General features: G+C 43.4%; 3 protein-coding genes across 8 annotated transcripts; 1 reads left to right on the plus strand and 2 right to left on the minus strand.

Moving 5' to 3' along the window:
- Positions 1 to 16,064: 16,064 nt before the first annotated feature.
- Positions 16,065 to 26,349, minus strand: tfap2c (transcription factor AP-2 gamma (activating enhancer binding protein 2 gamma)). 5 transcript variants are annotated; one of them, XM_076024837.1, is made up of 9 exons: positions 26,195 to 26,212; positions 23,659 to 23,707; positions 22,578 to 23,039; positions 22,268 to 22,316; positions 21,033 to 21,104; positions 20,181 to 20,403; positions 18,858 to 18,976; positions 17,586 to 17,727; positions 16,065 to 17,407 (listed from the first exon to the last, which is right to left on the minus strand). In XM_076024837.1, exons 2-9 carry the CDS (start codon positions 23,704 to 23,706, stop codon positions 17,113 to 17,115), a joined length of 1,410 nt encoding a protein of 469 aa, XP_075880952.1. In that variant the 5' UTR covers position 23,707; positions 26,195 to 26,212; the 3' UTR covers positions 16,065 to 17,112. The 5 variants fall into 5 exon arrangements, with proteins under 5 accessions (XP_075880952.1, XP_075880950.1, XP_075880951.1 ...); XM_076024835.1 differs by lacking the exon at positions 23,659 to 23,707 and having other exon boundaries at positions 26,195 to 26,349; XM_076024836.1 differs by lacking the exon at positions 26,195 to 26,212 and having other exon boundaries at positions 23,659 to 24,338.
- Positions 26,350 to 31,517: 5,168 nt separating this feature from the next.
- gcnt7 (glucosaminyl (N-acetyl) transferase family member 7) lies at positions 31,518 to 44,590 on the plus strand. Its single transcript, XM_076024843.1, has 5 exons — positions 31,518 to 31,661; positions 41,633 to 41,919; positions 42,059 to 42,800; positions 43,160 to 43,252; positions 43,795 to 44,590. Exons 2-5 carry the CDS (start codon positions 41,716 to 41,718, stop codon positions 44,034 to 44,036), a joined length of 1,281 nt encoding a protein of 426 aa, XP_075880958.1. The 5' UTR covers positions 31,518 to 31,661; positions 41,633 to 41,715; the 3' UTR covers positions 44,037 to 44,590.
- On the minus strand, positions 33,743 to 45,718 carry rtf2 (replication termination factor 2). 2 transcript variants are annotated; one of them, XM_076024845.1, is made up of 9 exons: positions 45,561 to 45,718; positions 45,110 to 45,204; positions 44,740 to 44,833; positions 44,528 to 44,664; positions 44,320 to 44,398; positions 36,401 to 36,511; positions 35,879 to 35,954; positions 34,790 to 34,855; positions 33,743 to 34,579 (listed from the first exon to the last, which is right to left on the minus strand). In XM_076024845.1, exons 1-9 carry the CDS (start codon positions 45,627 to 45,629, stop codon positions 34,383 to 34,385), a joined length of 924 nt encoding a protein of 307 aa, XP_075880960.1. In that variant the 5' UTR covers positions 45,630 to 45,718; the 3' UTR covers positions 33,743 to 34,382. The 2 variants fall into 2 exon arrangements, with proteins under 2 accessions (XP_075880960.1, XP_075880961.1); XM_076024846.1 differs by having other exon boundaries at positions 34,790 to 34,852; positions 45,561 to 45,717.
- Between the last annotated feature and the right edge of the window lie 25,320 nt (positions 45,719 to 71,038).

A 71,038-nucleotide genomic window follows, 5' to 3' on the forward strand; every position in this document is an offset into this window, starting at 1 on the left:
TCCCTGTCTTTGGTAATTACACTGTAATGAATGTGATTAATGGGTGGAAAACATTCTGGCAGACAATCACTTTTTGGCGTGACAAATCCTGCCTTTACTGGGGATATTTTAACATGCATTTATTGTACAGTTCAACGGCCTTCTGGGAATCTTTTTTTTTTCTAAATGATAAGATAATCTTATCTTAAATGATGAGATAATGATAGCATCACAAAAAAAATTCAACAGTCTTTTGAACATAGTCACAAGAAACCTCCCATCTGTCAAAATGTGTAAAATGACTTCAGCAAGTCGCTGCATGAAACCAAGAAGCAGGATGAATTAAAACTGCTCATGTAACCAGCAGCAAAAAAAAAAGTCTATGTTGTATTTATTAGAATGTTAATGTGTGTAATATTACGTCCAAGGAAATCACCATGTATGGTTTCTCACCCTTGCAAAGGGTAAATACCTTCGCAACAGCAGCTTTTGTGGTAATAAATTATAATTACACGATAATAACATGTTGGATCCCCTTTGCGATGACATGAATAATATTCAGCGTGATTAATGCCGCACTTCTTTTACCCTTCCACTGGCGCAAACTAAAAGGAATGGGTTCCAGAACTTCCAAACATTTTCTCAACCGTGACCGTTTTGTTGTTTGGTTACAAGAAATTATAATTTCTTGCAAAGCCTGTGGCACCAAGCGGCAACTCGGCAGGATGAGCTGTCTCTCGCTGACATTTTGGGGGTAGAAATGAAAAGTGCTCTGTCCTGTCACAACTGGTCATTCCACTGTGATCCCGCCCGCCTTTAAGGCTTGATTGACAGCTGCTGTCGAACAGCAGACAGTTTGGCCAGAGGCCTTTTTTCATCCAAAGAACTTAGAGGGGATTGTATGTTTTTCTTATCTGTCCTTCTTCAGAGGGAACTGTAAAGGGGAGTTTCTCTGAACTGAGAAGAACCTGGTGCATTAAAGTCGTTTTCCACACTTAAAACCTTGTTTTTGGAATTTAAATCAACTGTAGTATACAAAAAAAAAAGAAGAAAAAAAATTCAGCTAATCTTGCATATTTGTGAATGTGAGTGTTGTGTGCCTCGGTTGTTTAAACTTTATTGCCGTGTTTTGGATGCCAGCGTTTATGAAGTTGTGCTCACAAGACAGCTTGCCTTGTAACCAACAGCCCACTAATAAAGTAGGAATTCCAGGGTTTTTTTGTTTTTATTATTTTAGTTTTTTTTTTTCCCACGAGTTGAAACTGCATGAGAGCACTTGTGATGCATGATCTGCTGGAGAGAAAAAATCAACACGCAAATAGGGTCCTTGTCTTGCATGTTGAATGAAAGTAATAAAGTCACACACACAGTGATTAAGGACCTTTGTTGACAGCCTTCGCTTTGTTCTCAAGAAACTCCATAAATAATGTGAAATGCAGTGTTACAACGTGCATGTGCTAATGTATGTCTGTTGCTTGTGAGTCAGCACTCTGGATTTTCATGCAACAGGATCACATTGTTCGTCGTCGTGACTGAATTTCCTTTGTTTCTGTTCGCTACACAGGCAAGAATTGTTTGTTTGTTGTACGTTTGAAATGGTGTGTGCGGACTTCCTCTTTAATGTGCATGTGATAAAAAGGACTGTCGGAAATTTAAATTGCACCCATTCTCCCATTCCAGGGTGGACGCAGCTGTGGCTCTGCTGGCACAGTCGAATCCACAGAACAGTTCTGGACACTTACGGATTGGACATTTCCAACTCAATGGACACAATCCTCAGTGAATATTCATTCTCTTCCATATGTAAATATTCAAATAGAATTTGGCATACACTCACCCCCCCCCTACCCCCTCCCCACACCCCCCTTAACTTTCACCAGTATCTATTACTTTTTCCTTTTAATAAAAAAAATAAACAATCGGCACTGTTCTCTCTTTTCAACCCTGAAACTCCAGAGCTGTTACATTGATTTGGATTTTTACAAAGTGCAGAGTAGCATTGCGGTGCAATAAAAAAAAAAGCCCCAGATCTACTAGATCAAGTCTAGATTACTTGATCTACCAAGATTAAAAAGCTTTGTCGCTGAATTCTTACACCTGTCCTTACAGTTTCTCCCTCGTGTTGTGGTATCAGGAAAGAAAACCCCTGCAAGCATCACAACCTAACCAAAGCTGCCCTAAGCCTCGCCCCGGGGCAACCCGGAGCTGTTTTTACACAGAAGAAAAAGTGGCTCCATTTTTGAGCCTGAAAGCTCATGACTATTGATACTAGGAAGACATGGATGGATCCGATGACATGTCTCAGGAAAACATACCATTAGAGAGGAAAACGTCCTCTCTAATAGGCGTAGGACTGCAGCTCTGTGGTCCACTCAGGCCTCAAACACCGACAAAACCAATGGGGATGAGAGATCATGACAGACAATGTTGTAACAATGTGAATCCACATCATATAGGAGCACAGAAACGACTGTTAAGGGACACAGATGAAGTCCTTTAATGGGACATTTTGAGGAAATAGGAACCAGATGGAGCCTGAACACTTGGAGGAAATGTCTCCCTTAGAGATAAAGTCAGAAGGGTCGACTGCACCGAGATTGGTGTGTGTGTGTGTGTGTGTGTCGGGGGGGGGTTAGAATCTGAATTAGCTCGTGGCACTGGTGGCACCTGAATAGGAAGAATTGAGGTCACGTTTATTGAAAGTTTATTTTCTTTCATTTAAGATATTCCTGTCTCATCTGCACTGTGTGCCCAGTTGAAACTGGTTTATATCAATTATTGTCCATAGACTTGTATTATATCTAAATTTATCCCTTGTCTAAATAGTAATTACATTTTGATTAAGCACATTTATTTACTATCTATTTCCAAACTGATTGAAGCTAACTTTTAGCCCCACCCCCTTAGGATAAACAACAAACAAGAACCGGCTCTCCTTTAACATTTAAAGTGGTTAAGTTGGGGGAGAGGCAAAGGGCTTTAAATGATTTCTGGATGTTCTGTCCTGTTTCTCTGGTCAGCCGGTGAAGTTTGCTACTGGCAGGGTGTCCCGCCGTGAGCCGTGCTCCAAGCGAGAGCAGAAAAAGACGGGGCATGTTGAAACAAGAGTGATATTTTCGAGCTGCACATTTTTTTTTCTTCCTCCCCTGCTTAAGACTTCTCTCTGTTTGCACAAAGCACTAAACGCTCACACACAAAAGTGTACACACACGCTCACACGCATGCATACACTCACCCTCTTGTGTAATTATGGAGGCTTTCTCTCTCTCTCTCTCTCTCTCTCTCTCTCTCTCTCTCTCTCCCTCCCTCTCTCTCTCTCTCTCTCTCCCTCTCTCCGTCTCTCTCTGCCTCTCTCTCTCCCTCTCTCTCTCTCTCTCTCCCGTGCTCACTCATGAATGCACAATTGAAGAGAAACGCAGTCGGTCTCATTTTTGTATCCACATCTGCGTTAGATTACATTTGTGCTCATTGTCATTCGGCATGCTGTTGTGTTTTAGCGGAGGAGATAAAGCAATGTGTTCTGGGTATCGTGAGTCTTCTGCTAGGAAATAATCACATCTACATATTAAACCAGATTATTTAAAGAAAAGACCAAAAAAAAAAAAAAAGATTTTTATCTGGAACCAGATTTTTCTGACATTTTGCATTAAAAATATCTGACAAGACGGCATGTGTCGTGTCCAACACTGACACACACGTACACCCACGCACACGAAGATATGCACACACCCAAAACAGGTGCTCACTCACAAGGATGTGCAGATGGCAGCGTTGCATAAAACTCCTGAGATTTCCCAACACAGCGACAGGTCATCAGGTGAGTATGAGACACGCTGTAAACACCTATTTCTTCCTCCAGTTGAGCCACTTCCTGTTAGCAAAAGAGACCCTTCCTTGTCTGAGAGACTAATGCAAAACATTAAGACTCTCGCCCAGGTTTATTTTATGATATTGGTACCTTAAATAAGTAGAACATGAAAATTAGATAGGATACAGATTGATTACCCAAGATGCACTGCAGAGAGGGTTATTAATGTTACACTTTTTTTGATTTTCAAATTAATTTATGTAATAGCATGTATTATTGTTCCATTTCCTTGCCTTCCCGGTGCATGTTCAGCATTAAAATCTGTTCCTAAATTTGATATTAATAAAATTCACACAAGCTGATCAAAGCAGTTGAAAAATAATATTTTGCATCATAAGTAATCACTGCTGGAGGAGCCACTGCCCTGGCGTACCAGAAAGGGGACGTGTGTGAGAATGCCTGTGCTTTCCTTGATTACAGACATCAGTGTGTCGCCATGGTCTCAGCAGCTCCATGTGCGTGTGGATTAAAGATTTCTTATCCAACCGTTGACAGGCAGTCAGACTCAGCTCACACTTCTTCATCAGTCTGTCTCTCAACATCGGGGCACCCCAGGGCTGCGTCCTCAGCCCCTTCCTCTACTTCCTTTACACATTGGACTGACACCAAAACTATATTTTTTTTTTCTTCAAAGACAGCAGGGGGCTGTTTGCCTAGGTGTGGCTGCTCTCTGACACCATTTCCTAACAAACATTGACCCCATTCCGCTGGTATAGATTTGACACCAATACCAATATTGATCATACATACGGCAAAGAACTTTGTTCTCCGCCCCAAGATACTATCACTGACACCTGGGACATCTCTTCTCCTTCCTCTTGCTCCTCCTTGCTCTTGGTGTCCTCCAACATGCCCTGTTGTCCTGAAGCAAGAGCCACGCCAATGTTACCTTATTTTTCTCTTTTCCCTGTCTGTTTTTTCCGCGCTAGCTAGACTGTTGAGCGCTCAGACACATGCTCCAAGTGTGCGCAGCCACAAGATGCGGAGCTAAGTAGAGCAGATCTAGCGAATGTTCGATTCTTTTGAAACGGTCGTGTTTGGAGTGATTTGCGATGCTGTTCAAACATCAAAAACATGCCCAGCTCAGCTAGTTCAAACATCCGAGATTTTATTCAAATGTGTTTGCCTGATTTAACGTACTACCTCTCTCTCTCTCTCTCTCTCTCTCTCTCTCTCTCTCTCTCTCTCTCTCTCTCACACACACACACACACACACACACACACACACACACACTACTCTTTAGACAAATACAGCCTGAAGACATTGGTTTGATTCATGTTGGTTCCACATCCTGGCATTTGCATAACCTTCTTTGTCTCAGTCCAACGCGCATGATTTGCAAAAGTTTCCACTGCAGTTTTTTTTTTTTTCTTCTTCCTTAAGTTCGCTTAATGCCTCTTTCCTGCGGATAGATCGTATGAATGTGTACGTTGTCATTTGTGCGCTAATGTCAGACGTCTGTTCCACCGGAATGCAGCGCTGCCATCTGGCTTCATCTGCGCTTGACTCGGGGCCAGTCACATTATATCCTGCGTCACTCCAGTGGGTTAACAATACTCTACTTTGAGAAATGCATTAAACACTGTCTCGTTATGGTGAATAATTCTTGCAAAAAAGGTGTTTGATTATTTTTTATTTTTGCACGTTAACGTCAGGGCGATCCTCAGTTCCCCTTTCCTCGTCTCTCCTGTCCCCTCTGGTTTGTCAGCTGGTCTGAAAGTGGACGCTGACACCTCTTATCGCCACCTTCCCTCCCCTCCGCAGCAAACAGTGCCGGGTGATGTGGGTACACGTTGGAAATATCGTTTCCCCTCCTTCCCCCTCCCTCCAACGTAATCAGCGTCCAGCGTGATTAAGCCATGTGTCCGTGTCTGTGGCCACCATATGCCAAACATAATCTGAAAGTTGGAGGGGGGGAGAGAGGGAAAAAAATAAATCTGCTGTTGGGACAGAACAGGAAGAAGCAAGAGGGAGGGGAAAGAGAAAACATCCTGCGTCGTCGTCGCTGGATCAATCCGCCACAGTCACAAATATAGGTTAAGTTTCTGTCGGCTGTTCCTAGTTCGTCGCTGGATGACGGGGGGGACGAGCTGCGGTTAAAGCTGCGTGCGCACTGCCGCCCAATCACATCTCGCGCCGCGGCCTTTAGGCTGTCAAGAGCACGACGGTGTAAGTGTTAATTTAGTCGTCTGCATGGCCCCCGTCGCCGTCTGAGACGAGCGCACCTCATTCTCCGTATCGGCACACTGCAAACAAGTCCGGACAGCTTTGTATCTCATCCCTCTTTGGATAAACACAGGCAGGAAATGAATGTGGTTTTACAATGATTCACTCCATACTGGAAGCATTTGCTTTCAAAGAAAACCATTCAGAGCAGCTTTGGCTTCACATGTTTACTATTTTCTCTTGCTTTGGCAGATAAGTATCTTTTCATTTGACTGTTTCCTAAAACCCACCTTACCATGTTTGAGTTTGCCCCCCTCATTTGGAAAGCTGTGTCTTAAGATTCACGTTTTTTTTTTCTTTTCTATTTTTCACTCCTATGACTGATGTTTTCAATAACTTTTATTAAAAACATTTTTGCAAATTCAGGGTTTTTTTTTTTTTTCAACAAACCGTCGCCCACGTTTTCTTTTTTTTTTCTCTTCTTCTGGTCATTTTTCCTCCATGTTTCTCCTCTCCGCTGCTATCTTTATTGGTGGAGAGCCTGGGGCCAGATCTTAAACCATGCGGTACAGCTGGTTAGTGACTGCTGGCTGGAGTAATGAGCTTTACCTTTAGCTGAACCATAAAGGCTGGTGCTTGCCTCTGGGCATTCCAGCTCTGAAGTGAGTGAGGACAACACACATGCAAATGCTTGACGCTCCGGCCCCCTTGCTTGTAACAAATCCTGTTCTTAAGAGTGGAAGCCCGCACCATCGCTTACAGCAGAGAAGTCGGTGACAAATAGGAGCTTGTCAAGTTGAGGGGTTTTTTTCCTCTCTTGCACGTTGTGAAAGAATAGCCGGTGGTGGGGAATAAAAGTGTCCTGCAGCAGGAGACGATGCACCGAGGGCTGTTTGTCAAACGGAACGCACATGGTAGATGAACATGTCGTTGCTCCAGGAGAGCGGAGCGGAGCGTGACGGAGGGGAAACATCGTGCATGTGGATTTTTATGTCCTCAGAGTGAAGTCCTGTGACTGTTAACGGCCTCCCAGGAAGCCCCACAAGTAGTCGACGATAATACGTTACATTGTTGTTGCCTCAAAACAGAGGTAACATTTCTTTTCTACTTGTTGCAAGGACTCGGGCGTTGTTTTTGAGAAGGGGCAGGCAGTCTCTGCCGGAGAAAACCTCGGCTAACGTCGCTGGAGCAAAGTCAATAAAATCTTCACGAAAGAAAAAAAAAAACAACATAAGCTTCAGGAAATAGAAAGCAGAGACTCTGTTCCAGCGGAGGCCGTCTTTCGGAGTCCGCTCGGTATGAAATCATTCCTTGAGGTCATCCGATGACAGCAGGTGATTTCTGGGGGGGCGGTAGGGGGGGCTGGGGGGGGGGGACCCTCAGTCACCACGGTGGCATGAAGTCTGATGTTTCCCTGGAATTTACTGAGCTTGAGAAAGAAGCATATGTGAGTCGTTTGGATGGGGGACTCGTTAACAGCAGAGCGAGACGGATCAATAATCCCTGCTAATCCACATCCCAAGCCAAGAGCGACAATGCCGGGCAACAAATGTTACTTTTTCGGGAGGTTTATCCCACTTGTATTGATCCGGCGTCACGGACTCAAACGGCCGTTGTCGCCGCTGAGGCGAGCGCTTCAAACACGTCAACGGGGCGGCGAGTTATTTACGCGTCGGAACCGGTTGTTGTGCCTCTGTCTCCGGCTCCGGCACGCCAGCGAAAAGAGCTTTGAGCTCCGCGGAGCACAATGCATTTTGTGTTTACAAGCATTGTTTTGTTGACCAAACAGCCTGTTCCCATTACTGAGTTTTCGGGCCTAGGTGAAAAAGACTCGCCTGTATGTTGGTTAGCAGTGGGAGACGGCACATGCTTTTCATTAGATAGATCAGCGGCGGCATCCATCCTGTGTAATTTATCTGTTTTTGTGTCGGGGTAAATAAGAAAGAGGAAAGAAAGAAGGGGTGGTGGAGGGGAGGGGGAGGAGGGGAGCGGTTTCTCTTCCCGGGACCGTGTTTTGCGCGCGGACGAGCGTGTCCGTGTGCGCCGCGGAGGAGCGCGTTCAACAGTTAATCCCCTTCCAGTCAGCTGCGAGTTTCTGGGATGTGGCAGGTTGGGAGAGGAAAAAAAAAAAAAAAAAAGAAAGAAAGAACGAAAGATTTTTTTTGGGGGGGGGGATCCCGGTCAGCAAGCGAGAAAGGGAAGGCATTTTCCCTGAGAAACTGAGACATCTGCTGTCTGCTGTGCGGAGGGAAGGAGAGGAGGGGATTGAGCCGTCCCGGAGCCGTCCACGCTGGTCACTGGGGGCTCCGCCGCCGCCCGCCGCTGACTAATTGGGAAGAGAGGCCTCGTGCGTGAGTCCGTCCAGGAGGGGGTGTCTGGGTGGCGAGCCAGAGAGGAGGGATGACAGGCCGACTCATTCCCACAGGGTGAGGTGGGGGGGTTGGGTGGGGGGTGGACCCAGTGTACAGTAAAGAGGGGGAAGAAAAGTCATGGTCACCCCCCACACCCCCTACACCCCCGCCTTACCTCTGCAGCCTTTCCAGACCCAGACTCCAGACTAGCCTCATCCTTGTAATTTAGATTAATTTCTTCCACATTTTCCCCGGGGATTAACTCCCCCACCCCCCCCCCCGTCCACTACACATACACACACACACACACACACACACTCATGCTCAGCTTCACCCCCCACCTTAGTTACTTAATGCTCTCATTATTGAAATGCTCCCCCTGACTCCCCCCCCCCCCCCCCCCCCCGCCTCCACACACACACACACACACACCATGTCTTTTCCGTGCCTGGACAACTTGGAAGCTTTTGGGACAACAGTGATTTTTTTTGTTTGTTTGTTTGTTTGTTTTTTCATTTCTGCCACAATGACAGAACTTGCATTACTTTGACAAACGATCAATCAATCAAATTTTATTTGTATAGCACCTCACAACAGCCAAACGGAGCACAAGGCACTTTCCAGAGTAAAACATAGTAAAAGCAATACTAGTAAAACACAGTGTAAACACAGAATTACCGCAAATGCGCCATTACAAAACAGGAATAAAATGCAAAGTTAGTGAAACATAATAAAGACGTTTTGCAGCCTCGCCGTTGTTGCTTCAGGAACAGCAAAGTTCCCTCGTCCCATGTGGCCTGCTTTGGAGCAAACAGGAAGCCATTCAATCCTCCGTTTTAAGGTTCACCCCCCCACCTCCACCCCCCACCCCGCTCTCTTCTTTGAAAATTAGTTTTTCTGACAAACAAAGGGATGGTGAAAAACTTTAAGGGGCGCCGCCGTATCAACCGGTTCTGCAGTTTCTGGTGCGCTGGTCTGCCCACTCCCCCTCCTCCTCCTCCTCCCCCTATCCTCCCCCCCCCCCCCTCGACGTCAAACCCATGATCACTGGCTACGACTCCAGCGACCTCTGATCTCACGGTGCGCGGCAGCGGGACGAGCTGCAAGTCTCATCGTGATTCAAACGTTCCTCAAAACAACGGGTAAACACCAAAGCCTTTATAAATCCAGGAAATGAAAGAAGAGACTCGAAGGAAATTATCCACGATCGAGTTTTTGATTTATTTACTTATTTGTGTATCTTTTGCGTTTTTTCCCTCTTCCCCTCGCTTGCTTGCCAAACTACACTGTTGTGCTGAAGTCAGTTGTGTAGTTTTGGGAACACCGACTGTGGCCCTCATGCTGTGGCCAAACTCGTCAGTTTGTTAAAGTTTATATATTGGGTTTGGCTTGGGTTTTCACCCCACAAATCTTTGTAACATGAGATATATATAAATATGTATGAATTTTCTGTGTTTTTCCCAGACTTTATCAAGGATCCCTTAACAGATGCAATTTAGGCCGGGGATAAGACATTGAACGAATGTTCATAAGACTTTTAGTAGTTTTTCTAAATATGTTTAAAACGTGAAAATACTCCTCAGTAACATTGACAACAGAGACTTAATTTACAGCCATGGCAAGTTCGTCTACATGACGACTAAACCACATTATTTAAAAAAAAGAAAAAAAAGAAAAAAAAGAAGATACAAAACCCCTACTTTTCTTTTCTTTCTTTTGACAATTTTGTCACACCAACCTTTTATTATATTTGTATCCCAGCTGGGCTAGAGCGCAGTTGACAGTCGTGGACCCCACTGACCCATTCTATATTATTATGTAAGAGGTCCAGAAATAAACAGCTTTTGCTCAGTCTGTGGTATATGTTTGTTTCCACCGTTCTATTGAGAGCTAGTGCTAGTGCTAGCAAACACTCACTCCCTGCACTGAGCATGCAAACCCAGAAATAGAGACAGTTAAATAAGGTACTTTAAGTAAATAAGTAGAGAAAAATCTGACCATAAAACAAATAAGGATGGAAAGGATGGCCTACTCAAAGTAAAAAACTCACCAACTGGGAGAGAACTTGGGGGGAACTCGGTGGCGTCACCTGTTTGATGAGCTAACCGGGTTCACTGGGTGCAACTGGACAGACACAGAGAAAAAGAGAGAGCTGCAACGACAACAACAACAACAACAACAACTGGTCACACGTTGCATCATTAGGTAAGCGCTCAGTGCACTCTGTGACTTCATGTGTAGAAGTCTGTGCTTGAATACACAGCTGGGAGTGGCGCTAACAAATTAAGCTGCCACTGACCTAGAAACATTGTTGAATTAGCATGTGTGTGTGTCTTTTAAAGGCAAATGTACCTCTTTGTTGACGACACAACAGAGTTTCTCGCTTTCATTTGAGGGGCGATCCCACCACTTCTTGCACAACACCTGACATGAAATAAATGCGTCAAACCGACATGTCATTTCTTGATAGAGATGCAGCGAGTGGTTTGCGCTAACGAAGCTGTCAAGACATCATCAGCGGCATCTGTTGTTGGATTCAATCCACTCTCTAGTCACTTGATCACTTCTTGTCCTCAGATGCCAGACAGATACTTTCATGTTACAATCTACTTCCTGTACTTGTTAGGGCTGGGAATGACTCGACCCCCCCCCCCTCGATCATGGTGACGATTTACATATGAGAATTTACTGTCGCTGGTGTGACTTGTCGCCTGTGACATGGGATGTTCGACTATGGTTAAACTCATAAAGTGGTTTTGGTGGTAGGGAACTTCAACGAAGCGATTAGTCTGACTGCAAATGAGCCCTAATGTGCAACAGATTGCAAAGGCAGTCGTGGAGGGGAAGTGGTCGCAGCGAACGGAGAGCGAAGTATCTGGGAACACATTGGCAAAGTGCTGGGACTGGAGCCCGTTAAAGTCAGTGTAGTTTGTAATTGTAAAGCTGAAATTTAACATTGTTCACCTGCCTTAAACGCTCAGAATCACATCCGTTTTCAGACCTTTATTTTCCGTCCAGGACACCCGTGGAGCGGCCTTTCAGAATAAATTGCTTAAATAAAGAAGAGCTTTTTAGATCTCCAGAAAATAGAATATTTTTCCTTCTGTTTACGTCTGTCATTGTCTGCCAGCTGGCTCGCCTCATCTCCGTCACCTGCTTCATTCTACACACCTGCAGCTGATCCTGATGATTACCACCACTCACACCCTGCAGTACTTAAGCCCAGTCTGATGGTTCAGTCTGCTGGTTTGTCATTTAAGCATTTGTGGCAGCAATTGACGCAAATCCTGACTTTTTGTGTGTTTTTTTGGCTGGAACTTTTTTGTTCTCCTCCTCCTCCTCAATTCTCTCAGTATGTGCCCCACTCAAACCACACTCTGACACAGCCAGCTTTGTTTTCAGAGTTTTTGGGCTTGTTTTGCTCGTCTCCTGATCCTCCCCCCAACATCCTGGACTTCTGATCCTCTTTATTTATTTTTTTTGTTTCTTTAATAAATACAAATTCATACCAGCCTGTATTCTGGATCCAGTTTTTTTTTTATTAAAAGTAATATGCTCAAAATTTGCTCTACCTTCCACATTTTGGAATTGGATGACAACAACAAGGGGGACTACAGTCTTAGAAGGTGGGGGGAAAAAAACCTAGGCAGGGTTTGTTCACTGAGAGGGTTCAATGACAGGTCAAGGAGAGACTTTATTGGTGGAAAGTTAATTTACGGCATTATGGGCCTTTTTGATCATTTTCACTTAATCTGCACTGTCATGTTGATTTTTGTTCACTCATTAAAGTGAAACACAACCTGTTATTTTTTTTTTTCTTGTGGTGGGTGCATGTTCAATAAAGGAAAGAAATGAAGCAAATTTAAAAAATGAGCGAAACCCGAGTCACATTTCAAGCGTTGCCACGTGACTTTTCCTGGCCTATTTAGAAAGGTCATTTAGTCGCAGCTGGCACAAAATATGACAACAGTTCAGTGAGTCGGGAGTTGACAAGTAGCCCTGGGCATCCTAATGAGATCAAAAGATTACATTAGCATGTCAGATATGATCTCTGAGGACATGAGAAGTATGAGTTAAGCTCGTTTTTTTTTCTTTCCTTCGTTTTTTTTTTTTTTTTTTTTTTTTTTTTCATTAACGATGGTAACAGGTAAGCTGAACAAGTCTGCGCTCGCCTCCCTTTCCCAACTTTATTAGGTGTGTCAAATTACTCACGCTGTCTCAGGCTTGAAATGTTTGACCAGTTACCAAGCTGCGGGCGAAACATGATGAGGATTCACAAATGACAAGTTTGATCAAAACTTAACAAAAAAATAAATGAAATGCTTGCGACATTTATTTACTCTATTGGGAACCCTGTCACCAGGCCAACGGATTCACGGGTGAAGAACTGCCACCAGTTTCATCACCGGGCTGACGGAGGATTACGCTATCTCGTGAAATCCTGCTCACTTGTATTCACCCGTATTAGGAAACTTTTTAAGGCAGAGACCCTGATCGGATTGGTCAAAACATGAACGTGATCACAAGCATCCTTAACATTTCGGATGACAGCTGTTGTAAAACATGGCCACAATCTCATTTTTTCCCCAAACAAAACATTTAGTGGCACTTTTTTATTGTGACAAAGAGGAAAGTGACTGATCAATCATGGGAGCGCCGGAGCCTTTGTGATCCACACTAATTATCAGAAGTGAGAACAATTTGCGTTGGAAAAAAATGCACTTTGAGGGTAGAGTTAATTACGACAGCGGCGATGCCTTACAGCGCTCGCCCTGCAGAGACAGATTGTCGGTTCCTTTGTGCTCGGCGCTCCTCTGTTCCTTTCATCCTTTTCTCTCCGCTGATTTTCGGGTACACAAATACTCCTGCTGTTTCCATCTGCGTGGGTGCACAACAAGCAGAGGCAGCAATAATACAGATTGTCCTTCAGGTTCTACTGCAAGAGGTTTTTATTTGAGGGGTGCAAGTTTCTGGGATCCTCATTTGGTTTCAAATTGTGGAGTGAATTGTATGGTTTGTTTTTTTTTGCATTTGTTTTTGACACCGATTCGACTGGTTTGTGTTTGTGATTTTTTTTTTTTTTTTACGAGGACCAAATTGAATGGCCCAAGTAAACCATACAATAAATTGTGTGATTGTTGTGCTTGTCGTCAAACAGTGACAACACATCTTGTTAAACTTTGCTCTAAAAGTGACGATGGCTTCATGTGCATGTGTTCACATGCGCTTCCTTAATTTGCAGTCGTGCTCGCTGCACCGTGATTCTGGTGAAAGTGAACCGTGTGTTTGGTTGTGTGTGTTTGTGTTAGTTTGTGTGTCTTTCTCTCCCGTGGGAACAACAAACGCCCTGCGATGGGGCCACACCATGAAAGAGAGTGGACAGGCAAACCAGACAGTGATTAACTTTCAATCGTTCCTCAGACACAGTTAGGTGTAGCCTTGAATGCGCCCAACCAGTCATCAAAGACGGTCCAAATAGAGGAAGAAAAAAAAAAAAAAACCCTTCTTCTTCTGCCTCTGCCAACGCTCACCTGTGTCTCCTTCCTCTGTTTATCCTCCTCCTCCCACCATCAGCTCGTCCGGGGCTAATAGGAGTAACTGAAAGCAGTTAAAAGTCAACCGCTTCAGTGAGCCACAGGGTTGACAGGTCTGGTTGAACAGGTTCTGAGGGGAGAGGCTGATACTTGTTTGACTGCTAGGCATGGCACACTGCTACTGCCTCTGCTCTGCTGCTCCCACTAACATGGAACTGAAGCACAATGTGCGGCTGCAGCGGACACATGACACACATGACTTTCTAATATACACGAGCACGTTTTAAATGAACAGCCTTGCCGTTGTTGTGTGTTTGCTTTGATCGGAGGTCACTTGAAATGTGACCTTTCTGACTAAATGACAGGAGGTTCGGCACTTCAACATAGGGTCACTACAAAGTTACACATCAGATAGCTGGCTCTACTTTTTTTTTTTTTTTTTTAGCTTGGCTCAAGCACAAGTAGACAGTTCTGAGTCATTCGATTTACATCAGCAACTTTGGATTGGATCCCACTTTTACGCAGACATTCTTCCCAAATTGCTTCAGAAATTGAATTTCCCAAGAGAATAGCTCAAATGAATGATTGATTTATTTTGAGTAAATGTGTGGATTAACTGTAGGTGTTTTGCAAAATTGTTTTGGGAGGGGGAAAAAATTATTTTCAGCTTCTTTGAGACCCGAAACTTATAATTTGCGAACCAAAAGCATGTAATTCATAGTTGTTGTGGCTGTTGTTTGTTGTTTCAGGGACTCTCAGATCAGTTGGCGGCCTTTCCATTCGGCCTAAGAAGGGTTTGATTTTTTTTTTTTTTTCTTCAATACCAAAAGAATCCTGTTGAATGTGGCTTAAAAACCACCAGAATGAGCGATTGCATCTCAAATGTCTTTATGCGTCTTGGGTGGCCAAAACGAAACATATAACCAGATTTCATTTCAGTCTAATTTATACAGTTTTGTGGTGTTAGTTTCACTCAGCCTCATAACCTTTTCTTATATCTTCTGCTAGCTGCCCGCTAAATGTCTCTGTGGCAAATCCCTCCCACGCACGACACAAGACATCCGTGGCCATTGAAGAAAAGAAGTCAGTTTGGTTCCGCTATTACTCTTGATTTAAACGCAAACAACTAAAGTTTAAATACTATTAAAGCTCACACATATCTGAGATGGCCACAGCTGTGCTGCTTTCTTTCTTCTTTTTTTGGGGGGTTGTCTTTTTTTTTTTTTTGCTGTTGAGTCTTGCATTTGAGGGCCACATGTACCTAATTCCTGGCTTGAAAAGTTCTGCTCAAACACGCAGTAAACAGCATTGGCATACACAAAATACCTATTTCTGAATTAAAGCAGATTTAGAAATGGGGAAGAAATAAGGCAGAAATTGGAACGGCAGGAGAGTCAAAGAACATTGGAAATTATGCCTTCTTGTACAAACGGTATCAGCCAAAGAGATTATTACACATATTTTAGTACAATTTAAATATGTCATGCTTATGGTCACCGCGTGAGCTATAGGGGGCTCAGTAAAGGACCCTTGAAAAAAGCTACTACCCTGTGTGTCAAAAGATTTTGAAGTTGAAATATAAACAAGCCATTTGCTCTCGGCTGTGCATCTTTCATCGTTCATCACATGATGAGCCTTTGAGGTCTGCGACTTCAACGAGCCACACAGCTCGTTTGTGAAGCAAAGTGAGAGCAGATAATGACGGCTACTGTTCCTCAGAGTTTGAGGGCTTTCCTTTGCTGCTTATTAATAGGAAAACCTTCCGACACATGACTTAACCGTCAGCTGTGAAACAAGCTAAGAACAGCAAGAAATTCTGAATGAATAAAAGTGTCTGTCAGTGCATGACTGTGTGTTACGTGTGTGTGTGTGTGTGTGTGTGTGTGTGTGTGTGTGTGTGACCTGGGCAACATCATTTGCTTATTAAATCAGGTTTAAGTCTTTTATTTTGATTTTTGCCTTAAAATGTTTAACTTCTTTTTAAACATGTTTCCAAAAACGGATCGGATACCTTCCTAGCTTCTACCTGATTTTTAAAAAATAGCCCACTTAGAAAAGTTTAAACACATCATCATTATAAAAATTAACCCACACACCATTTGTTGAAAGCCCATTAAATTACCACATAAATTAGAAAATATTTACATCCAGGACAAGACACTGGATAATCTTCTTTTGCTTGGAATTTAATGTCCAATTAAAAACATTTTAAAGAAAGCAATATAAACATTTACACACATTCTTACAACATACGTACATACACTCTGGTGGGACTGAACTGGTTGCTACGGTGATAGTAACTGATTGTCTTAAATACTAAGAAATATTAATATGGACCGCGGTCAGAAAGGAACAGTGTTTCCTAACTGAATAGTAGCAGAAGAAGCCGTTGATCCACAGCAACGCTGGAGAGGCATGATTGTCTCGAGTTTCTGACCAAACACATGGCAACAAACCAAACAAAAGATTTTTTTTTTTTTTTTCTCATTCACGCTGACTTAATATTCAGATCATCTCTCAGGAAACAAAGCACAATAACACTGCAGCCATTTCAAAGTGGTTGTACAAACAGGGCACAGAAAAAAATGGATTGGTTTTCTTCTTCTCCCCTCTTTTTCATATACATATAAAATTGTCCTTTGCAAGTCCATTGAGACACAGGAAATCAGCGGATTTGCCTCCAGACAGAGTTGGGGAGGAGGGGGACTCGGAGGTGGTGGGGTTGGGGTCTGGGAGAAATTCACAGCCTCGGCAGCTCACGTTGAAATGATGTCCTCTAGGAATGATCAAACTAAAATGGAAAAAACGTAGCGCTCGCTTTAATCTTTTCCTCCAGTCGTCAGCGGCAGAGCGCGGCTCCTGGTTTACGGCGCCCGCATTATGGCATGGAGCTGCATAGAACAAGGTGTGCCGGCGCACAGATGTTGGCCACAGTTGGCACAAAAGACCGATTTGCGGTCTGCAGTGACGAGTCGTCGGACATCATTAACTTCTACAAAAATAGAAATTCAACAGTGTGAGCACTCGCACCAACACTCCCACACACACACACAGACTCGGCTCTCAAAATGACAATACTTATCAACATTGGGTTTAAAAAAAAAGAAAAAAAGAAAAACAGTCCAAAGTAGGAAGACTGGGGCAGCAAGTTTAAGGTACTGCGGGATTAGGGGAGGGGTGCTCAAGTTCATGCTGAATCTCCTTATGAGCTTCTCATTTCCTGTGCTTGTCCATTTTGTCGGTAGATTTGCTCCCACTGTCTGAGGATCCCTGAGTGTCGCTACCGGAGCTCAGGTACATCTTGTCCACTTGTTTGAGCGCCTCGGTCAGGTAGTTCTGGAGTGAGGTCATGGCTGCGCAGATGGCCGGTGAGCCAAAGCCGTGGGTTATGAGGCTGAAGTGGGTCAGGGAGCCCTGGATTCCGGGCTCCATGATGGGGGCCGGTCGAGAGTTTCCGAGGGGCGACCGGTCCTGAGTGAGCAGGTCGGTGAACTCCTTGCAGATTTGCCTAGAAAGCAGCAAAGAAGGATTAGCCAGGAGGAAGGAAAATATTTGCTGGCATCAGAGGACAAATCACACACGGAGAAATTGAATCTGTGGTAACACTGCAAAGACACCTGACTATTCCCACCTATGCGAGAGGAGTATTCGTCTTTAAGTTGCAACCGTCACGACGAGACACTTACTTGGCAGCGAGGAGCATGTTCTTGCGGGAGTTAACCTCGTTGCGTTCCACGTGGGGCCTGCCCAGATACTCAGCGATCGCCTTGGCGGGGAACTCTGTCTCGCAGACGTAGCCAAAGTCTCTCGCTAAGTGAACAGCTTCACCTGTGAAAAGAAGAAGGGGTGAGAAATTACCAACTACGGCCATCAACAGCGAGCGGATATTTCCAAAGTGAAAAACCTTCTTGTTTCCTATTTCACAGATATCGCCGCCGCCTCTTCTCTTGGATTTGCGTGGCCAAGATCAGACGTTGCGTTGGCAGATCTCGAGAAATTATCAATTTGACGCACTATAATTACCGCCTCATTCTGGATCCGCACAAGCTTCAAGACCCTTGAAGTAAAGCAGCTGAGCTAGAGAATAATCGGCTGCGCTTGTTTCTCGTAGCTTACGGGAATGAGCGCTTGCGCGATGAACATACTTCCATCTTCGGGGTGGTTCTCGACTTGCACGGCCATAATGGGCTTATGTGGATAAATGCTTGCAACTGCCAGCAGCAGCACCATTTATTGATAGATGTGCACATCAGTAGAGGACACACATTCAGAAGTGCAGGCTTTAAGGTCAGAAGGACCTCCTGGCTAGTCAAACACAAGATAACAAGGCTTAATTCAGCTTTGAAGGTCTCGAAATAACACATGCCCCGAGTCATCCTCGTGCACAGATGAATACGCCTGTTTATAAAAAAATAAAAAAAATCGAGGCGTTGGAAAAAAGGGAAGATAAATATAGTGGACCTTGCCCCGTGGCAGGTCGCCCTGATGAGGGTGATAGCACGGTTGTGGTTGAGCGTTTTGCGGATAATACTGCGTTTTATGTCCGAGATGTTCACGCTTCAAAGCGAAGACCTGATCTGCTTGCATGCCGACTTTTTTTTTTTTTTTTTTTTTTTTAAGGCAAGAATTTTCTCACAAATGGCACATTTATCGCCGCAGCGGGGACAGTGTTGTGAAACACTTCAACAGTCGTGAAGCTGAATATGTCTTGACAAAAGGATGCAACCGTGCAACATAGAGAAAAAAAAAAAAAAAGAATGCAGGAAGAAGAAAATATTCCACTCATGTCTCTTTCACCATGGTTAACATTTGAAAAATAAACCCCGGTGCTTCAAAGGCTGAGTGGCCTCTGTTCGGGAGTGACACTGATTCTCACATTGCGAGGGTGATATGTCATCTTTGGCAAACTATAATTATCCTTGTGACAGTGCTTTTCACTGCTGAGTGACATGTCATACCTTCTACTAAGGAGGTGAGCAGAGTGACATTGGCAGCCTTCCGCCTTCCTGCAGGCAGGTTGAGTCCGATCTTGTCCAGCTTCTCTCTCAGCGAGCGACCTCCGTTTTTCGACTTGGCCCTGCGGAAGGAGTAAAGCCAACGGTGAGTAAAAGACTGTCGTCTGTTTCACACTCGCGCCGTTTGTCTTATGGCACTGTGTGGCAGATGAAAGCGTTACGACACAGCATTCAAATTCAATTCAAATTTACGCAAATTTCCCAATTTCTTATTTTTAGCTCTGTCTGCGTTTGCCTGTGAAAGTCGGGGCCAAAAACGGAGGCAGGGCGGGGAGAGTGAATTTGTACGAGCACTTCCAGAGAGAAAGCTCGCCGGAGAAAACCTCGGCTTCCTACATACAGCCAGACTTGTTTTCTTGAGGAATTTAACAAATCATAAAAACCCTTCATTGTATCTGACCGCACCAAGGAGATAACAATGGCACATTGATGCATCTTCGCGAGAAGTGTCGCCGAGAAAATTACTCCTCCACACAACGGCAGAATCAGTCTCCACTTGCCGTGGCCAATTCAGTTTTCCGCAGAAGCTGGCAGGGCGGCCTCTCCCTCCCTCACCGCGGCGGGTGCATCTTGACGGAGGCGTGCGCGTTCCAGCGGCCCCCGCCCCTTATTTCCCCACTACCCCTTGTCCCCTCGGCTGAGGATCCCCACTCCCCCACCCCACTGCTCTATGACCTACTTAAAAATCTCCATGATTGTGTGTGTGTGTGTGTGTGTGTGTGTGTGTGTGTGTGTGTGTGTGTGTGTGTGCGCGCGCATGTCAGCATTAAAAGCGGGCACACGGGAAGTGGCAAACGTGCACTCCAAGCACAAAACGATGCCCGCGCCGCGGTCGTCAAGTGCCCGATGTGAGCGCAGAGTCCCAAAGCAGACTGTCGCACAAACATATCTGCCAAAAGGTCAAGTGCTTTCGCCCCAGATGAAGTTACCTATTACTGCGCTTACAACGCGCACATACACACGCGCAAACACAGAGTGCTAAGATCGGTGCTATCTTTGTTGATGCAACCCATCCCTAGTGGAAGGCACAGAGCCAAAACTGCAAACCACACAAAAGAAATGTCGCCAACCTGACGCAAAAAAAAAAAAAAAATCACTGATGAGGCAGAACAAAAGAATCAAGCTGTGCTTTTAGAAAATCCGTTCCCATGGGCTGCTGAGCTTTAGGCTACAGATCACTGAAGACGGAACTCCCGTGTTTGATGATTAAAAAAATGCACCAAAAAAAGTCAGGCAGCTTTAACAGCGCGCCGGAGGAACTCTAACCTGCGCAGGACGCCTCCGAGCAGCGAGGCGTTGAGGCACTCGGGAGGTGACAGGCGTCTCTGGACTTCGGCCACGGTGACTTTGTACTTGGATGTGGAGCTCAGCAGGGAGAGACGGCCCGGTACGGAGCAGAACACCTCTGTGGGATTGGACACCATGCCCAGCAGAGACTCTTTCTGGAAAGGAAGACCCAGTGCGTTGCCTTTGGGAAGGGAGACAGGGCCTGGGAAGAGAAAGAATGCGGGTTAGCCAAAGAATGGGGAAGTTCGAAAGAAAAAAGGCTTTGTAGAAATCATCTGTGTAAAGACATTTTCTGTGTCTGCACATCGTACTCTCTGATCATCGTAATCCCGTCTGTGCATCAGGTTAATCTGTGACTTCTTGTGGGTAATCACGGGTAAGAGTTGAGTGTGTGCAGCTCCGCAAGACTAATTATTATTATTTTTTTTTTAAAGCAAAGCCTGTGCGGGCAGGGACTTTATGCAATATTCTGTGTGTTTTCCTAAACATTTTGTGCCTTACAGAGATAAACAGCAAAAACGCCATCATGCCAAAACGACATCAACAAACAGGTACACACACACATACAGACTGCCGCTCATCTAAACCACAGATACACCACGGTAGTGTCAACTATCGCTCTTATTTCTCTCTCTCTCTCTCTCTCTCTCTCTCTCTCTCTCTCTCTCTCTCTCCACGGTTTGTGAGTGCTCGAGAAAGTAACCGTGTGTGTTTTGCTGGCTCGGAGAATCAAAGCAAAACTCTTCACTTCACCCCAACAAAAGCACTGACAAGCATCGGACAAACAAAACAGTACAGCACACTACAAAACATAGCTATCTTCATCCTCACCCGCAAGAATGCCCCCCTGATAATAAGTCCTCTGTAAGCGATCAAGGTTCCTGCCACCGCGTAGTCCTAATACTGAGACAGAAATCACAGAGTCACATGGGTTTGTTTTAGGCTCCTCTAGGGCACATGGCTGGGAACGACATGCCATTGTTTACAAGTGGGAAACCTAGATTGCCCATGGCGTGCCTTCGAGCATGGGAACAATATAATGAGCCATCACTGATTTCCGTGGCAAGCGCAGGCGGCTTGATTTATTACGTATTGCAAGTGACATTCTTGCCGGCAAACGAGCAATAGAGTATTTCAAAAGTCTGAGTAAATTAAAAAAAAAAAAACGTGAAATGTTGATGTGATGAAGTAAAAAGTAAACAGTGGCTCGGATTAGGTTTGGTATCATTTCGGAATATCTCTTCAATCTTTCCAGTGTGAAGAAATAAAAATGCTTTGGCAAAGGCATATGTGGCTAAAGCAGACTATGACTCAATGACTGTTTCTAAGACGCCTGGTGACAAACAGAAGGTGCAAGTTCCTCCTCGAAGACGCTTCATGTCCTGACAGATGGCTAAACTGTCCTTTGCATGAAAGCCGAGAATGCCACGCAAGCGACACTGGTGACGTGTCTCCGCAGAACAAGCAAACACAAATTTGAGCTTGGCACTTAATTTACTATTGTGGAACGGAAAGGAGCCGTGATTGAAAGTTTAACTGACTGAAAGGTCATCGGGAGGAATTTCCATTAAACGCAGAGGCTGCGAGATTCCTCAGTTTTGATGTCATGGCACTAGTCTCGCTTTTTTTTTTTAGTATTCCTATTATTTCTTAGATTTGGAGAGGGACTCGTTCTATTCAAGCACTTTATGAACAGAAGTCTTTGGATCAAATTGAGCTTAGATGAGTGCATCCCATGCCCAGGAGGATTACCAGTGTATGCAGTGCGAGTACAAATACATGACTCCTCCTTTGCTGTACTTTTCACTCTGAATGCCCTGACTTGTCACTATAGAGGTAATTGTTATGACAGTTCCCGGTATGAGTGAATGAAAAAAAAACAACGGCCCTAACAGGAAATTTCCAGTTGATGCCTGTATGCCTGCATCTTTTTTCCAGCTGCACAAAAGCACATGTTCGTTCTCCAGCAGAAAGCCTTTTACAAAACTTTATTTAGCCCCCTTTCCACTTAAACAGATCCGCCTTCTTTATATAAAAGGAGAAAATATGATTTTGTTAACACTCACCTTTTTTGATGACCGTCTGATCTGCCATAATAATGTGGTCGTCTACATGCTGAAAGAAAAAAGATTAGGCTATTATGTCGTGCTAAGGGAAGACATATTAATAATTAGTTTATTACAGCTTTATAATATAATATAAATACATATAATGTGTAATAATATGCATATCATGTTTTTTGCCTTTTTAATTGGCTTGTAAAAATTAATTAAATAAAAAGGTTGTGCATGTTTAAGCCTGTACGTCCTCGGTGCGTTTTCGTAATAAAAAATAAATAAATAAATAAATAAATAAATAAATAAAAAATCCACCCACCTGAACATCCTCCAGTCCGTGTCCCATGTCGTGCATCCCCATGCTGTCGCCGATCACCGACTGGTCGATGCTGTGCGCGTTCGGAGGCAGCAGCTCCGGCCGGCGGAAGCCTTCTCTCCTCACCCCGGACGAGCCTCCCTCCAGGCCCAGGATCTGACTCGCCAGGCCGCTCCTGCCGTGCGAGCCGAGCCCGTCCTGGCCCTGTCTGCCGGGCCACGGCTGCTGCTGGTTGGACGACGGCGACTGGTGTATAGAGTTAATGTTGAAAGGGTCGCCGAGGTGCGAGTACGGGTCGCTGGACTGCGGGTAGGAGATGGGCTGGTAGGGCGGGGGGAAGTACGGTGGCTGGAAGTCCGAACTGGCCGAGTGCGAGAGGGACGGCGACGGACTGTAGAGGTGCTGGCTGACCGCCGGCAGGTGAGGCAGCCGGGGGTTCCCATTGCTGCTTCCGTCGTGCCTTTCCTGGGGGGGACGGAAGAGAGGGACGGAGCGGTGGTGAGGGGGGGGAGCTGTGAGAGGTGAAGGCAAGATGGCAGAATACGCGGTGACACTCGGTGACCCTCTCGGGGACGCGGTGTCCACTGACATGATGTCCACGGTAGACGATGATGAGGAAGTCGAGTCGTAAATATTGATATTTAGCATAAATATTTATCAACTTCTATCCATTCCCATCCACCAGGAGCTTTGAGAGTTATATTTTTTTTCTTGCCTTGTCTTGTTGTTGTTGCGGTTGTTGTTTTTCATGCGTATTTAATTTTTTTTTTTTTTTTTAAATAGTAATGGCTCCTTTCTGTTAGATTTTCATTATAGTGTTTAAACCTGTTGTTACGTTTGTGTTATTTCGCCTGTTCTAGAAAAAATAGGGCTCGCCAATTTTTTTCCTTTCTTTTTTTTTTAAAAGTTTTTTTCTTCTAGTTTTTTTCTTCCTACCGTCAAATGCGTGTAGTAGTAGTAGTAGGAGGAGTAGTAGTAGTAGTAGCAGTAGTAGTATGATATTTTTCTCTGACATAACGCACTTATCCCCTCGCAAAGGCCACAATAAACCCCCCGATACTCCTTGACCCCTCCCGATACTCACCTCGCAGTCTTCTTCATATTTCACGTTGTCGGCTAATTTCCACAACATTCTGGCAGAGAGTAATAATAATTAAAAAGAAAAACAAATCCCCGGCAGCAGTCGCAGTTAAAAGCGAGGGCAAAAAAAGTAAGGGCTTGTTGTGTTGTCGGCAGGTAAATCCAGGTAGCCAAAAAAAATATATATCAGAAGGGACTTCCCGTTGACAGCGAACTCCACCAAGCTCTCAGTACTTCAGCGCAACACACGAGTTGTGAGCTAAAGGGGCTGAAAGCAAACCACAGGCGCTCTTGTGAGTCTTTCTCAGCCACGCTGACAAGAGGGGGAAAAGAAGTGTTGGCCGACAAGTGTGTCCCCCCCCTCTCCGGTCAAAGTGTCGTGCGGCTCTGTTGGGGAAGTGGGCGAAGGCGGCGCATTTAACAGCCGAAACGCGACTCCCTCTCATGGACAACACGACGATGTTCAGTGTTCCAGGGCGCGCAGACGAGCGCCTGTAGTTATATCTGCGCAACACCGCCGGGTGGGCGTCACCTCGCCGTGGTGACGTCACTGGGAAGAGGAAAGTCAAATGGTCGCCGATTGGCCGAACGGCGGCCCAATCCCGATTTTATCCGCGCGCGCACAGTCAGACCGCCGATTCAATCTGTCAGATTCAAAACTCGATGGCTTCGCCACTTCACCGGTTTCCCCGTTTGTTTGTTTGCTTTTATTCGTTTTCAGCCTGTCAACCGTTTCTTAAGATTGGGTCAAACCGTGAGGACTCATGCTGTTGGAGGAAATCTGAAATCTTTATTTTTTTTTAATGCCTCTTTCTTTTGTCAAAACAACATTTTGTTTTCTAATGCAGCTTCCCCTCTGCGGATTGAATTCGTAGCTACCCAGAGCAGAACTAAATAATCTTGAAGTGATGTGTGGATGTTGCTCAGTGTAGAAACAGCTTCAAATGTTATGAGTCGTTCATGATCATTATGTTCCGTGCAGTTAGGCTCCTTAAAAAAAGAAAAGAAAAGAAAAAAAAAGCCGCAGTACCCAGTTTTCTTTTGTTTTGCTTCGTTAACTTGTCTTGGACCATTTAATGCAACTTTAAAAGGCAGTATGCATAGGATACGTCAACATATAATGATACACGCGAGGCCTACATATATGGGCCGTGTGACGATGTGTGCAATTGCAATATAGCAAGTGGTTACTTGTGGTTTGGCTCTAACTCCTTTGATTTAAGTTTACCCAAAGATTGCTAGGAATTTGTTTCGTTATTTGTTTTTTCAATAAACCGTGTTGTAAAAGCACAGGCTCGTCTTGTCTGCACCGATTAATTAGGGTACACAAAAATGTAATTTGGAATTCATCTAATTTACAATGTCAATTAAAATAAAAACGTATGGAAACGAGCTTTATAACACAATTGAGTGGTCTTTTTTTGCCTCAATAAATCTGAGGGTTAAACAGCAAAAATACAAAAAACAATTATAAAACGTAATATTGTAAAATGCAATGTTTGTATTATTATTATTATTATTATTATTATTATTATTATTATTATTATTACAAAAGCCAATGCTCTTTTTTCGTCAAATATAACACAAACAACACAAACTAAAATATTGTTACGCCGCTATTTTCGATTATTATCTATTTAATACCTTCAAATTTAATTAGTATCAGTTCAGTAATGTTATTAATTTTAAGAAATGTATTAAGTATTTATTAACTTTTTTTTTTCCCCCAAAAAAAGCCTTTGTGTCAGATTATAATTCGAGAGATTATCGGACAGCCCTTTGTTCAAACAGCATGTGGCGTCCGTCCACCCACGCTGGCCATGGGAACAACAGGACGTGCATGGGCGATTGAGGATTAGCCCTCATTTGTATCCCCTCTTCGTCCCGCGTGGCCCTGCTGGACTGTGGGAGTGAGATGCGCGCGGTGATTAGATGATATTTAACGTCGAAGGAGTAAATTGGTTAGTCACGCTTGACCTGACGGTAGTGTTTTCGTACCATCCATGCGTTCACGCTGTAATTTACAATGACGTGATGCGATAATCGGCCAAGATTAAACCGGCTAATGTCAGGTGCAAAGACTTAATTAAAACTATTTTACACTCAAGTGCAGTATGAGTCTGCCTTGTGAATGTGGCTTTTTGGGGTGATGCCGGTGCATAATTATACATATTGACAATGTATAGCCTATGCAATAACGTGATTATTTTTACGTTCTTCAGAACTTCTTTAGCTGCACTTATTAAACTACATTTGTACATTAATCTGCCCGGATACCGTTTTCTCCTCTGTGGATCAGTTAATAAAACTATAGGCCTACTTAGGCGAAGTACATTAAAATAATAATAATAATAATAATAAAAAGAATAAAATAACAAAAATACGTAAATTAAAATTTTTACCCTGTAAACAGAGTGTTTCTGAAGTTTTTGAGTTTCTCGTGGGTCATTTAAAAGCACGCCACTTACTGCACCAAACAAAATGCAACGGAAAACGCAAGATTAAAACCCGCTTGTGGGGGGCGGGGGGAGTGAACTCACCCTCCAGTCTATCCTGTCCAGCATAGACATCTGTAAAGCTCCAGTCACCGCAGTCCTACTGAGGCGCATCGAATGAGTGGAACCATGGAAGGCTTCACACTTGCAGGCTTCACCTGACGGTCGCCCTCTGCGCAGGCGCAGTTGCACGAAAGTGCACCTGAGTGGGACAGGCCTCAATCAAGATCCCCCCACCCACCTCTCCTCCTCCTCCAGTGAGAAGCCGCATACCTTTGAAATTGTCTTTGTTTGTTTTTACTTTACATGCAATCATCCAACCACGTTAAATGCAGACAACGGTTAAAAAAAATAAAATAAATAACTTAAATTCAGAACCAAACTGTTGAAATCTAATTTGAAATAATTAAGAAAATTGAAAGCCAGCCGTCACACACATACAACAGCATTGTTGTATATATCTCTTGTTCTGCTCTGGAGGGGGGAAAACCACGTTGCGGGCCAAAGTTTAAGAAAAGGTGAAATTTGCAGGTGACGCAGTTCCACCCCCAAAGCTGCGTCGCCCCGGGCTGACCGAAGGAATCTGCTTTCAAAAGCCACTGAAGCTTTTTAAGGCCTGACATGTCTCTTGTTATCTGATCTCTCAAATACCTTAGCTTAAACTAATGAACACATCAAAGTGGCCTCGCTGACAATGCAGCTTAAAATCTTGTCCTCAGAAAATTACCCCAGGCCTACATTTGTGATACATTCATAACACCTGTCTTAAAATACTGACTGATAAATGACGATTCGTTTGATTTCTTTCTTGTTGTCCAAACGGTGAGACAGAGAGAACCAGCCAGAAGTAGATCAGTTTGATATTTCTGAATTTCTAAAGCACCACTTTCATTCGAATCATTAACTTCTATTATTTAGGGACTAAATGTTTAACAATCCAATATAAATCTGGTAGAAACAAACATTATGGAACAGTTGAGGATCGTGTCAGATATTTGTTACTTCGGTTAGTCGTATAGTAAGGCTTCATACGTCTGCTAGTTTTTTATTTTTGTTTTGTTTTTGATGGGGGGAGGGTAATTATACGATGCTTTGAAAAGTGAAATAAATAAATAAATCCAAACCAAATGTGTTTGAACATGTATCTGCCTCTGCTTCCGTCGAGCAAAGACATTTGGTGGTTGCAAACAAGATGCAGATTTTTTTTTTCCTCATGATAACTCTAAGTCTACGGCCGTGTATGGTTTTTATTAGCTCTGCCGGTGCATTAGGCTTATTTATTTTGGGAGTCGCGATCTATCGTGCGCTGAAAGACATGAATCAACACACATGTCACAGACTGCTGCTAGGACGGAGGAAGAGAATGCAATGTTTGTTTATTTTGTCACAATGTATTTATTTTTTTTATTTCTGCTGGAAAATACATTTAATGAGAAGCAGAAGCAAACTGTACTTATAAGTCCCGTTTTTCTTGATTTCTCCAGGACGTTTCGAAAGACCCGCGTTACGTGGCTACACAGAGGTCGTTTGGAGTGGCTGTACTGCCCTCTTGTGGTTGTAAAGCTATGTTACCAAAACATATATATTTTCCCTTAAGAAAAACAAAACAAAACAAAACTGTCACGTCCATCCTATTTTAACGAAATACTGCACTTGGAGATCTCATATGAATGAAACTGGATTAATCAACAAGATAAACAGAACAATAAAAAAAAAAAAATAGTAAGATGATTGTGTTAGAATGGAACATAGGGTGACAAGATCCCAATTTACCAGATGTGGGACAGGGAATGGGACAATATGGGACAAAGTGGGACACCTCAGTGACGTTACCAGTGCATCGATAGTAATCTAAAAGAAATGATATTTCTATTCCACCCTGCACATAGCATGAGTTTGCCACCTGTTTGATACGGTGGCCGACAAGGGCCAAACACAATGCAACTGCACACAATGTGCCGTAGTGAGCGAAAACAGTTGCGAGCATGGAAACGATGCAAAGTTCACAAACACAAATACAAGTTTAAAAAGGTACAAAAAGAGGATCGTGGTGCAAACGCAAAAAACGCGCTGCAGGACATAAAAACCTTTACTTAATCAATGAATGCGCTGTAAACAGAGAAGCGATGCACAACACGACCGATGCAAACCAAGAAAACACATGCAAACCAAAAACGCTGCATATACCAGTCCCTACAACGGAAGTAGGGTTGCGGCAACTTTAAACGGAAGTGTAGGGACTGTTCTTCGCTGTAGGGCGTTCTTCGTGGAGCACTTCCGTTGTAGGGACTGGCTTATGCAGCCTTTTTTCGTCTGCATGTGTCTTCTTGGTTTGCATCGGTTGTGCATCGCTTCTCTGTTTACAGCGCATTTATTGATTAAGTAAATGTTTTTATGTCCTGCAGCGTGTTTTTTGCGTTTGCACCACGATCCTCTTTTTGTACTTTTTTTTTTAACTTGTATTTGTGCATTATTTTATACAGCTTCTGGTGTGCGCTATTCTGAACATCTATTTTTGTTGCTGAATTGTTACTAGTAAAAGGACATGGTCAAGCAGAGTCAGGAATGTGGGGTATGTGTAGATAATCAAAGAAACAACTTTTCTTAGAAATAGCAGAGGGAGGGAACTTTCAGGCCAAGATGTCAAGGACAGTGCAAACACTATGAACATTAAATAAAGTAAATAAGTAAAATGAGTAAACATAAATAAATCACCATTACAGGTTCAGCTTCAACGGCCGTTGCTACAGGTACGTAGCGACACACCTGACCTGTGCTGACGCCGAGCTCAACTATGTGTCAAAGGGAGCCAACCTGGTGTCCATCCACAGTCTGCAAGAGAACAGTTTTGTCACGAACCTGATCAAGAACTCTGATCCGCACCAGGGACAGACCTGTATTGGACTCCATGATGTCATAAAGGAGGGAGCATGGATGTGGACTGATGGATCTGCTGTCAACTTTAAAGGAGAACCGCACAGCCAGATAACCACAAATCAGAACAAAATAAATAAAGCGAACGAAATAAAACGAACATCACCGCCTTGCCTGTTATTGTACCTTTCTTTGTTGTGTCATTGGGAAGTGTCGTGTCGTGTCGTCAGACTGTGTGGGAAAGGCGGTGAAAAAGACGACTTGGTAGGATAGCTGGCAACAGCCGTTTATTTGTAAAGCAGGCACGTGAACTAACAAAACAGCCACTCGCATTTCTTCTGTGAACCAGGGAGAAGCATAACTCGAAAAAAACAACAACAACAAAAAAACATCACACCCTCTAGAGGCAATACCTGGTACAACACCCTGAACAGTAGGACACTGTTCATGACTTAGCTGTGCTTTTTCTATTCAAATACCACACGAAGCCTTGACAAGATCCATTTGAGGGCATTGCATTGCAAGAAAACAATTTATAGCCAACACTTTATTACTGCAAACAATTACTGAAACAAAATAAGGATGACATGACACTCATTTTTTTTTTACTTGGAAGGGAAACACCACACGCATAAAGAAAGTAATAAAGAAAAGTAAGACATAATGCATCGTTGCTCCTCACTAACTTACAAACATACGACTATTTTCTTTTTTCAATTTTGCAGTCTTATTTTTCTTCAATGTATTATTGCTTTGGTTTTAGTCGGAAGGTGTCCATAGAACATCCCAGATAGCCAACATACACTGGAACGGAACTGGCCCGCATCCGCAGTACGGCAAAGGCGGAGCTGGCCCAGCTCCGTCTCACGCAAGTAGTGTCGGCTCTGATCAGTATTGCGGATCTGGACCGAATAAGTGTCAGACAAGCCAAATGTCTTTAGGTTACCTCCTGGAAAAGTGATCTGGGCCAGATCTGTAAAACGATATAAAAACGACACTGACTCTAGAAGCTGACACCTCTATCTGGCACGGATCCGGTCCACAGTCAGAAAACATATCGGAGCTAGAAACGGAGGCAAGGACCTTAAAACGGATCCGGGACAGATGTAATGGCTATCTGGGATGAAGCCTCCTTTTAAGCAGCACGCTTCACGTCTTATTCACCTCCGTGTGCATCGTTTACGTGCTCGCAACTGTTTTCGCCGACTGCGGCGCATTGTGCAGTTGCATGTGTTTGGCCTAACTAATATAACTACTATGCAACTAAAACGTAACAACAGAAATGCATTTGAAATATCTGTATTTACTGGACAATGCAGCGTCTTGGCAGGAAAGAGGCTTTGTTTTGATTGTGAAGACACAAAAAATTAAAAACCAATAAAGGAGCTCTCAAGAATGTCAACAGTTTTCACAGTATTAATTTGTGACCAACATGTACAGTAACAAACAGTCATGTCTTGAGGCAAGGTTTAGCCAATATCAAGCAGCAAGTGCATTATAATCAATGTAGTAGTATATAATTTATATAAGAATATAATTTAAGTATATAATTTAACTGATGGTAGCTTACTACCACAGTCTTCTAACCTGTACGACTGGAAGTGTGATACTGTGTGATAAACACTGGTTATTTCAGTAGCTGTTACCTTATCTGCGTTAGAATCTTGCTTTGGTTTTAGTAGGAAGGTGTCCATAGAACGTGAAGCCTCCTTTTAAGCAGCACTCTTTTTGTGAGTCTCGCATTGTCTGTGTCGCTTCACGTCGTATTCATCTCCATGTGCAACGGAGAAACGCCTCTGACAAACAGATTCGCCCAGTCCTTGTTGTAACTGCATCTCCTTTTGTTTGCTGTGGTCGCACTTTCCCACTGAGCAGACTCCTGACTCCACCATGATGCTGGCACAGATTCGCCTTGCTCTGGCTTCACCCACGGATAAATACTTTCCCAGTTCTTGTTGCAAGTGCATCTCCTTTTTTCTTTTTCTTTTTTTTTTTTTTCTTATTTTCTTTTTTTTTGCCGTGGTCGCACTTTCCTCCCTTTCATCATCCTCCATTTTAGCGTCGCTAAAGACAGGCTGTATGCAGCTGTTTAGGTTTTGGTGCGCGTTCGCTCCTGCACCTGACTTTCGCGCCGATGTGAGCTCGGCTGTTGATTGGATCCTCACCACACGCATACAAGTAAGCACACATACATACCATAGGCTGACACATACACACACGCATGGCTGTTATGACGTGACCCTGCAGTGCAGCCGAGACTCCTCCTCCTTCCTACTCGCCTTGGCAGTGTATCTATCATTCGGTGACATTGGGCTGAGTTACGGAATCGGAACTTAAAAATGAATCTGTAAATGTCAACTTTATTTATATGATATTTGGAATTTTTAATCTAGAAATGATTACTTGTAAGAAATATAGATTTTCTCTCTCTCTCTCTTGTTGTGGACCTAATTCTATTTCGTAATCCGTATGCCGCTACAAAATTTGCGGTAAGAACCGAAAGGAAGCGGGGGGAAAAAGGAACTCTTCGACACATGTTCTGAGCTGGGCCTGGGTTTAACGAAAAGCAAGTGGAAGGCGAAAGGTCCTGCTGACATGGAGCAACAGCGGCGAGAGAGGACAAGGGGTCGCACTCCCGGTGAGCACCTGTGAATGGACCTTTTATTCCCGTCCGCTTTGGTTCTGATGAGATGAATTGCGTTGTTCACACAATCTGGTTGTCTCGCTCACTTTTTGTTATACAGCAAAGCAAGTCAGTGAACCACGAGTTTGGTCCCGTTTTTTAGTCCACCTGTTCATTGGGACACTTGAGTAAATACACCACTGTTTGGATTAGCGTACACGTTTAAACATTTTTTTTAAATTTTATTTTATAAATACATATGTATTCATATATTTTTTTTAAACGTGCTTTCTGTGACATTCCCTGCTCCGGCTTATTCGGCTTGAGCAAATCCCCGAGCAAACTTAAGTATTTCCACTCGCTAAATGAATAAAAATAATTATAATAATAATTGTAATCATCAAAAGTTATTTCTTCATTTTAAAATGAAGAAATAACTTGATGACTTCCGGGAAGCCAGTGTGCGAGACAGACGTGTAATTCACTGCTCCGGTGCAATGGTCTTGAAATTGTCCCCTGAACTGAGCTTTCCAATTTGCTAATTTACACAGCCGGACTGCGGTGGCATGAGCGGCCGCAGTCATGCCAGTGGTGATTGAATGTTGTTGCGCAACTCTCGCTATACTTACGGCACAAAAACTAGAGACGACCACCCCGAGAAAATGAGGACGAATATCTCAGTACCGCCAGAGCAGCAAGAGATGCGCAACAAAAATTAATTAATTAAGACGGGGAGGTGGGTCGTATTTTCCAAAAGTCAACGCGAACGACTCCGGAACTACGCTGCTCTGTTAAAAGCACAACGGAAATTGCAGCTAAAGATGACCGATCTGGAAAGCAGGTCATAAAGAAACGTCAAGTTTGAGAAAAATATAGGAGGGAAATATTAGTTTTAAAGTAATTCCCCAGGTTTGATGTCATAGAAACTTTCCTTGCTATCTAGCTTAAAATGGGGGGGAGAGTCCTCATACATATTTGAGAGAAAAAAGAAAGAAAAGAAAAGAAACTCCTGGTCCTGGAATCGGACTGGAACACCGGCCCACGAACCTATCACCATCTGCACAGGCAGCGTCAGTGGAGCTAACGGATCCCCGTGAACACCGCCATAGAGGAGCCGTGTTCCAGCATGGAGGAACAGCTACTGACTGCGTTCCCATGGCGACAGAGTAGGTGCGAGTGAGCCAGAGAGTAGCACTACTCGATAGGGAGGAGAAAATCGACAGGAGACCCGGCGCGGCGCATTTATCGGTGATGTTGGTCATTCAAAAAATAAATAAAAATCAAAATACTATTCAAATACACAAACTCAACCTAACCAACTCATTTGTCCGAGTTTCACGACATCCAGTAGGCCTACAAACTGTAGCCACAGACATGATAACACTTGGCAATCACTCCACAAACAATTCCAGACTTAAGAACTATACATTTTGCAAAATCAGGACCAATTTAAGTATTTACAAGTCAGAGATGTTGATTGGGAAAAAATAAAAATAAGCATGACGCAATTGTAGATTAGATGTGCTGTACTTTGCTGGTACTGGAATATATAAGGGGACCATTCATTGGACTTAAAAACAAGGTGGGAAGCAGAGGGGAATCTTGAGATAAAGGTGTTAGAATTGTACAAAATACACAGACAGCAATGACTGACATCAAGCTCTTCTTCCTGGAAGGACAAAATAGGTCATTATTTTGCACCCCAGCACATTACTATTGTTAGTGCATGCTAGATGTTCTGTGGTAGAGCTGTGGCAAACCACCATCACATCTTCTGTGTCACTTCGCGGTGTTGAGTTGTTGGAGGCAGTTTGTAAGTTTGAAAAAAATCACAACTTGCTTCTTGCATGCTAAAAGTCATGAATACCTGACTGGTTGACACATGTTCCAATGTTTGGGTGGGGCTAGTAGTTGAAGAATGCTGCTTGGAAAAAATTCATCACCATCTGACAGGTTTTGGAGATTTTGGAAGATGAGACCAAACGTAACAACAATGTGACAGAGAATTCAAAGCAATTTGAAATACAGAAAAATATATAAAACAATAGTGTAACTTGTGATGTTGACAGACAAACCTAGTAACCACTCATGCTTGCTTCTTCTTTCAAGACGTTTTTTTATTTATTTATTATTAATTAATGGTTTTAAAATACATTTGAAGGTTCCGCTGCCACAATGTTTTAACACACACTCACACATAATAACAAATAGAATGCACACAGCTCCTCTGTCAAGATGGTAATCATACTCTGGAAGGGTAAAAGTAAGATTTTCTGGGGGGAAAATAATTGTTTATTTCAGCATTTAAATCTTGACTTAAGTTTCAATATACCTCTATACAGTTTAATCAAAAAGACATTAATGGTTTCAGCCATAAAGAACTATTTTTATAACTAAAAAAAAAAAAAAAGAGAGAGAAAGAAAATGACCACTAGGAGACAGCACCATTGACTGAGATCATGGAGATCTTGCAGAATCCACGAGGGAGGGATTATGATACAAAACAAAGAGCTGTGGCAGTCTGGGGAGCCATTAACAAAATGTTCACAACATGTAAACACCGAGCTACGGTGGACTGATTGGATAGTTGGGTAATTCAGACACTGAGCATGTATTAAACATGTCTGATTTCAAAGGTCTGAAAGATGGAGTATGCAGATCTTGACAGAACAGTCTCTGATGTGTTGGGTCATAGTTTTTGCAGCAATCTAAAAAAAAAGGCATCGGGATGGTCTGCTAGAAGTGGTATGGGGTGTGAGTGACCCAGTTGGACATCTGATCCTTTGTACGCTTGGCTGAGTTATGGGTTGTGAAGAGAGATTTGAAGGCCTCAGATTTATCCTCCATTTCCTGGATGGATCGCTTGGTAGCGGTGGTCAGCGAAGACCCGGTGCCTTTGGAAACGCTGGAGGATCCTGAGGGTCCGGCAACAGCTGGGAGGACAAAGGAACATTTAGGATAATGTAAATGAGGCGAATGAACATACTGTTCATATTTTGAGGGGGAAAAATAATAAAAAGGAACTTGAAAACTAAGCTCAATTTGGTTCATTTGTTTATTTATTCATGCATGAATCTATTTCCAGAAAAATGTGTTAAATGCAAATAAGTTCCACACGCTGCACAGTTTTCAAAGTGAGTTACCTGATTTGCTTTCGTCACCATTTTGTTGTGAACTCTGGCCTGGTGCATCTGCTTCTGTGTCACCTGCTTGGAAGAATGATGTCAGATGTTAATCAGTTGTGTCAGAGTTGGATTTATTTCAAGGTCTCCTCAACAAAGAAGCGGAAAGTAACTAAAAAACTGTTTAAAAAAAAACTAACTTAATAACTCAAGGTTTTCCCCCTTTTAAAAGGCCATACTAGACAGTCATATCTTCTATCTTAACTGTCTAGTAGAGAGACCTCTTATTCCTACAGCTGCATCTTTATCCTCAACGAAGTGAAGAGTGTCTACATGTGCACTGCTTGGCTTAAGGCTTTTGCACTGGGATTTCAGACACTGTTGAATTGAAACCTGAACAGTTTTGGCTGGAATAAACACAATCAACAGAGGGTGTTGTGTACAACATAGGACTTCTAAAGTTGTTGTGTGAAGTCAGAGTACAAACTGTGAGCTCTCGGTAGAAAGATTTGCATTTCTTTGCATATTTGTTTAAAAAAGGAAGGAGTGAGAAGAAGAATTTGAGAGAAGAACCCCTCCGGAATGACCACAGACACATTGAATATGACTGCCACTTTCTAATGATCAGATAAAGGGATAATTCACCCCCACAATTAAAGCTTGAGCCATTTACCACCCAGCGCGCAGTCCATGGAGGCCCTCGTGACATTTGCAATGCCACGTAACAATTTGTGATGAACTCTACATAAACTCGTCATACTCATGACAGCCAGATGTGCCAGACTCCTGTCAACTAGCCTACAGCCAAAATATTAAAAAAGCAAACCAAAAAAATCAAACGAAGCTACAGACAACAGTGGAAGAGCCAGCAAAAGTATTTTAGCCGATCACTGGCTTCATTTTGAGGCAATGTTGGGTACTTTGCTCACATCCCACTCCAGTTCAACACTCCACTGACCCAACTCCCTTCAATAATAAGCATTCAAAACGTCATTCAAATGAAGAAGCGAAGGTCCTGGTGGCTGTTTGCAGCGCACGTTTGCTTATGTAAATCCTAGACAGATTTGTGTCAACAAGACAAATGAGGCCTGAACGCAGCTGCAGCCAAACCTTTTGATCCAGATGATGTGGGCTGCGATTCAGATGATGTAGACAGTGATTCAGCTGCTTTGCTCTTCTTTGATTTCTGGAGAAAAAAAACCCCAACAAAACACAGGAAACGCTTAACAGAAAGATCAGGGCTCTAAACGGAAACTGACACGTAGGGCGGGGGGGCGGGGGGTGGGGGGAGGGGAACATCAATTTTCCTCTCGCATGCTTCCAGGCTGTTCACCTCTGTACAAAATGTGAAAGCGTTGCAATTTATTTATTCATTGTTGAAGATGATAGAAAAGACTTATTTTTAAAGTGATGTTTGGTGAAAGACAGTTAAGGTTGTCGGCGGATTGATTTGGGTTTGGTTCTGAAGTTTCTGAAGTTCACTTTATTCCGACAGATTGGAACTTCATCTTTGCTAAAGAAGAAGCTGTTCATTTTTAAGTGAAGTTTGGTGAAAGTGAAGTTCTCACTTCATTAATGCCAAGGGATTCATCTTTGTTTATTAGCTATTGAAGCAAGAAAATGAACTCTCACCTTGGTTTTGGCTTTCGCTCTCTTTTCTTCCATCTGTACCCGCAACTTCTGCACCTCTTCCTTAGTGCCATTGAGAATAACGACATCCTCATTTTTGAATGGATCCCCACACTATGGACAAAAATGGTAAACAGAAAAGAAAACCTAGAGTGAAGCCATGTGTAGTTTGATTATTGCAGGAATAATATGATGATAACATGATCATGTTTTAGCCAAATATATCCAACATTCCTCCCTTGACAAAAGTATGTACGAAGAAAGTAAAGGAAATACAGATAGGGGAGGTCTTCAAAGGTGGCTACTGTCCACATTAAAGGGGGTCCTCGCTGGACCAAAACGATTGACGTTGCCCTCTGTCGAGGGAGCCACTTGTTCTGTGAAACCCTCTGGGAAAATGTTCTTGGGCAGAGTCTCAAGGTACAGCTGGAGGGAGCAGCGGCGTCAGGGAGAACAGCCCCTACTGTCTCCTACAGGCAAATTGGCCGCACGGGTACAAAAAGATCAATTCAAAGACAGGGCACGGAAGGACTGACACATCACTTCTATATAGAGTGTCTTCAAAGAACGAGAAAGCACCGGTGCAGGATAGTGGTGCTCAGCCTACTGCCATTATGCAGCATACGATGACCTCGCTGACAACTGGCTGATAAAAGAAGTAGAGACAATACATTAGCACATTATAATGATATGTGTGTGCCACATGTATTTAAAAACCCTGTTTGCTTTCAGTGCACTGCTAAGGGGATCTACTACTGATTTACTTGTGGTACAACAGTACAAGGTCAAGCTAACTCTGACAAAATATACACACAATATTGACCCAACCAAAGGACTGCTAAAGCTACAATGCCGCTCATTGTAGCTCACTGACCAAACATGAAAAATATATAGTGGGTGAGAAGGAAAAAGACCCTTTTTACACAAGGCCAGGGTGCGCAAATGTTAAGAAAATAAACCCTACTTTGACTTGCAAAGCACTTTTCTTGTACATCCAGCTTAGTGTCAATTTTTAAAATTCACTTCATGCTATGAATGGCACTGAACAGATGCCCCAAAAGGGCAAATATTAAAATAAGCTCATCCTATTTCCATAAACAACAGCACAAATTTGTTTTTGGTTTTTGCTCGAGTCTCGGTCAGACGCAGTAATGAACGCAACCATGAAAACAACAAAAAAAGAAATCAGCCAAATCCTCTGCCACCTTGCTTTGCAGGTAATTTGCTTGAAATCCATATTTGGTTTACTCAAACGAGAACCAACAGTGATGGACTCACAGCAGGTGATGCCAGGCTAAACAGGCGTTTAAATGGGTTCATTTATAAATGGTCCAAAGTACGGATAAAAATGATCGATTAATTCATTAATCGTTAGTTAATTGACCTTATTGATCAATTCACGATTAAATGATAAGCGGCATAATAAGGGTTTGTGCATGAAAACTTCCTTTGCGCAAACTGTCTTGCTCTCGTTCTGTATTTGGTTCCACTTTTGCTTTCGTTGTTCGCGCGAACTGCCTGTCTCACTCTTTCCCGTTAACACCCCTAGGTTATACCTGAAAATAAACATGACGTTAATGTCTACGTACTTTCACACTTCAGTTGCCTCTTAATCAACACACCGGTCGCTTTTTAACGTTATTCCCTGAACTTACAACAGCAAATGATTAATTTTAACAGGTCTTAAAGGGCACCTATGATGCTTTTCTGAGCTTTAAAAACTGTTACAATGTTGAACTCTATCGTCAAACGATCTCGATATCGTCAAATAATGACGTTCATGCGTTTGGACGTGAGCCCTGCTAATTGTTGGGCATGGTTCTAAACGATCTAAAGTGATCGTTTCAGCGTACATATTTTCTCTGCTAGGACAGTGTTTTGATACAGGTCAACAGTATGAAACAAAATCATTCTATGCCCTATTAAAATGTCTCGCAAAAATACAAAACAAAAACACGGTCAGTAGTAAAATATATTTCCGGGGATACGGAAGGGACAAAAACCGTCCAGGGACCTTCGGTCCGCCTTGCGGCCGTAACTCAGCCCGCGCTGGGTCCGTACGAAGCTGGATTAGTTGCTAAACAGCTGCTAAAGGGTGAAGCCTTCACGACGGTAAGTGTTGTGCCTGTTTCGTAAAGTTTGCCATTTACTCTTCACTCCCGCACCAGCAAACTGAGGAAGCGAGGCTCAGCAGCGACAAAGAGTGTGACCCCAGGCGGGGGCGTACACCGGCAAGGCTGGGGGTGGAGTGAAGTGAAACAGAGCGTTTTCGCGGGACGCAGTAAATACGAGGAAACGAGCTGCGAGATACGCAAATCTAAAAAGCTTTCAGCAAGGAAAATCGTGCGTTGCTGCTCTGGAGGGGCCAGATATCAAATACAAAAGCCCGAAAATTAGTATAATAGGTGACCTTTAAGAAGTCTTGAAATTCTGGCCGGGTTTTGTGGAATAAAGCATCTGAGCATATTGCTGACATTCTGACAGTGTTCTAGACCTGCTCAAAATGTTCAGTGACCTGGGATAGCTCTGTTACAACATGGCGGCGTACAAAAAGAGCTGAAATTGATTTGTTAATTGTCTTGTTTTGCTCCGCACAAGAACCAACTGGATGTTTTTAACAAAAGGGAACACTTTTAAATAAAAGCACAAATATTAACAGCCCCTCACCCCCTCCCGAGTTCCCAGCACGGGATCTATTGTGTTGCCATAATGCAGGCTCAGTGGGTGTGAACTCCAGCCATGTGCTCTGTTCAACACAAGAGAGATAATCTCAGGAGCTGACCAAGCAGCAGCAAACTGCGGCTGCTGCCCTGAAGTCAGTCACTCTGCGGCTGCCACTGCCACAAATAGCACAGGCCATCAATCATGTTGGCTAATTTATCCATAATTGAGTGAACTAGTGGGTCGGGAGGCGCTATCACAGAACCGGCTACTTTCCACAGCGGAGGCATGAAATGGGTGAACTGCGATTTCACGCGAGCAATTCAGAGGGACGACATGAAGAGCACGAGCTGCGAGAGAGGATTTTGGAGGAAGGACAATGGAAAGAAGGCGCAAAACAAAAAAGGTTTGCGGCACCAGTGAGCAGGAAACTGTACAGCGATGGAGAGTGGAAAAACCTTAAGAGCGAGTGAGGCAGAGCATGCGTTCGCTTGTGTCCCGGAGGAATGGGAGTGTGTGTCAGGTGAGTGGCGCGGAGCTGCTACTGCTGGTTACTAGGCAGGGTTGGACCTTGTCTCATGGGGAAGTACGTAGGTGGAGCTATTACATCAGCAATAAATACAACGAAAGGAAAGGAAAGAAAACACAACCTCTACCGTCTCACCCAGAAAGCTTCTGCTTCTTCTCCACTTGGCCATATCAAACCGAACTGCTGCCAGCTGTGACAATGGAAAGGTTTTTATTTCATCTGGGGGAGTCTGGAGGGACGGCTGGGATAAGACGATCGGAACAGGTGCCTGAGTGAACTGGCCCAAAGGTAAGTGTCCTTCCTCAGCGAGTGAGCTGGAAAATATTCTTGGCAAGTCTGCTAAAGAGCAGCGCAGACACGAGCTCTCCATTCTGTTTGTGTACTTAGTGTTTGAAACGTTTAGATGTCGCGTCAGTCGCTGCATTCAATTGAAATATTTAACAAGTCCGGGTCTTTATAATATTCAGAGCTCATACGAGTGGACGGGAAGCCAGAGCCTTGAAACAGGTTTGCAAATGTAGTAGCCGCTTTTTCAATGCAAAGCTACACTAACAGACACAAAGCAACAAATCAATGAAAACACAGGGAACTCCCCGCCAATGCCTGACGTTTATGAGAGGTGTCTGTTTGTAGGCTTGCTTTTATGATGAGAAATGGGAGTTTGGACGTATCGCTGTGAATGAGTTGATTATTATTGTTATTACAAAAACTGTTTCAAAAAAACATTCCAACAAATGAGCTTCAAAGCTCTATAAACTCTGAACCTTAATGTGTACTTTCAAAGGACTGTATAGATGTATAAATAGAATAGAAAGCATTGAAGTGCTGTTTTCTTTCCAACTGTGCATTTTAAAAGCTAAACAAGGAGGGAAACACGTGGATGTACCTGTAAAAGCGCATTATAAATAAAAAACATTATTATTATTATTTGATCATGTTCTGCCTGCCAGTTGAGAAAAAAAAAGAAAACAAAACAAAACAAAAAGAACGTTATGCAGTCAGTGTGCTGCATTGTGGAGCGTTCATAACCAAAGCCGAATCCGACGTTCTAAAACGCCAATTTGAGGGGTTTTTTTTACATCTCGGCCTGTAGGTGGCGCTCTGGAGGAGCTGTTGCCCTGATTTTGTCACCACAGGAAGGTTTTTGCAGCCTGGACAGGGTCTGGCATATGGGAAAGGGGTGAAAATGGGGTTCAAATTTTTTTGTGAAAGACCTTTGCTTTGCAGGGCCGTAAAATGAAAACTAAAGCCTCTAATCACAAGGTTAGCATTTATGAAACTTAGGTATGAATTCAAGGAACACGTGGGTCTTTGTCCCATGTGCCTTCCTAGACGGCGCTATGGCCATTCTAGTTTTTGGTCTGTGTAGGGCTCCCAACTAGCAGGAGCAGAGTTTGCGCGGCTAGTTCCGCTAGCACCACCTTGGACATCTAAGCTTATAACTCAGCCATTTCGGCGTCTACATGAAAGAATGAATTACGGTGTAGGCGTGGTCAGTGAAAAAACAGACTTTTCTTTTTTCGTTGGGGTTCTCTCAAACAACTAGAAACATTTCACTTCCTGTTTGTCGGGCGACAAAAGTTAGAGCGTACGCAACGTAGAGCGTGGAATATTTCAATGTGAGTTTTGGCGCATGTTAAGGGGGTCAAATTGGGGCGGGAAATCTTTGAACGCCTCTAGGGGGCGCTAGGGAGTCGATTTTTGCCATTTTCGATTGATTTTATGAAATTTCTCACCAGTTTCTACCTGCATGCCAAATTTGGTGAGCGCTGAAGCATGCGCATGCTAAGGGGGTCAAATTAGCGTCCAAAAAAAGATGGAATAATAAGAAGAAGAAGAAGAAGAAGAATAAACCTTACAAAAACAAGCGAGTCTTCGCTTCGCGATGACCTGCTCTTCGAGCAGGCCTTCGCTCAGGCTCAGTCCCGAACTACTATCACTGACATAGCTGTCAGTGTACTAAATATAGCCTACTACACCTCTTGAGTTAAAAGCGTTCTCGATTAGTGCCAACCCACATATTTAACCCTATTCTTTTCCCATAGGGGCCTAAGACTTCACTGCAAGGAACCAACCTGGATCTCTCTGTTGCAAGAATTTTGTCTGAAGTCGGTGAAGTGCCACTACTATGCGACAGCTTGGGGGAAGAAAATGCAGCTTCCTGCTCTGCCTTGGGATGAGTACATTAATCTGTTCGCTCATTTACCTGAGGACCAGAACACCGTCGGAACCAAAACCTCTGGAGCGCACAGGGTGCAATGCCTTTTCCACAGAATGCTCTGCATTCCTTGGCACGGAGGAGGAAGTGCTGTGGTACCCTCATGACTGCCAGGTAGGTCAGAAGCAATCTGGCTCATCACTTTGGAACAGAGTGGGGTTTTTTGTGGTGCAATACTAAGAAGTCTTCAGTAGGTTCTGTCTCGCTAATACAGCAAATGCATAAAATACATGTCACTGTATTTTGCCAACAGATCGAAGACTATGTACACAATAGTGGTCTGTGGTGTTCCGATCTGACCAGGGACTTGCACTTCATCACCAGCCCACTGAGCTTTGAGGAGAAGAGCTACCCTTTGGCGTTCATCTTGACTATCCACAAAGAGCTGGAGATTTTCATACGCCTCTTCCGAGCCATTTACATGCCACAGAATGTCTACTGCATCCACGTGGACTCCAAGTCGCCACCGGAGTACCAGGCGGCTGTGCGGAGGCTTGTCGGCTGCTTTCCAAACGCCTTCCTCTCCAGCCGCAGCGAGATGGTGACCTACGCCGGGTTTTCCCGCCTACAGGCCGATATAAACTGCATGAAAGACCTTGTCAAGTCCGACGTGGGCTGGAAGAAGGTTGTGAATCTATGCGGGCAGGATTTCCCCATCATGAGCAACCTCGAACTGGTGCACTACTTAAAGAGCAAAGAGTGGAGGGACCGGAACATGACCCCCGGGATCAAGCAGCCCCAGTATATAAGATACAGGACGCAGTTCCAGTACAGGGAGATTGTAGGGTCGCACCTAGCTCGTATAGGGGCGAAACAACTGAAAGGTCCTCCTCCACACAACCTGGAGATCTATTTTGGCACAGCCTACTACGCCCTGACCAGGGCTTTTGTGGACTTTGTTTTGACGAGCGAGACGGCTGTGGACCTCTTGAAATGGTCCAGAGACACATTCAGTCCGGACGAGCATTACTGGGTAACGCTCAACAACATTAAAGGTAAGTCAACTGCTTATACTGAGAGCATAGCCGTGCACATTCCTAAAGTAATTACTGAGTCGTGTAATAAACATAGATCCAAGTTCAGAAAAGTGCTCCAAATAACGATGCTTGACGATGTGACATTTTATTGTACAATGCACCGTTAATGCCTGCTACAACGAAAAAGTAAACGTTTTCTGTATTGCTTGGCTTTTATCTTGCGAAATATAGAAATATGCATTTATAAATCTTAACGAACTTGACAAACTCATGACAAACTCAAAACTCAAAAAAAAATTGTTCCTTAAAAAAAGAGCAGACACTTCTCTATTAAAGATTCATAACCATGGAATGTTTTGCCTTATTTTTCTTTAAAGAAGCGCCAAGCAGCAACGTTGGTGCCAACTGGTCAGGAGCTGTCCGGGCAATCAAGTGGGCCGATCAAGAATCACTCCACGGTGGATGTAAAGGTGCACTGTGCCTATTATCTTCAATTAAGCAGCGTTCAGACTGCGAGCCAAAATCTGTCTTTTTTTAACCCATCCAGATCGAAACCAGACGGCTCTTTTGTAGTCTGAACAGTCACAAATCATGTGAAATCCGATTTCCGATCCGATGCCCCCAGCATTTCATGCCTTTTTTTCCTGCTCTTTGGATAAGTTTTGAAATTCTGGCAGTTGCACTGGAACATCTAGAATGAGGTCGTGCAGAGAGGCTTCTCTGCTATCAGGCGATTTCTAAATGTAACCTCTCTCTTACAGTAATATCCCTGATAGAATCTTTTGTCTTATTAAATAGAAGGCTGCATAATTTGCCCCATAAAACACGATACGACAAAAAATATGAGGCTCAAATACGAATACGCTATCAACGATGAGTGGTTATAAAAGTCACAATAATGATTTTTTTTTTTTTTAAAAACCCCACAATGCAATGTTATGTAACTGCAGCATAATGTAATTCTTGGGAAAGGCACAAATCTAATCAAAAGGACCGTTTCTTTTTTTTCCAGGCCGTTATGTAAGAGGTGTCTGTGTATATGGGCTGGAAGATCTGCCATGGATCATCAACACGAACAGCATGTTTGCCAACAAGTTTGACAGCAAGACATTTCCTGGGGCACTGGACTGTCTGGAGCACTGGCACAGGAATAAGGTGTTAACTCAAGCAACAGTTCCCATTCAGACATCGTGGCAGCTGTCCATGTCGAGCACCAACAGCAGCAGCTACTTCAATATGAGCACTGCAGAGTAACTCCAATGCAAGTCCATACGCACTGTGATTCTAGGCCCTTATAATCTAGTAAACTCTGTTCTGTCTTGAAAACTTTGTGTGAAAAATGGCTGTTTTACGTGCCCATGAAGACTGCTGTGTGTTTCTGCTCAAGTAAATGAAATGAGATATTTAAAAACTGAAAATGACAATGTTTACAATTACAATCTTGTTTATGTTTGCAGACTTAGGTCGTAACAGACTTATTAGCTTTATCGTCTCGTAATGAATACTGTACTGTAAAAGTGTCCATCCCATTCCTCACCTTGTGGCATATTTCTGTCTTGACCTCCTTCATGGCTCTGTCCGAAAATACACAGCCACAAGTCTGCAGGTAGCAGAACCTGCAAGCACAACAGACATTTTTTTTTTATGTGTCCTATATATTAACAATCTGCAACACATGTGAAGTAGCTGTATTTATTGTAGGTATTTTGAATAATTTTAATGTTTGGAATGTCAGTGACTGTCACCTGTGTTTGCCATTCATCTCCAACCCAACGACAGGACAAATAAACATGCCACAGTTGTCCTCATACTTGTCTCCTTTAGCATTTCTTCTCTCTCCCTCCCACTCGGGGTTGTCAGTCAAGATCAAATCCTTTATGTCCTACGATGAAATCAGATAACGGATAACAAATTTGCATGAGATTAAAAAAACAAAAACAAAACATCTGGAGCTTACCTTCATTCCACGGATGTGAACTACGGCCTCGGCATTGGGTCTTTCTGCAGACTTATCTAGAAGGTATTCAATGATCGCATCCTTGTTGTAGAGTCTGAAACGGAATATGAAACAGATACTAGGACACCGCTGTGCTTCTGGTCTTTAGCTAGATAAACAGCCGATGAAAAATAACTGAATCGATTGGTTACTTATACTCAGCGGTTACTACTTTACAATATCTACATCAATAGCATATTTAAATGAAAACAAACAGTAATAAAATGTATGGTCACAATTTACAGTTATAAATATATAAAAAAAAAAAAAAAAAAAAGTTTATTTCCCTCGTTGCTTCCTCCAGCTGTATCAGCAAGAAGCCAGCTCTCACCTTCCCATTTCACAAGCAACGATGGGACGTCTGAGTTTTTCCTGGCTTAAAGCGCAGTATTTCCATTTAGCCACCATCTCTGCATTTTTATCCACCTGGGGGGAGAGTACACACATTCGAATCCCATTATTAAAGGGGAGAATAACAATTTTATTTTTGTAATGAAACTGTCGATCGTCAGACCACTGTTGAACCAGTTAGCTAGCCCGAAGCTAAACGCATAATAAACGAGGCACAACTCATGGATAGATACGATATGTTGGGCTTAAAAAGTCAAACAAGTCCAAATAACAACACAGTAAACACTTGCCGGTTGTTCGGGATGTCGGATATTTTCGTTAATTACTCACCCATTTTAACAGCTAGCGAACATTAGCAATTAACACATGATTCTCTAACAGCACGGCTTCACAGGAAACGGCACGGCGTTGAGGAAAAACGACCAACAAACCTTCTCGACTTTTTTGGGGCCTTTGACCAACTCGTGTCTTTTTGGAATCGTTCCTCCATCGCATCCCATCCTGAAAGCTTAATTTTAGACGGAATTATCCAGCTAGCTCAGTGTCGACAAAGCAACGAAGCAGACAGGAAGTGCCAAGCTTGTAAACAACCAACGAGACGTCAGCAAAACTCGCGTGATGTGTGGTTCGTTCGACGCTGCCCCCTAGTGGCACCAAACCTTCGCTGTAGTGTCTATCTCCGTCCACGGCGTGGAACCATCAGTCAAAGTATCTGACACCTCCGTTTGAAACTCGTGTCCGATTTGCCAAAGAAACGAGAGTAATAGTGAATTCATGACAATCACGTCATTTATACATTTCTTTTTTTTCGTATATAAAATTGCTTTGTTGTTGTTGAACACACAAAAGATTTACAAAAATGAAATGTGTCAACGGATTAAAACAATTTGGAGGAGGTAGAAATTAGTATTTTTTTAAAAAAAAAAGCATTTTTGGTTTAAAAATTAAAGAAATCCAAACTACAAAAACAGGACAATGCAAATAATGTCGTATTCTCAATGTCATATTTGTGTAAATATCTGTGTGCTTCTCATTCTTGCATTTTGACAGTTAAGGAAAACCAGCTCAGATCATTTTTATTATGAATAAAACCTAATGACACAGAAGAAACATTTTTATTCATGTCCTAACACTCCTAAATTATTTTTTTTTTTATTGGTTGTACTAAAAATCTGACTTCAAGCATAATTCTAAAATCATCATTCAAGTATTCTTAAAGTATTCCTAACTTTTTTTTTAATTAAAAATGCTTTTTAAAAGCTGTTACATCTTAAACTTGCATCCAAACTTTATGATGCAGTTAACTTTTTAAAAATGTATATATATATTTACACATATATAATGAAGATAAATGGCCAAGGAATCCTAGACAGCACTTTGAAAATCTAATAGTGTTTGGACATGGTAGTGAAACTTTAATGGAGGAAAGGAGTAGAGAGAAGAGGTGCTGAAAAAAAAGCCTTAGGATGGCAGCAACATGTGCAACATGTTGGATGAGAGTGATTGTTTTATTATATTATATTATGAAGTTGTTCAAAATATATGTTCACTGCAGTGGCTTCATACATGACATATTTAGCATCATTTAAACCACAAAAAGACTGTTGTGTGCATGTTTAGTTAGTGTCCTACTTGTTTTTAGTGAAGGGAAAACCTCACATGGATGACTTCCTTTCTTATTGTCCATCCATTTATTAGATTTTTCAGCTTTAAAGTTGGCCATTAAAGGCAGAACTAGTAAGTGACATTACTCTGGCTCTCAGGCTTGTTGTCCGAGTGGTTCAAAGATAAAAGTTTCCTTGGAAGATAGTTTGATGAGCACTAATGAGATCTGTTTCCTGTGCCTCGCTGGCTGCAGATTAGTTTACTATCGACGGTGCTGTTCAAGAGCGACCATTAGTTTGGGGTATACCTCAGCGGAGACATCTCTGGCGGCATGACTAATAACCTGTGCGAGAAAGCAGAGTGAGTAAAAACACAGAACTGAACTTCATTTTAGCCTGTGAAAGTAGATTCCTGCTCCTCCGTTTAGGTCTCCCCTCCTCATTTTCAGCAACTGTAACAGCACTTTCTAAAATTAGCCAAAATGAACAGGAAAAAAAAAAGTAAAATGAAAATAAAAGAAAACCCCCGTTGTTCCAGTTGGTTCGATTAGCTCTTCCTGTAATTTATAAATTGCGTTATGTGTCTTATTGAATTTCCCCCCTTTCTCACACAAAGCTAAATGTTTAGTATGGATTTTCATTAGAGGCAATGGAGTGAAAGCTCTGTTAGCAAACTATCTTTGAAGGAGTGGAGGGCCCCAGGCTGATGGTGCAAAGCAATACTGCAGCAACACAATGCACAGCGGTCACTGGACACCTCTGGACTTAAGTAGACAAAACAATTATCACCTATACCTGCCCTGGAGATTCTAGATACTATGAGAAATGTAGGACCAAGTGTTCAGAAGTGAATACCAGTATGTTGGGTTAAAACTCATGTAATATACAGTTTTGTCATTGAAAAGGGTTAAAAACAACAAGATGCAACAATGTATAGATAAATAGATTGATTGATTGATTGATTGATTGATAGATAGACAAATAGATAGCTAGATAGATGTCAAAACCAGATTGCAACACAGGATATCTAAAATATAAATAGTCCATTTGAAATACATATTTAAAGGCCTCCACACAATCGTGCACTCTGAAACCTTTGGCATTTCCACAGCTGAAACAAAGTCTCCCCACAGCTCACCTCCCCCACCTCCGACTGGCCCTCGTACCACACATATCTCCCCATTGTGTTGCTACCCAGCACGGCTGACCCAAAGAGAACCCCGACCACCGCTTCGGCTCATCCAACCTCATGTTTATACTTCCATGATGAGTCCAACTCACCCAATCAGGCTTCCACTGCCCGGCCTTGAACTGGAAACAGTATACAGCCCAACCATCCCAGCCATCCAAGGCAGCCAGTGGGAGACCGAGGGTCTATTAATTGCGCGATCCGGCCCTGGCCGCGCACCGAGTCCAATGCATTTAGCGTTTCTAATTGGGAAGGAATTGCTGTGTTTACATTGGCACGAGTTGATAGAGAGTTGGACCCTCAGCCCTCTCGCCAACCCACCTACAGCCTCCCACCCCCTACTGCCGAATGAGGAAAAACTGCCTGCTCCCTGAAATCTCTTGGACAGAGCTGGGAGAAAATAATTTGGAAGCCAGTGGAGGAATATTTACCCAGAGAGGAATGGTGAGGAGGAGGAGGAGGTGGAGGAGGAGGAGAATGTATTTTTTTTTTCCTGCCAGACCTGACCTGTACCTTTAACAAACAATGATTTTTATTAAAACTGGGGTTAAGGAACATTCCAAGCAATTGTGGTGACTTTTTTTTTTAATTTTTTTTTTTAACCCAAATATCAGTTTCTAGAAAGGGAATGGGAAGAGTATTCTGCTGGGCGAATAAAACATGGTTTGGGCAGGTTTGCAACAAATAAAGACAATTTTTGTTTTATCAGACGGATTGATTTTCTTAATACCCATAAAATGGCAAAGATGAAAATTGCTAAACGTTTTCCATAACTCTGACAGACAATTATATCGTTTCAATTATAGGCTACATGAACATAACCTCTTCAACTCATAGCTATTTATCAACGTACACCATAGCACATTTTTGCAGTTTTAAACTTTAGCTCTTTAGAACTGCAGCGCTCTTATTTTGTAACAAACAGGCACAACTCAGCCGGTCACTCATTCTTCTGTGATTTGACTTGACGTGGATGCAGTGCTCCGCTCACTTAAAGCGCGTCCGAGCACCCAACACGGCGCAAAGTAATCCAAAACCCTGGAAAAAGCGCGCCGCATCCAGCGCGCTCGCAACTGCGATGGGTTACCACACACGCCACCGGACCACAATTATTTTCTCATTCCTTTTTCTGTTTATGTTGAACCTCGCATAGCTAAAAAATTATGTCCGCTGGAAACGCTACCCAGAACTAATTTCTTTATCCACTCGGTCTGAGGAGAGGGAGCGTGATTAACCCGCTGGAGCCTAGTGCCGATCCAGAAACTGTCCCGTGTAGTCTGTCATATAGTAGAGTTTGGGGTGGGAGGGTGTGTGTGGGGGTGTTTTTGTTGTCATTTCATATAACGCGCTTCGGGAGAGAGAGCTAAATTCGCTTGGTTGGGATTTATTATTTTTAAGGGATTCTAATTAGGCCCGCTGCGATGAATCAGCAGCGAGTAAATCAGGTTTTGTGTCGCTGATTCAAAGGAAAACACGGCTGGTGTTGTCATCGTGCTTCCAGGAGATGATTGCGACTCAAGAGCCCCCCCTTCCCCCTTTCCTTTCCTCTCCTCCATCCACCACCCCTGCTGCCGTGTGACACTTTCAATCCGCCGCTAATATGCGCATCAGCGTGCTTCTTTTATTCACCACAAGAAAAGAAAAAAAGAAGAAAAAAGAACCTCCGTGCGCCACTGGGACCTTCTTTTTTTTTTTTTTTTTTTTTTTTTTTCGCGATAGCGGCGGCCAAGCCGAGGGTTTTGCGCTATACGGCCCAGCCGTTGCCAGCACACACAAACTTGGTCCGCATCACCTGGGCGCACCGCGGCCTGCCTGCCTGCCTGCCTGCCCGCCGCCAGTTCGTCATTATCTTTTCCACTGCGCTCGCTCACCCGGTTTGCGGCCGCCGCCGCAGACGCGCAAGCAAATGCCTCGCAGATAAATTGAACACATGCGGCAACACATAGACGCGCGAGACAATCCTGCCACACACTCGTGCACTCCTCCTCGACAGCTGCGACTGGGAAAGACTCCATACATCACCCGGAGGCCGTGTGAATGGAACAACTGCTGCCTGCGCGCTGGCAGCACACACTCAGTCACATCTCATTAGGCTGGCGGGGCACCTGAAGGCTTCTGACAGCCCGCTGGCTGCGACCGATGCAGGCCCCGGGTGATGGTGACATACCTGTGGCCGGCCTTGTGTGTACTCTGCGGGCACACGGTAGAAGACCGGAGGGCTTTTTTTTTTTATTATGATTTTGCAGCCGAGAACCTGGCTGCCGAAAGAAGGCGAAGACCCCGGGGTGTCCACGTCTGTCGTCTGGCTCAGCAGGCACGTCCTAGACTATAATGAGACTCACTTTTTTTTAATGTAATTTTTAAAAAGATTTTTGGGCCATTTTGACTCTCTTCCATCTACATGTGGTCACATTATACGCACAGTTGGGGGAGAAACCGTGTGTCCACGTAACTGCCCCACGATGAGCTCAGCGCTAACTTCGACCAAGAATCCATTGGAGTCGAGTTATTACTATTGTTGAGTTCATCATGAAAGAGTTCTTTATAGATCTATACTACATTAAAGCTACATAGTTGACATCAGGAACATAGGGCATAAGTAGTTCCATGCAGCAGTGATTTAACAACAAATAATAAGGATTGGATTTGTAGAGCGCTTTTCTAGGCACCCAAAGCGCTTCGCATTGAACCCATGATTCATTCACACCACATTCACACTGCTGATGGTAACCTGCATGTGTAGCCACAGCTGCCCCGCGGCAGACTGACGAAAGCGTGGCTGTCATTCTACGCCAAACGACCCATCAGACCACCAACCAACATTCACCCACATTAGTCCAAGGCAATGTGGGTAGAGTGTCTTGCCCAAAGACACAACGACAGATGGGATGAAGCGAGATGAGAACTGCCAACCTTTCGGTCATTAAACAACCTGCTCTACCTCCTGAGCTGCAGGTCAGTAGCTGTCACACTCACTCTGCCCTCACTATTCTGATCTACTGACTGCCATGTTCACACAACCATATGCCCAGAACTGGCAAACTGCAGAACAGTGGAGGCAACAACAACAACAACAACAATATCATGTTAAGTGTGGTAATGATAACAAACAGATAGCGCTTAATACCAGTGTAGTTGTACTATTGGCTCAGATGTCCTTATCAGTTTGTCATTCATCTTGCTTGTATGTAAATATAACATGCGTTTTGTTGTCATCATTCTGCACCTTTATAAAGGTCTCCTCGATATGTTTTTTTTTTTTTTTTTTTTTTAAAGAAATGCTTTCTTTATTATTTTTTATTTTTTTTAAAGTTCTGCAGTGATTACATGACGTTCTAGATGTCTCTCTGAGGGGCTCTTGCTTTAACACGTGTTTTTAATGAGGGTCTTTATGTCTGGCCTTGCATACATGTTTAGCAGCGTTCCTTTGGGGAACTGGGGCCTGTCTTTACAGTGGACGCTAATCAGCTGTAATTTCTGTTTTTAAAAGAGAAAGGACCCAAAGGAGGACATTCATCTCCAAACCCTTCATTCTCCCTTCAGCACTCCTTATTTATATTTACCTCTGTCTCTGTCTCTGTCTCTTTCTCTCTCTCTCTCTGTTTCTGTCTCTCACACACGCACAAGCCTTCTAGGAAGTGAGAGGAGGAGATGACGGGAAAAAAAAAGAGAAGCTTGAGCCTTTGGCAAGTGATCTAATGAAGGGACAGGGAGATTACAAGCTGTACGCCTGCTGGGAGAGACAGAGGGGCAATAAATATATTTTAAAAGCTGTCAATAAATTTGTAGTGTTGAGCTGAGAGGAGTGTTCATGGCGAGAGCGAAGGGGGGGCTGAGAAAAGTTTGGGGAAGGCTGCATTCAATGACCTGCAGGCAAGTTTTTAGCACTGCAAACCGGCTTCACTCAAATCCGGGGCACCAAAAAGTTTAATGACATAAGTCAATTTTTTTTTGAAAGGGAACCACTCATGGTGCACTGCCAGCTCTCTCATATCTGTTATCATTTATAATGCCTGCCGCTCAGACAAAGCTTTGTCTACTTAGACACAATAAAATCTTTCTCAGTCAAATAGCTGAATTCACATGATCCCATTCCTGAAATATAAGGAGTAGATATAAAGAGTGTGAATTCTGTTATTTGGCCCCAAGTTGCTTTCATTGTTTGAGTGATTATTGTACACGTCACAAAGGCATGTTCATAAATTGGCCTCATTTATTTATTCATCTTATGTTACTTAATTGACTAACAGCAATATAATAATGTTGATGTTATATCATTATTTGTAGGTCAATATTATATATTTTGTTCAATCTTTTGAAAAACCTTTATTGTTTTAAGAGGGTGGTGATATTCTTCAGCTCTCTCATTGAGTGACAGAATGTTTATTTCGAAAAGGAAAAAAAAACATGTGAAAAGTGTTTTTAACGTAAATTTCTAATTTTACCAAAATGTCTTGGAGTGGCAGGTGACTGTAGAGAGAGTATCAGCAGCAGCAGCAGCAGCAGCAGCAGCAGCAGCAGCACAGTGTCCACAGATGGCCGGCGCAGTCTGCGGTCTTTCAGGGACTCATAAACTTCATCGACACCGTTCTCACTTTCCCACACCTCTCAGGCCGGCTTGTTATTCAGCAGCACAATTAAAGCTGATTTAAGGGTTCACCTGTGTGCCCCCAGGGCGGCGCTCCACTGTGAGTGATGGCTTGATGAGATAATGACAGGCAGCCACAGGTCTCGCCCGCTGCTGACTGCTCTCAGCGCCACAGCGCCCATTGGCTAATTACCCGTCGGGGGCGGATCCAATGAAAACACGCACTAGCAAAGGTGAGAGTTGCCAGAGGACGATGGTTTTCCATTGAACCTGTCATCTCGTGGTACAGCTACAGAGAAACGCCACTTCACACTTTCGCAAATATAGTTAAAAAAGTGAATCTTTGATAGATTTAAAATGCACATGAGGTCACTTATATATACATATATATGAATAGATAGAGACATATATATGTATATATGTGTGTACATATATTATATATGTGTGTGTGTGTGTGTGTGCATATGTATATATATATATATATATATATATATATATATATATATATATATATATATATATATATATATATATATATATATATGTATATATACACATATATATATATATATATACACATATATGTGCAAATGATGCGTATATAGTTCTGACCGAGTTTGTCATAATTCATGCATTAAAGGGTCAAATTGTGACTTGGCTGTCAACTGTACCCTGTATTTTCCTAACAACAGAACAAAAACATGAGTTTCATTTTGAAGAGTTTCCTCTGCTCTCCCGCTCTGAACTAACTGAGGAAAAATATCTTCTTCTGTTTTCTTTTTCTCCCGCCATGATCGCTAACACATTTGAGGAGGTGGGGAGGGGTAGAGGTGGAGAAATCGCTTTTATTTACACACATCCCCACGCCGGGAGAGGCTTAAACAGAAGCACAAACAGAGCAGAAGGCCCCGAAGCCACGGAAGAGGTTGCGGGATACTGATACACGCTGCCGCTGCCGCTCAGCCCTGGATCGAATCCTGGATCTGTTTGGTAAGCAGACAGAACATCCTTCAGTTGCTCCCGTTTTCCTGCTCCCCAGCTGGTTTCCCGTCCTGCAGATAGTGTTTCACTCATCCAATGACGCACTGCACTGCTGCTGCTGCTGCTGCTTCTGCTGCCAAGGTGTGGTGGCCAGAGATTCAGGACCTCTAATCCAATTAAGCGCGGCACTAATAGCAAGTTGGTCTACTGCACAGGGTGTGAAACATTTCACTGGGGCATCCAGGTGAGTTAAGAGGTGTCAGGCACTGGTGTGGTACAACATTGTCGAATGTTTAGCAAGATTGTATGGCATGAGGATTCAGTGTGTGTGTTTTTTCATGAGGCAAAGTGTTATTAAGACATAGGCCACAAACCAGAAGTGGTTTTGGACCTACACCAACCTCTCCGCTTCTCAGTTGTTTGTTCCATGCAACACATTGCACAAACCAGAACAGTCAGCAGACACTGTTGATCATCCTCCTGATTTGTTTATCTTCTGAAATCACGCTTGATTACATGATTGTGTAGGAAGGAATTACATAGGTGTTGCAGAACTTCCGCTGGGAAATCGTCATTACAATCAGCAGATCTGAGGTCAACTTAATGTGGACAAATCATCTAGGGTGGCATTTAAAGTGGTTTGCAAAAACATTTTCATTTTTTCAGCTTTAGTAATGGTAGTCCAAACATGTTTTAGACTGTTTTGCCAGCAGGGTTTAGCAGCAAGTTTGTGGGGAAGGTCCATTTGCATGACAGCCAACAGATTTTAATTTTAAAATGGGAACAAAATTAAATCAGGAGACATAAGATGGCAGCGCCCTGTACGGCTGCGGCTGCGGCTGCTTCAGCTCCCGACAATACAGCAACTTTTCCATCTATATCGACATCTAGTTCTGAGCTTTTAACATCCCATATTTTTATATCTTGTATTTATCTCAGTTTGTATATAGATTTAAGTTAGTTACTGTATTTCTGGAACTGGGCAACGACATTTCGTTGTGAAATGAACCACTGTCGTGATTCTTTCCTGGTTACAATAAAGAAAGTCTAAGTCTAAGTCTAAGTCTAAACTGGTACTGCAAAATTTAAGAACAGCAACAAAAAACAAAAAACAAATAACCTGTTTTCTTTTTTGCGTAGTTACACAAAATTTAGAAACACATTTCCACACTTATGTGAAATCCTTGTTTCCATGTATGCACACACCAAATGAAATCAGGTAGATGGTATTTGTTTGAAAGACCAATTTAAAATCTCAAGACGAAACAGCAGAACATGAGTTTGTGTGTAACACTGCTCTGCTTCTGATTAGTAATGAAGGAACCTCTTGCCTTCCAATTTCAGTTTTCTAACTTGCAAACAAAACACCAATGGCCACCTGGTGCACAGACCAGGGAGTCTTGACAATGTTGTGGCTTTACTCTTTGGGGCCCTTAAATGCAACAATTCTCTGGGCTTTATTTTGTCCATTGGTGTGTGTCCCAGAGGGATTAGCACTAGACTTCTTATTTCTTTATTTAATGTTTTATCACACAATTATTTATTGTTTGCAATTTTCCAAAGTACCTCTCAAGACAGATCATTCCCATCTTAACGCAGTGCTTCACTGCTACTTTCACCCCGTCGCCCTTAAAGCAGCAGCGGCTAATAAACGCCAGTCTTAATTATTGTCCAATCGCTCACCGACTTTAAATTGCGCCGAACTTGAAGAATTCCTGCCTCTTTGACATTTGCTCAGCTGCCCTTAAAGCAGCGGCAGCAGCAGCAGCTACCAAACACACATCAAATTCAATCACCGTCACGAGTGGAGAGTCCTCAGAGAGCAGGCAGCTCGACTCCAGGAATCCAGTTTCACCCCTGAAACTCCTCGAAAACCCGCCTCGCTAGTCTTCCCCCACGTTCTCTCAGCTCTGAACAATCTCGATTGCATCTCTTGTCACAACAATGAGCGAGGATGGGAAGGCAGAAGGGGGAAAGAAAGAAAAAAAACGACAGCAGGATTATTTAAAGCCATTATATTTCTTTTGATGGGCAATTGACTTTGGAAGAGGGCTTTTATGGCGTGGCGGCGGAGTCACTGGAGTTCATTTGTGCATGCCAGCGAGGGGTCCAGGGCCTCCTGCTCCGTTCTGCAGTGATGCCTGCATGCCGAGTTTGGCTTGGCTGGGGTATCTGCACTTGATGGTTTATTCATATTCAGCTGTGCACGATGCGGTGCCATGAGCCGTATACGTACACAGCAGAACTTCTACCGAACGGGCTCCCAGGGAATTCTCAGACTGGGATGAAAGAATTGAGGCAAACTTGTGTATTTATTTAATGACAACAGCAAAATATATATATGACGCGTACATTTTCAAAAGTCAAACTTTTCCGACACACGTGTCCCTGCCTGGGTAGACATGGATTGTTTCCTAATATGCACACATAGATTAAAAAAAAAAAAAAAAAAAAAAAAAGAGCATCGCCCCCTGCAGCCCTCAGAACATCCAGGCACAGCTTGCCCCCGTCCATTGATAAGCCTTATCGACAGCAAGCAAGACCAACGTCGCCTGAAGAAAGCCCAGTCAAAACAAGCGGCAGAGGGCCGGCTTGTCCACGCTGCAGCTCCTAACCGAAGCCAGATGTTCCCTCAGAACTTACTCTTCTCTCGACTCCCCCGACTGCACTCCCGCCCCTCCCCCCTCCCATCGCTTCCCTCCTCCTCCTCCTTCTCCCCCCGCCCCAGCGTTCCCCTTTCCTGTCTGAGATTGTGTAGACGGCTGGTCCTCGGCGGTCACGATTTGGCTCCGCGTCCGTCTTTCTGTCTTTTTCTTTTCCAACCCCCTCCATCCCCGTTCGTCCTCCATCACCCCTCCCTTCAAATCGGCACGTCGTCAATTTGGCGTGGGCGTGATCTGCTCAGCCCCCTCCGCCACCACCATGCCGGGCGAGATGAAAAAAAAAAGACCAACACGCCACCAAAGAAGTGCCTCTTCTGGCGACTTCCAGCCCCATTATCGACGTGACGGCGGTCCTGAATTGCGTGCCGCAGCCTGTCCGTCTTAAGAAGAGCTTTAAACTCCGCTCTGTTTGCTTTAGCACTGGCCATGTCCCTTCGGCTGCAGCTCTTTGAAGGCGGCGCTCTCGCGGCTGTCGACACACCATTCTCAGTTCGCCTGAGCCGGAGCCAGGCAGAGAGCGAGCCCTAATTTACTTTTCCACCTCAGCGCAGAGAGAAAACACCCTCTCCAAGAGATGCTACACAGGCACTTCTGCTTTTTTTTTTCCTTTAAGTGGAGGGGAACCTCCGGAGCTGCTGCTGCCGCCGCCATCAGGTGACCGTCTCGCTCAGGCTCTTTAATCTGAGAAGCAAACAGCCCCCAGTGTTGTTGTAAGGGCTCAGGCACAACTCCGGACGGCTCAATGGGTCCTTGGAGGATAGCAACAAAAGCACAAGTCGGTGTGTTTGATGTCTGCCTTTTGACTGGCACTAACTTATTGACTCTGAAAATCTCCCATTTGTACCTTCGCACCAGCGAATGTTATTGATGGAGATACAAGGGTTTTTGGGGGGTTTTCTTTACATTTGTGTAGCAAATCATAAATCTCTTTATTTTACATATAAGTTCATAAGAACGATCACAATGGAAACCATCTAAAAAATACAAAACTTCCAACAAAAAAACTCTAAAACAAATTTATTAATGGTCGTACAAGCATGTAAAAACTACTTTGGATACTTTCCACTAACTTGGAACGCAGGCCATGGCTCAATGTTTGCTTCACCCCACTTTAAAAATCAAATCTTTCATGATGGTTTTATTCCTCATCCTGCTGATGTCTCCACTGATGCCCTTGTTATTCCCAACTAATCAATCAGTGAAGGTTTAATACAGAACGCTACTATTGTTGGTCTTGGAAAAGGAAACAGGACGGGGGCCATTCCAAATACAAGCAGGCCGTCTTCCTCAAGCCCACTCCCGGTTCTTGCCAGGCATTTTTTTCTCTTTCTTTTTTCGTTTGAAGGACTACAAACGTTGACGTTTGGTCACACACCACTCTTGAAAACCAAACAGAAACCAGAAACTGTCTCAGGGACCATATAGGGGCATCCGAATTCCACCTTCATTAACGCATTTGGACATGCAAACGCGAAAACCTCCGTCCCTCTGATAAAGTTCCTCCACAGCTGTGTTATCGCTGATCCCGGCTGTTATCGGGGCTGGCTGGGGCGGGTGGGGTGGTGGTGGTGTGTGTGGGTGTGTGTGTGTGGGGGGGGGTGGATCTTCGCCGCCTCACTGGGACCGAAAGACTGGAGGAAGGGGCCGGCGGATTCTTGAAGGGGACACTTGTGGGAAGGAAAAGGGGGTCTCATTGCGGGAGATCAGCTTGTGTAAACATTCAGGTTAATGAAGCTCAGTGGGCCTAATCCCCCAGCCCTCTTTCTCACTCTCCCTCGCCCCAGCCTCAAACCCCTTCACCCTTCTCGGAGACCTAAAGCCACCCTCCCCCTAACCCCTGTTTTCCACCATAATCCCTTGCAGGAGCGGGCACTGTCAATCAAGTGGGACGGCAGAGGGAAAGAGGGCAGGATGGGACGTGCATGAGTGCGTCTGCATGTGCGAGTGCTGGCTGTCCTGACGCATGTGGCTCAGTACTTCCTTGCTTGTGTGTGTGTGTGTGTGTGTTCGTGTGTTCACCCCTCCCAAGATTGATATGTTTCTGCAACCGCACTGCGCAAACGTCAGGCACCTTTGCACACATGCATGCAGTTGCAGGGTGCCGCGAGGTGGGAGTGAGTCCGGAGAGGAGGGTGATGGGGGGGGATTTCCAGCGAGGAAGTCGACTGCTTTAAACCATATGAGGGTCCAGGGTGGAAGCTTTGGGTCTAGACCTGGACTTGAGGGTAATCAGCAACACATGAGCCGTATATATTGGGGACAGGGGAAGGAGATATAGGGGCAGTGACGAGGGGAGATCTATGACGCCAACGTCATACAATGTGTGCAGGTTATCGGAGCAAAACCCGCAGATTTTATTTTATTTTATTTTTTGCCAGCCAGTAATAATTCATTTCAGTTAAAAGGTCTTGTCATAAAAACACATCATTGAAAATGCCCATCCTATATTTCTTCATATTTTGATGCTATATGTTGGAGAAACAAAATATCGACACTGTGCTACATTCAAGGATTCAAGGATTCAAGGATTCAAATCGCTTTATTGCCATTCATGTAACATGATAGTATCTTGTTTTAAAGTTGTCATGTACAGTGCAATCAAAAAACAAATAAAACACCAAGATCTAAATAAATATACAAATGTCCACAAAACGAGAGACAGGACCACAACAAAACCAAAGTGCATGGGAGGATATGGTGGGTACAGTATTGTCATATAATATTCAGGTCAATTTGATAAAAAAAAAAATGTGATCAGAACTGATTGGTATTTTTGCAAATTCTGTCAATAAACCACCATCTTGCACCAAAACAAAGTTTTAATTATGAAGCACACCCGATTCAAAATCTGTTTGTGTTTAGATGAAAACAGATTTAAAAAATAATCTCATTTGCTGTTGTTGTTGTTGTTGTCATAGTGCATTTAATAATCAATATGATGCATATCTAAAAAAAAACAAAAATCCCAAGTGTGAAGCTCGTAAATCTACTCACTGGTTTTAAAATGTCATCATGGAAAGCAAGTTTCACAAACAAAGTCTTTGCCCTGAGGATCCCTGAACCGCATCAACCAGGTATCATCCTCTCCTCCTGCTGTTCCCACCTAGATCCTACCAGTTGGATAATGTACCCACAACTTTATTTAGCAGATACCCGAGAACAACATGTTTCCATCATTGTTTTGAGCCTCCACGAGCCGAATACAACAGTTTGCGGGAGGATGGATGGGTGCTGTTTTTACTTCCTGCTCAGCCAACTCCCTGTACTGTCTTCACAACAATGATGTAACAGCCCAAGGACAGGGTCCTCAATTAGCCATTCACTTCCAGTGTTTCCACTGTTTCACCTCCAGCTCAATGAGAAGACGAAGGAAAATTAACAATAGGTCTTAGATTTTTTTCCCCCTTTTTTTCTTAGATTTTTCAATTTCTTCCATCAATGTGAAAACAAGGTGACTGTACTTAGTTTTTTCAAAGTTTGCCAATTCAGAGCCAAATTCTTGGCAAGAAATATTTTTAAAGTTAGGGTTACTGTTTGCACAGTGCAGGGTGGGGTCATTAGCTTATGCTCCATCTCAGCACAGACTTGCCGGGAAACAACATTCATTATCAGCGAGTGCAATCTGACACTGGCTGCTTTGTCTTTACGAGCCAAACTTACACAAGTGAACGTGCAACATCTTTTGCTCGTTTTGCATGACTGTTTAACAGTTATCGGTGAGAGTAAAATGGACCTTGACATTGGGCAAAGACAAACGGTGATACAAAAGGTGCTAATTGTAAATAATAATAATAATAATAATAATAATAATAATAACAAAAAAATAAAAACACAAGTATCATAAAAAATATTTTAACGTGAGCCTGAGGTGATTTGACCGATTTGACAATGAATTCGTTATGAATTGCGTTTCAGCTCACAGTTGTCCTGTGAGCTGTTTTCGAGCCGTTTATTTTTGTATTGCGGTTTACGTGAAAAATGCTTTCGGGCCCATGGGATTTTTTTTTGTTGTTGCTGCAGTACCTCGAGGGGCCACTGAGAACAATTGGCGCACAGCCATATTGCCAGTCTGGTATCCAGTTCTTATAATACAGATCCACTAATGTAAATGACCTGCCAACACTTCTTCCACTTTCAGGGAGTGAACCTGTGTGGTGATTTGACAATTGTGTATCATTTAAATTCTGAAGTAGTGCTTAATTTTGAAAAAACCCACTAATAGCATAATATGCAAGTATAATGCAGAAAGTGTCAGTACAGCAACTTAAAACATTAAAGTCATGCATGTTTTGACTTCCCTTCTTGCCACTTATCAAAGTCTTGGCTGCAGTTTTACGCTTGTCTTGATAAAGAAAAAAAATCTTCTTTTGAAGACGTGTCTCCCTCTGCAAAGCTGCTCGCCAGGTTTCCATAAATGATGCCGCTGCAACCGTGACGTAACGTACAGCACACCGGCCGAAAGACGAAGGGAGCCGAATGTCATCCACATCCTGTCTTTACCTTTAACACTGCGTTCGCGGACAGGTACTGATGATATACCGAACAGGTTCATTGGATAAGATGACCCCGATGCTGTTGCAGTGAGATTAGGGGGAGCGTAATGAGCCCTTTTAACATTGCGCAAGCCATGATGTATAAGGTATCTGAGCGCCTCGATCACAGTCTCAGAAAGTCAGAGGGCTGTTCACTGAAGCCAGATGGGCAAAAAACTGAGCAGGAGAGGGGGGATGAAAAGTAAAGGCAGCATGAAAAAGTGGGTGGTTCGGGATTCCCCTGCCATTCTGCATCAAACGCAAACATGAAGGAGGGAGGGAAAAAAAAAAACCACACACACATAAATAAACTCACCCGCACATGCAAAAAGTAACTGGGAGTGGGAGTCAAGGCTGTGAACCCAAGCGCTGGCTCCGAACCAACATTAACATGGTACTCATGTGTGGCACCGTGAAGTCACTCTGCCAACTTTCCTCTCCTGGTGTGGCACTGAAAGGTCGAAGCAGCAGGCGATAAAGACTTGAGACCCCGAAGGCTGAAGAGAAAGTCCTCCATCCTGGATCCTACTGGCAAATCTGAAAGCCCTTCACTTGTAAAGAGCTTGCTGTCAAAGGCAACACCAGAAGGTAGAGTAAAGCTATAAATCTGTGAGGTTCAGCAGTGTTCAAGATCAGGTCTTGGTTAACGAGACCTATATATAGTTCCACAAGTATATCAGCAGTATTTTAGTAGTTATAATGGTCCACATTTTCACCATTTTCAGCTTTTTAAAAATAAAAATAACAGCGAAACTTCAATTGCTTGTTAGCTGAACAGCCAATCACATGACAGCTTAATGTATTTACTTAATGTACTTTTTTAAGACCTAATATTAGCAAGGCGTACCTAATTTAGTGGATTATTATTATTATTATTATTATTATTATTATTATTATTATTATTATTGTTATCATTATTATTATATTTATTACATAGAACGTAAAATGTTTAACTCACATTTCCTTCACTGTAGCCAGAGCCTTCTTCCTCTATGGTGGTGATTGGCCACAGTGACAGCGGCCAGCCAGCCAGGTAGCCAAGGCCCTGCCGCCCGCTCCTCCCCCTTCACGTGACCGAATTATCTCATCAGGGTCATTTTATTAGGAACTCAGCGGGCTTATTATTTTTGTTATTAACGGCCTGTGTTTTCATCCCGTGGATGCCAGGCCTCAGTGCACACAGCTGTTTCTCCTCAGCGCCGATGTTTTTCTAACTTAAGAGGTGCTTTCGCAGAATGCCGATCAGATATTTTTCTTCGGCAACGCCCCCCCCTCTCGCGCGCACACATGCACATACAGACACACGCACACCTATCCCCCCCCCCCTCTCTTCTTTCCCTTCCTGAGTTAGGATTAGGCCAAGTTTAACAGCCACCAGCCTGCTCAAATCATGTTGAAAATAGCCAGCCAGCGATTCATCTAGGTATGGAATGATCAACCTTGGTTTGTGGGGAAGAACAAGGTGTTTCAAAAATACTGTGTGATTCTGAGTGAGCGTGCAACATTTGGTTTGTACACACATAAACACACACACACGTGTGTGTGTGTAGGCACTCAGCTCCCATATTTCCATGTGGCACTTCTGCAGAGGTTTAAGTATACAATCAACACTCCCTGGTCATTCATCACACCCCCACTGTTTCTTGAGAGGGAGCCCATGAAGTGAACGCGGAGACATCAGGCTGCGTTCTAATAGTGGAAGTGCGATCAATAGCGCATCTCACGTTTCCCAGCCGCTTCATAAAATGTAGCAGCAGTTGCTTAGTGCTGCGCTACAATGACGGCAGCTACAGAGAGCTGGAGAGCACAGTGAAAGTCCTTGCTTGCTTTGTTTTGGTTCTTGATTTGTTTTAATGTGAGTAGGCTTTGTTTATCTGCGGCTTGGCAGTGCCAAAGAACACAATTGTCCACCTACAACTCCCTAAATTCAGAAGTAAATGTAAATAAATTTAAGACATATGTTTGGAAATGAGGTACCCCAATCCGCAACACCTATTTGGGATTTATGTTTTATATTCATAGATTTGATTTGCATGGTTAGGGTTCATTGGTTAGTTAGGTTCATTCTTAAATTGTGAATCACATGTATTGTTTCAGTGTAGATGAAGTAAATATATTTTCAAATTACTGTTGGCAACGTACCAAGTGGTGTTGCAGTCTGTGCAGCTGTTAAGCAGAGAGAGCTGCTAGCTAGCACCGTGGCTATTTCCGACCATAACCCTAATCCCAACATCATGGGACTTTGAGCTGGACATAGACATTCTGCCCTAATGACAAAGCCTTGTTGTCTGAACTATTTCCCTGATCTTTAAATTCAAGGAATCTTATAAGAATCTTTATTGTAAACAAGTCCACAAGACAACCCGAAGCAATCATTTACCAAAACTTTGTAAAAATCGATTAGACCTTTTTTGTGGTGATGCCGTAGTTATTAGATTGTAAGAATTGCAAATTGCTACTCCTGCATTTCTTAAGGTGATGATTAATCTCTGACACACATCACTTAAGCAGTAATTTGGACCAATGTGGCGAAGCAGTGGAGCCCGCAAACACCCTGTGGTGACTAAAATTAAAGGCAGAGGCATTTCCTTCAAAATGGAACTGCACATTGGCTGTCACGCAGTGTGCATATGTGCAGAAAACGTGACTTAAATGCTGAGACACGTTCACATCCCTGCGGCCGTCAGTTTTCATCTATCCCTAAAGTCCCATTATTGCAATAGTGAGGCCGGGAACAGCAACAACTCTCTGAAACCACGTCACCCCAAAAGGCCCCAGTGAATCAAGGACGGTTTTGACGAGTCGGCGGAGGCGCTGGACCACTTATGAGACTGTTCCATGCTATAAAGTGGGGAGGAGGGGGAATCATTGTGATGTGTCGCCAACATCACACACCAGGACGAATTGGATTAGTTGAAACTGTCACCAGAGGCTAAACACGAGACTTTAAACTTTTTCAGGGTGAACGAGGACACGAGGCGAAATGAATTGGAGCGACGCAGATCTTGAAGGAACATTTCACACTCGGCTTTCCAACGTAAATAGGACACCTGCTTTCAAACCCGATCTCTTTGTCGATCTGATAAAAAATAAAACAATATTTCTCATCCGTCTGTCAAACAGGATACCTTCAACCGTATGGTTGTGCATCTGTGGTCCTTAACAACTGTTTTGTTTAAAGTTTGAAAACGAGACATGTTAAAACCATGGGGGGTGGGGGGTGGAGTCATAATGGACAGTCAGCGACAATGTTAACCCCCTCGCCCCCATCATCCTCCATCAGCTGAGGTCCCCGGGCGCCTGGCTCACTTTCCATCCTGGTGATTTATCAATAAAGTGATTACCTTAATAGAAAGAACAGCGCATTTTAAAAGCCTCTACTTGTCAGATAATTAAATCAGCCGCTGGAGAATTCCCTTCCCCTGATCAGATGGGTGAATTATTGATGAGCCGATGGAATCTTTGGGGTTATTAATAAATAATAACCTCGGTGTGCGTTTTCAGACGAGGTGAGGAAAGGCTGGGGGTATTTTATTTTGAAGAAATTCCCCCCAGCCTGCAGCTCTTGTGGGGGTTTATTAATGCCATGCCTTGTCATTCATCCGGCAGCGTGAGTAATAGCAGGCTAATGCAGTAAGTCATTCGGCCTTGTTCTCATTACGTGTGGTTGTGTGTGGGGATCCAGCGCCTGTCAACTGCTTACAGACGCGGCTGTAAACACTTTGGCGCTGTGATGTTCTTCAGGACAGAGACCAATCCGACGAGGCGTGTCCGAGGCTGTTTTTCTTTTCTCTCTTAAAGGAAGAAAACTGAAAGGAGAGCCTCGCTGCAAAAATAAAAGAGTGCTGAGAGATGAGCGAGCCACGCGCTCTGGGCCAACGGCTTGATAACGCTCTTTTTATAGAGCCGTCGCCAATTCTTGCAGATTGTGCAAGTTTCTGCGTTCGTTTCTGCAGCTAAAATGCTGCCTTTGGAGGCCGGCCATGTTGTTTTTTTTCACGACTTGCGCGGTTTCGGTTTTCATGTGGCCTGAAAAATTACATGTGGTCCGAGCGCTTTGAACGCACGTCGTGGCGGCCGGAGCATCCCTGCTTTTAAAAGCGTTGCAAGATGTGCAGAATAAAGGGGTGCGATAATCTCGGTGCAGACATCCTGAGGGCGACATGTTGCGGTGGAGGAGGCAAACCGAGAGGAACTGCTTGCCACAAAAGAAGGGGACTCGCGGGAATTTCCAAATGGTTGACTCTTTGCAGCGAACGGGGGGGCGGGGGCCGGGGGGACAGACATTTGCGTGTTAACGACACATTTAAGTCGACAGTTCGAAAATTCCAAAAAGGCTTTTTGTAGAAAACATTTTACAACTGAGTGCCTCCTCATAGAAAGGCAGCCCCAAAAACTCTGTAACACCACTCATATGCGACGTGTATGTGACAAAACCTTCTAATTATTTTAACAATATGGCCTGTGCAAAAGGCACCTGCGCTGTACATGAGTTTGTTCTGTGAGATGTGCAGTTTGTGTTCAGAGAGCAAACATTCATTCATGTTAAGAGGACAGAGGCAGTATTTGGAATTGCAAAATCTGCACTTTAATAAAGTTCATTCAAAACACTGAGCGACTGCTGCTTTATCTTTTTAACTAAAGTAATTAGTAATTCATTACTTATGAAAGAAAGTAGTTAAAGAAGTCATTGGATTACTTTATTAAGGAGTAATCAGTGGTTGCATTAATTTTATGGAGTGATCCCAACAACACTGGTGATGAACACCTGCTAACAGGTATGACCACCCGAAGGAAAGCTCAGAGTTGTTCTTACTGTGAAACTTGAATCTGAAAACAATGCGAACCTGTGCTCGCGTTAACTTTTGCCGTGTTTACTGTTTGTGAGCTGGTAGCGTTCACGGACAAACGAGAAAGCAAAGGAACATTTCAGTCGCCCCGTAAATCAACCCGAGACTTCTTTACGAGCTCCTGGTTCCTCTTTCGTCCTTTCACTCGTCAACACTCCGCCCACGCCGCTCTCATGCCGGCTCGTGGGTGGAGTTTTCGCACACTTTTCAGTGACAAGGTGGAGTGTGAAGAGGTGAAGAGTGTGTGAAAATCCACCGCCTGGAGCCACCAAGCAGGCTGCAGAGGAAATGAACGCATCGGTCCCCTCACCCACGCACCTCCGCGCACACACCTTTACCTTTTACCCCCGCACACCCCCCTCCTTTCCTCCCTCTCAGTCAGCCCGGGGCGGGCATCGCACTGATAATCCAAAAGGTCACCTGTGGCCTCCTTCTCTCGCCACACCCCTCTTTCTCCCTCTTTTCTTCCCTCTCTTCAGCGAGAAGAAAATGGAAAGGTGGGGGAAAAAGCCAGAGGGAGTCTCGGTCCCTGAGCCTTTCTTTCCTCGCCATAATTAAATAACACTTCCTTGTGCCGGGAGCTTATTTTCTTTATTCATCTGGGAGAAAAGGTGCCACTGATGGTCCAGCAGCTGCAATCGTACGCCAGAGTGTCGCTCCTATTGCGATCTACAAAACAACATCACATGACCGGCATCTTTATAAAAGCAGGATGAGATGAAATGCTTTATTTGGTTGGTTTTGGCACATGTTTAATGCCAAAGTCCAAATAAAACAGCAAAACAAACATCAGATGAGTTCAGGGGCCACTCAGTCTGGTACGCTGCAATAAATGATGGTCAGCTTCACGATTTCACGTCAGTCAAATTATGGTCATTACACAATCACACATATATCAGCCTCTGTTTTATTTACAACTAGATCCCAACGAGATTGTGAGAGATGGATCACAAAATAGGAAACAGAGAGGCCAATATTCTTTCCCTCCCCGCCACTCACAACGATACAAAATATTCCGAGCTGAAGTTTGATCTGCGCTCTCGTCTTGGCTTCCATTCCGCTCTGCTATCGCTTTTCAAATAATTGATTTTGCATTGATAATTCATATTGGCTCTCCGGGAGGTTTGGTGGGGGGGGCAACAGAAGGTCAAAGGTTAAGGAAAGGTTACCCTCCCACATTTCATTTGACCTCGATAATAGCGCAGTCGGGGCAAACGGGCAAAGCCAGTCTGTCCGGTTTGGTTTTACTACTAATTACACATTCAAAGGCTTTGTCCCTCACATGACTGAACGCTTGGGAGAGAACAGCAGCAGAAAGTGATAAACCAAACCACAAAATGACGCCCATTACTTTAATCTTTTCATCGCTTGCTCTTTCACTTAATCTATTCTTTAATGTCTGCACATATGGGACAGTAAAACTACGACACCAGGCTAGGCTGCACTCGACCGTAGGAACATGGAAAGAGAGTTTATATCCTCTGGTAGTTTGGAGTGTGGGGGTGTTTGAAAATTGAATGTGGGTTTCCTTCAACCTCAAGTCGAAATCTGCTTGTTAACAATGGAAAGTGAAAGAAACATTTACATGCCATGAACTTAATTGCAAAGTGAGGCCGTGTGTCACGACCGCATACAATATACAGCCACTGCGGTGTTTGGGCTTTTTGAAATTGCTTCCACCTACTTTAACCTCGCTGCCTCACACCTCAGTTTCCCTCGTAAAGTCTCCAAACTCTCCCAGATCTTTGAGACAGACTCAAAATCAGGAAGGTATAGGGACGCTATAAAAAAAAATACATTTTGTGATTTCATTTAAACAACAATTTTATCTTTTTTGTTGTTGTTAACAATTTTTCTGTCAAAATGAGGCAAATTTAATGGGTTTTATAAGAAAGGACAAAGAGTGTTGTGTATGTTGATGACATATGAGAAAATATGAGTTTTTGTGCTCAGTGCCATTGATCTTACCCACTATATAGTTTCCGTCTTTCTTTAATAACAGATAGATAGATAGATAGATAGATAGATATACTCCTTTTGGAAGTTGGCAGTCCGCGGAACATAGGCTGAAATGACATCATGCATTTCTTCCATAATATAATCCCTTGTCGCTGTAATTACAGAAGGACAAACCAACAAAAAAGACAGATTGTCCCTCTGTGGGTTTAGTTGGCCCAACAGAAAATTTCAGGCATTTCATCTCAGAAGACGTCTCCAAAGTCGCACATGGCTTTAATGTAATGGAAAGTCCTTTCTGTGAGTAACAGACGCGCTGAACAGATGACGTAGTGCGACGGTTTACATACAGGGGGGTAAGTGGAGGAGGGGTGATGCTCCCTGTGTGTGTCACCAGTCACAGTCCATGTCCTGGAGTGAAACAAGCAGAGTTTGATGCTTTGATGCTGAAATGTAGGCAAACAGAACCAAACATTCCTAAATTGGACAGTGTAATTTTCTTTAAAATGAATAAATAAATGAAATTTAAAAAATAAACAAACAAAATACTGAGCTTAGTAATCATAACTTAGGTTAGTAGACAAGTTTTAAAACAAACAAACAAATAGATACTTGAATAAATACATCACAGGTTTTGCATTGTAACTAGGTTCAAAAGCAGTGTGCTTGACATGCTTTGTTTACCACTGTGGTGAGAGGGATAGAGTATAAAGAAACAGTGATTTAATTGATAGATACATCTTAAATTCAATTAATTTATTTGTACATTGTAAATATGTAGAGGTAGAATTTAAGTTAAAAAATCTATTTGAGGAATTTCTAGAATTCATTTTCCAGCAGAATTATTTGGAGATTCTATAAATTAAGCTAACTTATTCGTCAGTGAAAGAGACTGAAACAACACATTTCAACACATTTTTCACTAGAACTTTAGAATTTAAAAAAGACATGTTGACTCAACAAAAAAAACACAGGAATGCCTCACTGACGACCTAAAACCCCAGTCTTGACACATCACCATTTGTGTGTGCAGCCGTGGTTCCTCCGACCCAGTTCTTCAGTTCGTCACTGCATTCTGGACTAAGCCTGAAATAATCCTAATTGGTTTAGAGATATCAAAAGAAGTATTTTCTCTCCTTGGTTTGGCTTCCACACACAAACCCAGCTTGAATCAACAGGTCCCGTGGAGTCAATGGAAAGTTTAAAAATTGGGGTGAAAAAAAAATCAGAACATGACGTTTAATTTGTCTTGGTTCTGATATTTTTTTTGCCCACGTGTCACCTCACACAGTCAAACCAGACCAGCTTGAGGGTAAGTCAGCATTTTGTTCAGGCAGACAGTGGGGCATTTATTTCACACATCTAGCGGAAAAGTGGCATTTGTTCAAAATAACTTGGAGTGAAATAGAATTTTGTTGGACTCGAGACTCAAGTTTATTTGACTCCAAGTTCACAGTTTGACCTGGTTTGATGTGTGAAAAAGAACAGATGGGCTTCATCTGCTGGTGTTACGGCTCCTAAAACACACCATCGTCATTCTGTGGGCAGTCCTCGTCGACCGTTAATTTCAACGAAAAAAGGAAGAAAAAAAAAAGCGAGGGGGTTGAAAGAAACAATGCCACATTGTCACCAAGACAATAGGCTGTGTTGTGGTGAAAGTATTTCACACCATTCCTTCAGGTATGTGTACGCGACAGAAACACAATCCTCTCAACCCGCCTTGTTTTTGTCAGACAGTCTTGAATGGATCCTGGAGCCCGATGTTTTCATGCCGCGTCGTGGGAATTTCGCAGAGCTACGTGTGAACGTATCTGTCTCACCTCTGGGCCTGTGCTCAGGAAATGGACGTGTTGAAAGTGTGTTTTTGTGTGTTGGCTCGGGGTGCGGGTGGAGGGTTTCAAAAAGCAAAGGCTCTTGGAAATCTCTCAGGAGATCATCCATCATAGGGGAGCAGCGGACAGGCAGGGGCTTTGCTTTATTCGCGCTCATGGGGGAATTATAAATCGCCAGGAGCGCGAACAAGCGTCAGTCGTCTGAGCCGTCACCTGAACACCAGCTGTGTTTTCAGACACATTTGCAGTTCGGTTTTCTTAAGGCGGACAGAAGTTTACAGCTTTTGGTTCTGCGGCTTCCTCCTACTGACGGCAATTGTTGCGGCCGACGAAGCGTAAGCAGCTTTCTCACAAGTCAAGAAAAACGGTCACTGTTGTGTTTGCAATGCTTGAGAAAACATCGAGGAAGGCTGCGATGAATACCTGCCCCGAGGATGTTCAATTCCACGTATCCGTCGAGGCATTCCTTCTTGATGCCTTGTGTTTCAGTGAGAAAGTGACAGTGAAACTGCGGAACTTTCTCACGCTGCGGCAACAAGGGGGGCGGCAAGTCAGTCAGCGTTGGCGTGGTGCAGTTGGTGAATGTCAGTTAAAAGTCAGCACTGGCTGCTTCTCCGCAGCACATCACCTCTTGAGTTGAGCTGCCCTCAAAGTGCATAGATTGATAATGTTTCTTACATCAAGGAAAGACACGGCAGGAAGCGTTGCATGTGTCAAAATTGTGGAAAACTGCCAATGAAAGTCTTTTTTGTGACAAGTTGTGTCAAGTGTCTGGATGTTTTTCCAAAGTGAACAGTCAAAGAGCAAAGATGTCACATTCTTTTCGCAATGTAATCAATCGTCAAAGTTGCATGAAAAAACATCAAAATATAATCTTCACAAATTTGCCATCTGGCCTTTAAGATTTAAGTTTCAAAGGGGTTAAGAACAAAGTGAAGTCACGGAGGGCTGATGGAAACCTAATGGATACTTTGTGTGGCGTTTGGGCAAATACAGAGCAAATGCCATAAACGCTCTACAGTTCAGCGCAAAGGCAGTCTGACACAGCTCACAACACCTCAGACCACAACCGGTAGTAATGAATCACCACCTAACGGGCACTCAGTGGATATTTACTGGAAGGCGGTTTTTAATGAACACACTGTTTAGTTCAAGTGTTTGTGTCATTGCATCAACCGCACGTTCAAATACAATTTTAAATCAATATTTCTGATTAAAACTGCATTTAATGTTTATTTTTCCAATGTGCAAAGAGGGATTTAATGTCTTTTTTACATGGAGGCATGTAAATACATTTACAGTGCATCATTCATTTATGAAACAAACGGCAAACTGCTTTTGCGTGAAGGTAACTGAAAAAGGAAAGAAAAAACTGCAAAATAAAGGTCTAGATCTCGATCAAACCATCTGAAACAAACGTCTACTTTAATCAGTTTCTATTTACACTCACATACCACTTTATTAAGTGCACCTGCTCGACTGCTCGTTCAAATACCCATCACAATGAACACTAGGCTAGTTTTTGTGTCCATTGTCTTGTTTGTCTGAATGCCAGTTTGCTGCTCCCCTCCCCCTGTCAGTTCAGTTTGACACACCTGCTATGCATCAGCAATCAAGCTCACCTGGCCATCGCCAGCTCATCACCACAGTATATCAGCTCCGCTCCTCACGCTTCCTGCTGGTTTGACTTGCACCCTTAACACCCTGTCTCTGT

Source organism: Nelusetta ayraudi, unplaced genomic scaffold, assembly GCF_046127955.1.
Source record: "Nelusetta ayraudi isolate G7.1 ecotype Tasmania unplaced genomic scaffold, CSIRO-AGI_Nayr_v1 ptg000017l, whole genome shotgun sequence".
Taxonomy (NCBI): Eukaryota; Metazoa; Chordata; class Actinopteri; order Tetraodontiformes; family Monacanthidae; genus Nelusetta; species Nelusetta ayraudi.

Excerpts from the sequence above, each read along its gene's own strand:
- rtf2 (XM_076024845.1), bottom strand. The coding sequence starts at position 45,629 with ATGGGATGCGATGGAGGAACGATTCCAAAAAGACACGAGTTGGTCAAA. Across the intron at positions 45,205-45,560 it reads GCCCCAAAAAAGTCGAGAAG|GTGGATAAAAATGCAGAGAT; the intron begins GTTTGTTGGTCG and ends CTCTCCCCCCAG. Across the intron at positions 34,856-35,878 it reads CACATCATCTGGATCAAAAG|CAGGTGACACAGAAGCAGAT; the intron begins GTTTGGCTGCAG and ends CATTCTTCCAAG.
- tfap2c (XM_076024835.1), bottom strand. The coding sequence starts at position 26,263 with ATGCGCCTCAGTAGGACTGCGGTGACTGGAGCTTTACAGATGTCTATG. Across the intron at positions 23,040-26,194 it reads TGGACAGGATAGACTGGAGG|GAAAGGCACGACGGAAGCAG; the intron begins GTGAGTTCACTC and ends CGTCCCCCCCAG. Across the intron at positions 17,408-17,585 it reads AACATGCTCCTCGCTGCCAA|GCAAATCTGCAAGGAGTTCA; the intron begins GTAAGTGTCTCG and ends GCTGCTTTCTAG.
- gcnt7 (XM_076024843.1), top strand. The coding sequence starts at position 41,716 with ATGCGACAGCTTGGGGGAAGAAAATGCAGCTTCCTGCTCTGCCTTGGG. Across the intron at positions 42,801-43,159 it reads AACGCTCAACAACATTAAAG|AAGCGCCAAGCAGCAACGTT; the intron begins GTAAGTCAACTG and ends TTTTCTTTAAAG. Across the intron at positions 43,253-43,794 it reads ACTCCACGGTGGATGTAAAG|GCCGTTATGTAAGAGGTGTC; the intron begins GTGCACTGTGCC and ends TTTTTTTTCCAG.